Genomic DNA, 64,783 nt, shown 5'->3' with positions numbered 1-64,783 from the left:
TTTTAATTCAATCAGCGCTGCTTAATCTTTTTCTTTTCTCATGATATATCTCCCAATGGAGCAGCAGATGAACACAAGGTGGCCAATGAGTCCCAAAACAGAGTCCATAGATGGAATTTAGGTTCCTCTGACAGGGGTGATGGTAAACCTGGATGACTTGTGCAAGTCTGAAGCTGCCTCTGATATGATGTTTTGTGGAGATTAGATTGGACAGATAAATTGGGATTGTCCGTGGTCCATAGGTAGCCCGTAGTGATGGTGGAGATGAATGTCCAATATATAAGCTCAACACGTTTCCCTGGGATTAACCTCCCAGGTTCCTCAGGAGCAGAATAAAATGTGTTCCCCACAGAGGGGTGATTGTATGATAAGATACAGCTGTACAATTGGCAAGTAAAATTAAGATACTTTTCATGAAAATATATAATAAAGTGCTTTCTGACAGGCAGGTCTACATGTCTCTTTATTATACAGTATATAGTAAATATTCAAAATTTATATCAGAAAGAGTTAGGATATAGTAAAGACAGACTTATTAAATACCATGTGACCTATGCTGCGGTCACTTGGGGTGACATTCTATGGATTGAGATAAATGCGCATGTTTTTATATCGCACCACATCGCCGCTATTCGCCCTTTTTCAAATCGCATTTTTTGGTAATAATTCGCATATTTAATGGGATGCGCTTTGGAGGCTGAAAAGTGCGAAGTGGTGCGATTTGCGGCGAAGTGGTGCGAATTTAAGTCACAAAAAAGTGCGAATTTGTACGCCGGTCATGTGCGAGTTTTGGACCAACCGGAGTGTGATTTACAAAACTGTCTCCGCATGACTAAGAACCCCACAACCTATTGGCCCACCTCTGTCCCCTCCATTATGCATCACACCCCCTATATAAAGGGGCATTGGCGCCATTTCACTCTTTGATAGGAAGTAAGGAGCATGGAGAGGAGCAGTGGCAGTGTGAGTACAGGAAGAGGTGTTGGTGGCAGAGGGAGCAGTGGCAGAGGGAGCAGTGGCAGAGGGAGCAGTGGCAGAGGGAGCAGTGGCAGAGGGACCAGTGGCAGAGGGAGCAGTGGCAGCAGCCAGCCAAGTGGGAGTGCCAGCAGTGTGGCAGGCAGCATGGCCACAGCAAGGCCAGCCCCAGGCCCTGGGTGTCCAGCCCCAGCAGGAGGAGGTGGAGGATCCGCTGGCATCCCCATCCTATAGCCAAGACCTTGACCATACCCCACAGCAGCTGCAGGAGGGCCACATGTCAGAGGTGGAGGAAGATGGAGGTGTGGAGGAGGAAGACACTGGCATGGAGGAGGAGGGGTACATGGCTGGAGTAGAAAATGAGGAGGAGGAGGAGGTAGAAGCTGGCCGCACCAAAAGTGGCCGAAAGGTCAGATTTTCCTACGAGGAAAATGCTGCGCTTGTCCGGGCTATCATGCCTGTGTTTGACCAGTTACTTGGGAAAACACACCACAAGACCACTGCACAGCGGAAAAGGGCTATGTGGAAGGACATCACCCAGGCGGTGAACGCTGTAAGTCAGCACAAGCGCCTGGTCAGAAATGTCAAGAAGAGATTCAATGACATCAAAAGGCAGCTGAAAAGTAAAATGGCCATGGAGTTGGAGGAGGCCACCAAGACTGGCGGAGGAAGCCCCACCACTGTCTGCTACACGTCCTATGAGGTCAAGTTGAAGCGAATCATACCCCCTGAGGTCCTGCCTGGCATGCACGTCGCGGATACCGATAGGCCGCAAACGCCATCCAGAGCTGGTAAGTGTGACCACATGCAATCTTAAACATACATGCCAATGTTTTCAAACTGTAATGTTCACTTGATTTGTTATGCTAAGTAAAGTGCTGCTGTGGAACTACATAGCCCAGCAAGGTCATGCACAAGAAATTGCCTGCTCCTACTTTCAAATTGCTCATAATGATGGGCCTTGTAGTTCCACAACTGCTGATATTGATCAACACTGTAACATTCTTTCTAGCAGCCTAACATGTATGTGGCCAAAAACACATAGGTGTACTGGTGGTTTAGCTGCCATGGCTACATACCACAGATTATCCAACAGTTGTAATGTGTCCAATACTTTAATAATACTCTAACAAAATAATCTGGTAAAAAACAGATGTCAAATAATGTGGGGACTAAATAATGCAGTCCTTAACCAAAGGAAGTATTGTCCATTAATGTCATTTCAATGCATGTTTGCCGTAAATGCTTATCCATTGCAAGGTACATAATGGATGCCCATCTTTCCTTTCACAGATTGTCCATCCCAAAGTGCTCACGCATCCAAGACAAGAAGGCCCGTTGCTGCAGAATCTGTGGAAGCAGGTAAATGAACAAAAAACACGCCATTACACATACAGTACACACACCCATGTCACATCCACAATATATCACACTACATTCATCTCCTGCTGCTACATTGCAACGAAAATGAATGTAATCTGACCTAGCCATCTGACTTATTATTAATGTCAATGTTACATGCTGTATCGGGGAACATGTGTAAGTACATAAGACCCCTAGGTATGTGCGTCCAGCATCTCAAGCCCTTTCTAAAACAGTACTGAAGAGAGTCTGGCCTATATATGCATCAGTACTTACCTCCTCATCTGTATCCACAGGTACTATACAACTAGGAACACATCAAACAGATTATTCGATGATGGTGTTGGACGAAATGGACATCATTCTTGAACCCGTGGAGACCTTTGCGGCAGAGGAGGAAATACAGACCTCATAACAGAGTGATCTTCCCCCAAGTGGGGTGTCTCCCAACCCACCCCCACCCACAAACACACCCCATACAGCAGCTTCTGCTTCCCAAGTAGCTAACTCCTTGGTCAATTTCAAGGAGAAACAAATATAATTTATGGCCTCCCAAAGCCTGCAAATAGGTAACATCCAGGGGTACATGCGTGACACGTTTCTTCAATTACGAAAAATTGCACGTAGTGTACGGGTAGGTGTAGGTACTCATGTGCGCATTGCTAATAGCATTGACACCCGTTTTGCAGATCTAACTTCTGCTGTAAGGGAACAGAATAGCCATATTGGCAGCCTTGCGCAATCATGCACAGCGCAGACCAATGCCTTAATAGGTATGTAGGCCCAACTACAGCAGCTGGAAGGCAATGTCGTAGGTGCAGCAGCATCAACTCTCAGTAGTGTATCTAGCACCCCAATAAGTGGCTCCCCCACTTCCCCACCCCATCGGAGTATTAGGACCCGTGGTGGCCTGGGTGCAGGTTCAAGAAGTGGTGTAGGGTGGCCTGATGGTTGGAGAAGATAGGTCATATTTGTGTTACTTTTGTAATTTGCATCTAATATGCAATACATCTTGTTACATCCCCCGACAGTTTTAATGTTTTACTGACAAAAATGCAGATTGCTTCTGACATAGTATACTGCAGTAAAAGGGCGGGATTCTCTAAAATCCGCAGCCCAGTATCGCCAGCATTCGCATTTCTAATGACCGCATATTCTCTAAAATATGCGGTCATTAACGCAAGGGACAGCTCTTGCGGTAAGAGCTGTCCCTTGCGATGCGGCGCCGTTGCTGGACTTCCGGGTCTATGACCCGGGAGTCCGTCTGCGCATGCGCAGACCGACGCTCAGGCCGCGGGGCATGCTGGGAGGGATCCGTGATGGATCCCTCACACAGCGCTGCGGTAAGAAGCCCATAGGCTTCGGCAGGGGATCGCCAGCTTTTTCTGACAATTCCCTCCGCAGCGCTGACACTGCGAAGGGGGGTTAGAGAATACAGAAATGCGGTAAAAACCCAGATAACGGGGTTTTTACCGCATTTCTGTGATAGAGAATCTCGCCCAAAATGTCTAACCGCATACCATTTTGTCAGTGTATTATTTATGAACCAATTGTTGTGTGAATTATGACATAGTGTAATGGTATATGACAATGGGATTGCTGTAAAGTAGTGTTGGGTAACTCCTGGCCCGTCAAAGGTTGTGGAACTACATATTCCAGCAAGCTCTGACACTCATGGTTTGGACTATAATGGTTATAGTGTGTCAGGGCATGCTGGCACGTGTAGTTCCACAACACCAGTGAGCCATGTTTTACAGCAAACTTCATTCATACATGTATCAAATGTACTTACAAGCTTGATACCAGCAAGGGATAGGTCAGCACCACCAGCAGCATCTGTTGGGCTCTGTGTATTAGGCTAAATGTGGGTGGAAACAGATGGTATTGGTAAATAATTTGTTTATTAGTACACTTACAGCAAAGGTACATTTTGGAATACAGGGCACATGTGCTTACCAGAAAAGTAACGGCTGATGATGTGTGTGCGCACCAGATTCCCCCTCTGCTTACCCCTCACTACCCGAGGTGTGGTAGGTTGGGCTTCCTGCACAACTGCTGCATGTTCCTCCTCCACATGCAGGTTGGGACAGGGCTATGTTGTGCAACATGCAGCAAGCCTGGACGATCATCACTACTTTTGCAGGGTGGTAAAGCAGCGTACCCGATGACCGGTCCAAACACCAGAATCTACTCTTCAAAACGCCAAATGTGCGCTCCACCACATTGCGGGTTGCAATATGGGCTTCATTATACCGGTGCTGTGCAGGGCCCTCTGGGGAGCGCAACGGTGTCATGAGCCAGGAAACACACCCATATCCTAAATCACCTAAAACACAGATAGGAAGCGATTGCCTTATATGGTAAGGTATGTGTTTTTTGCAAACAGGAGACACTGGTAGAAGAACAATATGCTTGTGAAACAGGAAACACACACATTACAGCAGGTACAAATAAGGACAGACAGGGTAATATGTAAAAAGGTACTTACCTAGTAGCCAGCCCTCTGGCATTTGGTGGTCGGTAAATCGGTTCCAGAGGGCTGAGTGTCTCAGAATATAGGCGTCATGGCAGTTCCCAGGAAAGCCTGCAACAACACTCAGGATTTTGAGGTGAGCATTAGAAACAACCTGCACGTTCAGGGAGTGCCGCCCACGACTATTGACGTAGACGTGGCCCCGCACGTGCGGTGCCCTAATCCCAATGTGTGTGCAGTCTATAGCTCCCAGCACGTGAGGGAATGCTGAGAGTCTATAGAAAGCCAACTTGTGGTCCTGCCACTCCAACTCAGAACTGGGGAATCTGATGTATGTCCGCCACAACTTCTTTAAAGCAAGTAACACTTGAGTAAAATGCTTAGAGAAAGTGGCCTGTGATACCCCCAAGGACCATGAGGTCACAGACTGAGTGGAGCCTGTGGCCAAATAGTAGAGGGCACACATTAATTTGTGCAGCCCAGACACTGCATAGTTGCCACCCCCAAAAGGGTCCAAATCATCTCTCATCGCTCATATAAGTCCAACAGGTTAATGCGGTTCAGCCTAAACATCCCCACAACCTGTTGATCCGAGAGGGAGTCCAGGTACAGCCGAGCACGATACATACGTGGGGTACGCAGTAGTCGGGGGGCTACCTGGATCTGGCGCGCAGCTTCCTCCCTCCTGCGCAGCTCCTCCAAATGGGCCACATCACAAAAAAGCAACTCCAAACCACTCTGCAAAATCTCCATGTCTCAAACCCTCACAGGTGTCCTTAATGATGTTGGGGTTTATGTAGGGGTGTTTCTGAGTGAAAATGAGGGCACCTGTGCTGAAATTAATCAATGTGTGCACTTGACCAAAGTGAGTTCTGGCCCAAATCGCCAAACAGAACCTGGTCTGAAATAAGTGCGATTATTAGACACATAAAAAGTGCGATTTGCGAAAACGCAATGCATTAAATAAGCGATTTGTATACCTTTCTGTACGAAAACATCTGGATGCGATATAAATGTGAATTTATCATGCACTTTTGGTCCGCATGCTTTAACGCACATAATATGCGATTTCAGACCCTTTGCGCATCCTATTAAATAGGCGATTTGACGGAAAAATGTGATGTCGCCATTTTGTTTACTAATTAACGCCAAAAAACACAAATCTCATCCCATAAAATGTCACCCTTGGTTTCTACTGGAACCCGGAAATGAAAAGGCTCGTGGTAACATGCATATTTCGTGTTGGGATCTGGTGGAGTAACCCACCAAATATTAGTAAGTAGAGATAAAGAGTGCTTACCCATAGTTAAAAAGAAAATGACTCTCGCAGATGTTGATTTATCTATTCAGCGGTATAGTCAGTATATAGGTTGCCATACCAATATTCTAATGCCGGTCACGAGTGTGTTGGCATTCAATCCGAATGTGGTCATGTGACCGCTGACGTTCAGGTCACATGAATCGCCAATAGAGAGATTTACAGATATAGTCATATTAGACAATCACAAATTACTATGGGAACCTAGTTCCGATCACATGGTTGTTACTTGACCAGTTAGATAGGATCACATGGACATCCTTAACTTATGAATGAACAACTATAGTACTGCTACTAGATATTGAAGCCATTATTACACATCACAAGTACGGAGTAAAGTTACTATAGTTGAATACAATGTATTTATGAAAAGCACATGTAGAGAAAGAAGACTTTTTTGGGGGGCACACTTAATGAGTGGTATAAGGTATGTGTAGTCAAAATGACTGTATTCAGTGATTAATTAGTTTGCTTAAAACTTAGCTTTTAATTGATTTTTATCTAAAAATAGAAGATTTTGCGATCATGGACAGTATATGCCATCAAAAGAGTGATATGCACACATTTACATACAATACATATACACACAGACAAAACAACATTAATCTAAAAAGGCAGATAACTGCACCCCTGTTCACAATGATGGATTTAAAGCAGAGAGATACTTGTATATTGTATCCAATAATAAATGGCTAGATTGCCTCTAAACCAGTGTTGCACGCAACATTAGTAACAGTTTCTGTTCTGAAAATTACACCAAATCTAATTCTCTCTGCACATGTTACATCTGCCCCCCCTGCAGTGCACATGGTTTTGCCCATCTAAGAAGGATTTTGTCAGAAAGAATGAACCAAAATAAGGCCCTAAGTGTGCCCCCCCCAAAAGTCTTCTTTCTCTACATGTGCTTTTCAGTTTATTCTCTGACTTAGGGGAGCACCTCCATCCTGTTATATAAGTACTGACGAGTGTCGGGCTATATAAATAAGGAATTGCTTATATTCCCGCCAACTAAGAACAGTTACCATCCTGACATCTCCATCGCTGTTGACAACTCGATAATCTACCCTACCCCACAAGCTCGTTGCTTAGGGGTCATCCTCGACTCTGAACTGTCCTTTCTTCCCCACATTCAATCTGTCTCCAAATCATGTTACATGCATCTAAAAAACATATCCAAAATACGACCCTATCTCACACAAGACACTACCAAATCTCTTATCCATGCACTCATTATATCCCGCATTGATTATTGCAATAGTCTCCTAACTGGTCTTCCCAAGAACAGACTAACACCACTGCAATCAATTTTAAATGCTGCTGCTAGGCTGATCTTCCTTGCAAGACGCTCATCGTCTGCTGATCCGCTCTGCCAGTCCCTCCATTGGTTGCCTGTATATTACCGTATTCAATATAAAACACTTCTACTTGCTTATAAAGCTATTAACCATACTGCACCAGCATATATCTCTGCACTTATCACAAAATATCTCCCATCTCGACCACTACGCTCTACACAAGATCTGCGTCTCTCTTCTGCACGGATCACTAGCTCCCATTCATTATTACAGGACTTTTATCGGGCTGCTCCCATCCTATGGAATGCCCTTCCACACACATTAAGACTCTCCACCAGCCTCCAAACTTTCAAGCGTTCCCTGAAAACTCACCTCTTCAGGCAAGCCTATCATATTTAAGTTCTACATGCATAACCCTCCGAGGCACTTATGTATTATATAGCTTCCCTTCTGGACTTGTAACTGTTATGCTATTACTGGTGCCTGTCCTTATGTTTCCCCCCTATATCCCTATAGATTGTAAGCTTGCAGCAGGGCCCTCCTACCTCCAAGTCTGTCTGTTGTTACCCAGTTTGTCTTATCACTGTCTACTATTGTAAAGCGCAACGGAATCTGCTGCGCTATATAAGAAACTGTAAATAAATAAATAAATAAATTGGATCTATATGAATTGTTCCACCTTATATCTTGACTAATTGTAGGTCTAATCTAAGGTGGTAATTCCTGTGCGGGAACTAATCAAAAAACAAAAAATAACCTACAATGTATTTATGTCATATTAACACCAGATCTTTCAAAATAAATTATTTTATATATAATGATACGTAGATCATTCAAAAACTTGGAAATAATAAGTAGGATAAAACATTTGTAATTTTCGTTTGTTTCTCATGAAAGTATGGGTTTTATCATTTATATAACAGCTAGACTAATTCGTAAGCATATATTATATTTACAAAAATAAACTATATAAATAATACAATCTGGATTTTATTATATTATAAACCTCATGAAATCTATATATATCTCGGAGAGACTTTTGGTTGGATTTTCCACCCTTTTGCATAGGGAGTATATGTATATATTTAAATAGCTGATATACTAATGTAAATAAATACATATATTTCTTCTTAACAAAAAGCTACAATACAGTAAAATAATGTTAAGTGTGGACATTCATACTGTCCAAATGGATGGGAGGAGTACCCCAGGGGCGATGCATGGCCACACCGGGTCGATTGTCACAGTACGCAAAACCTGGGCAGCAGATTACAAAGGGAACCCCAACCATCCATCTGTAAATTTGTCAGCACTGAATACAGAGGAGCATTATAGGTACGATATGGAAAAGGAAGGGAACATATCTCTAGTTGTTAGTGTTTTTATATTACTTATTAAGTTCCATAGTTTCGTTCAGACCATCAGGATGCATTGAATTAAATTTCAGCATCCAAAATACTTTGCGTTTGCAGAGTTTATTGTATCTGTCACCACCTCTTTGGATCTGTTCTATTATTTCCAAACCCATGATTGTCAAAGTTGAGGGGTCGCTTTTATGGAATTGACTAAAGTGTCTGGGTACACTATGCAAATTGTTATGATTTAGTATGTTTCGTCTGTGTTCCATAAATCGGACGTGGAGAGGTCTAATGGTACGTCCGATATATGGAAGATTGCACCCGCACTTTAAAAGAGAAATGATGTCGATTGAGTTGCAGTTCATGAAAGATTGTAAGTTATACGTGTAATAACCTGCTATACAATGTGTGTCATGATGAAGTATGCTATTGTGAATTTGTTTACAGTGATGAACAATTCCCAGCAGCCTCTGCAACTGTTTAAGAGGTCAGGAGTTGGTCACATGACCAGTGTCAGGAGATGACAGTTGAGAGTGAGCAACAGTTGGGCAGTGCAGTCTGTGAGGGGAAGATGGAGAGTCTCTGAGGAGAGAGAAGGAGAGAGGAGAGCGCGCAAAATGGAGTTCACACTGGAGCGCTCTGAGGGACAGTGCTTACCTCTTACAGTTGAGTCCTCCCTGATGATCCCCAGTGTTCGGTGGGGACATCTGATCGGTGTGCCCAGAGACTGTGCAGCAGCACAGCGAAGGCTGAGGAGACGCATAGGGAAGGGGAGGTCAGTCGGTGTTAGCCACCGCACCCTGAAGCCAGGGATGGGCGGCGGAAGCGAGGCATTCAGAAAGTCTCAGGGACATTGGCAGGCAGCATTCCTGGGCTTCAGACTCGTCATCTCTAGTGGCCTGACGTAATCAGCCAGTGGGTGGGCAATTCAAATAAATAGCCGGCGTCTGCTGGGAACAGACGCAGGTTATAGCATCCTACTCCGCTTCCTGCTAAGTTGTGGTGTGTTCCTGGTTCCGGACCCTGCCTGTCAGCGTGCTTGATTCCAGTCTGCTCTCTGCTATTCGTGTTCCTGGCATCCGTGTTGCGTCCTAGTCTCAGTGGATTCCTGCTCTGCGCTGCACTTTAGAAGCCTTCATCTGTGGATCTGTCGTCTCCCAGATAAGGCAGGGGCAACCCTGCAGTGCTTTCTATTGTGCACAAGTTCACATATATTCCATCACTTACGCATTGTTGCGCCTGTATTTGTTATATTCCATCACCTACGCATTGTTGCGTCAGTATTGTTATATTCCATCTCATTGTTTCACCCACACTGTGTATTGTTCCATCTTGGTTACCGGTGTGTACTATTGTATTGGTGTACCATCTATTGAGTATTGTTACTCCCTTAGGTTTTTGGGATCTCCCCGTCCCTTGCAGGGGTTTTAGTCAGCTTGTCCCCTTGCTATCTCCCGACCTTGATGGATGCCTTGTCACACATAAGACCTGGTGGCATCGGGGTTGGAGCTGGACTAACTGGCTCCTTCGAACGCGGCTATTAGAGGTGAAGCCTAGCTCTGCATGAGTCCGTCAACTCCAGTCAGAGGCAACGGAGTTAGGGGGTGACGGGGAGACTCCCAGAGCCCTAACAGTCGGTGACACATCATCCCTGGGATGGCCTTAGGCGGAGTCTGTGGTGTTTTCTGCCTTGAGTCCAGCCCCATCTACCCCTATTTGGCAAAGGGGACGGCATCCATTACTCTACACACACAGGGAACTGCCTAGTGACTCTTGAGTAAAGTTACAGTTTAAGTGGGAGGAAATAATCACAGTACAATCCAGCACTATATATGCTTCCACTGTACCCAGCTACTATATAAAAGCATTATACTGGACATTATTCTAAGTTTGCACCCAGGGGAGCTGGTGAACCTAGGCTCCATTTTCAGTGTAATACTCTTCAGGCACTTCTCAAGGGGAAAGAAAAGCTTTGGTTATTTGTATACTGCACGTGAGACAATATACAGGGCATCCCTCATGAAAGTGACATGATCATTTCTGTCAGACATTGCTTCAGTTCAGAGGGTATTACAGAAAGTGAGACAGCTGAGCTTCATTTATGCATGAAGCGATAACTATATTGACTGGTTATAGCAAAGGAAGGTAGGGTTGTATAACCTGTTTAATTATAGGAACCTGCTCAAGGAAAGAGAGCGAAAGCAGTGCATTATCCTTCCAGTTCCGGTTCAATAAAATTTGAGTTGTCATTATCTATTGAATTATTTTATTCACTTGATAAGTGTATTATATGTTTGTTTGCAAATTAATTGTTAAACTCTTATGGGAGTATTTAATCTCCATGTGTATTATGCCTTCGGAGTGGAATTGAAAATAACCTGTAAAGAAGAGAATACTTACCGAAAAATATTATACTTACCTGCTAAACCTAGTGAAGTATCACATACGTTTCATCTGTAATGGGTAATGTGACTGAGTTGATTCTTCTTGGTATGTATTGGCACATCGTACATCGATTTTTGCCACATTTAAAGAACCCATTTCTCCCATCTTTTTTTGTTATTGTTAGGCCAGCTCTGTTCCGCAGTGTCCAATCCGTGGCTGGGCCTGTGAACAAGGCAACAAGCCCAAAAACAAGCTACCCGCAACAAGCAGAAAAAGGTACTTGTGTATTATCACGGCGCCCACGATTTCCATCGTAGGGCATTGTACCATCCATAAATCGGTTGCATCGCATCGCATGCGATATGATCGCGATTGGACCAGATTTTTAATTGTACAGGCACCCAGATGCCTGATTCCTATGTTAAATGCCCCCCCCCCCAGACCCGATTTTTCATTGTACACCCACCCTTATGGGTAATTACTATGTGAAATGCACCCCCATTGTTAACGCCACCCCACTATCAACGCCAACCGGAAGCGTGGCGAGCGCAGCGAGCCCGCGAGGGGCGCCTGTATGCGGGGGGGGCATTTAACATATTCATTACCCATCAGGGTGGGTATACATTTAAAAATCGGGTCTGGGGGGGCATTTAACATGGGAATAAGCCCAAATCGGACATGATCGCGTCACATTGCATCGCATACCATTATAATGGAATGCGATGCGACGCGATATAAAAATTGTATACTCAGCCCGGGGAAAGACTCAAATTGGGTCCCATCGCATGCCATCGCATACCTTAATTAGTGGTATGCGATGCGACGGGAGCCGTGATAATACACAAGTACCCAGAAGAAAACAAGCTACTTGGGAAAAAAACAAGCCCCTTGTTATAAGCGGAATTATCAATCCTGCCATGGGGACTTCCTGATCATGTGACGATGCCTGTCTGTATTATAACTACGGTTGCCCAGATATTACAAACCTGTAAAAACATGACAAAGCACAGCAAACTATATAAAACAGAAGGGCTGATGTATTAAGCATTAACAAGAGATAAATGCAAGGGTGATAAGGAGAGATAAACGTCCAGCCAATCACCTGCTAACTGCCATGTTACAGGCTGTGTTTGAAAAAAAGTCAGTAAGGATCTGATTGGCTGGACGTTTATCTCTCTTTATCACCCATGTATTTATCTCTTGTCTCTACAATACATATGAGACAAATGCTAGGGCAGGGGTTCCCAAACTTTTTAGAATCACGGCACCCCAAAGCATCAGAAATGTTTTCGCGGCACCCCTAGGCTAAAAGGTATCTCATTGACAAAGTCAGAAACAAATATTAAGTTAAATAAATTGTGTTACATTGCATCCTTAGTATCGGTTATGTGGTTATGGACAAAATTTACTTGTTTGTCCTTAATTTGACTATTATATTGGACATAAATAACTTAAATTGGTCTGGGCCATCAACCCAGGGCACCGCTGCAAGTCCCCCCACGGCACACAGATTGGGAACCACTGCACTAGGGTATTCTTCCTAGTGCAATGTGACAAATAGTAAATATAATTAAATATAAGTACTGTATGATTAAAGACAAAATAAATGTTCAATGAAGAGTATCTTAACTGTCACGATTTCCATAGGAATGTCCAGTTTTCTGGGGTCTTTCCCACGTCCCGCCTGCAGCCGGCAGGGTCCCGCGGCAGATGGGGGGGTAGTTGGGGGTGTAGCTCTATCACTGCCGACCTGTTATATAGGAGCTGCGGCTATTGCATGTAGCGCGCATGCACACACATTTCGATCTCTCCGGAGAGACAGCATAAGGCTCTAGCGGCTCGGACCGCTTTGGCCGTGCCCCCATATGACGTGCAATGCTGACGTGCCGCTCAGCCCTGTCCGCTTGCAGTGATTGACAGCAAGCCTCTTAGTTTCACTTTCCCGGGACTGGGCTCTGCTGCTATGTTCGTGTGTGTTGAGGTTGGCTGTGCATTAGGGCTTCTCGTCTGGTACTGATTACTACACTGACTCGCACAATATAAAATGCTATATCCACTGTGGAAAGACTGTATTTATTTATATTTATATACACTACAGTAGAGCACCCACTGTAAGACATGCCTAGTGGTTGTTCCAAGACACACCCACATAGGTCATAAACCTCACACCCTCCGGCGCACAGTCCCTCTTTCCGACTTTCAAATGTTGGGAGGTATGGTGTATGTACAGTATATATATAAATACTTTTAAATTATGAGTCTACACTGAGCCACAATGTAAATCTTGAACTTTTATAGTTACAAATAACCTGTTTATAATGTTACTCTGGGTCGGAGCTTAAATATGCCATTATAAAAATTTACATTATAAAAATGTATTCCAAGCAATTTCTTCGTTATGCCCTAGAAGATACTGGGGTAGATTTATTAAGCTCGGTGAAGTGATAAACTGTCTGGTTTTTATCACCGACCAATCAGCTCCTACCTGTGAAGCTACAGGCTTGGTATGAAAAATGACAGGTAGGAGCTGATTGGCCGGTGATAAAAACCAGACAGTTTATCACTTCACCGAGCTTAATAAATCTGTCCCACAGTGTCTAGATTTAAAATCCCAAAAAGTTATTTTTGATTTAGAGCCTTTTGTCGGTCTACACCCCTGGCTGATATTGGTACGTGGCCAATGGTTTTTGTATTTTAAACTAGACAACAGGTGTACACAGATTTTAAAGTGCTGTGCTACCAGCTGGTCGACATCCATGCCTGCCAAGCCTGCTCTGGTCACCGAGCTATGTAAAGCCATCCTCTCACAAAAAGTGCGGATGGTTTGGCCAACACACTGTAATATAGCACGCTTGGGCATATATGTATACAATAAATTGTGAGGTGCCTGTCAATGCATGGTTCATATTGTTTTTGTAACCCATACTTGGATGTTTAAAATATGTCCCCGGGTCTATAAACCCACATGTCACACATGGGAGACATTTATAGCAGCCCATTTCTTTTTGTATAATGGTTTATCCGGGGGAATGTTTACTTTTACTACCATGTAATGACAGCCCTGGTCCAATTAAATTCAACCATCATATGCAAAAGATGCAGATACAGTACCTGGATATCAATATTTCCTTCAGTGAAGACCAGATCAGTACTGCATTATATACAGGGACTGGCAACTTTTAGCCTGGGGGGGGGCAAGTCCAGAGCACTGACCCATAAATAAATGGGCCTACACACGTAGATATTATGCAGAGCGATTTTGCAGCGCTGCACAGTGCTGTGTGCTGAGCGATCTGTCAGGGCCAGTGTCCTCCGGTGTGAACACTGGCCCTGACAGGCAATCTAACGAGATTCATCTAGCATGCTGGATCTTAATTGCCAGGCGACAGCGACACGTGGGGCTGCGCACCACTTCTGTTGTGGCCCCTACACACATATAGCGATGCATTTTCTAAGCGTGCAATTCAAATTAAGTCAGATCGCTTAGAAAATACCCGTACATCGCTACGTGTGTAGGCCCCATTACAGCACATCCTTAAATGGAGGTTTTTTAGTAAAATAACTATATATTAAGAAAAAAAAAGGCCTGGAGTTAATTATCCCCAAGATACTTCATTTTTACAACTTTTACATTGTAAAATATGCTGCCAGGAGCCGTGATAACATATGGGATTATTATCCTTTATTTATATCGCGCCACAAGGGATCCACAGCGCCCAGTTACAGAGTATAAACACGTAAGCAAAACAAGAAAACAGTAACTTACAGTTTGACAGTATAGGTCAAGAACAGGGTATTTAGCCATAGCTGCATCAGCAGACAATGTTGAAAGAAGCATTATGGTGGCATAAAACCACAGGATTTGTTTGCGTTGAAGGGTGAAGGGAGCACGGAGTAGAAGATGGTTTAATTAAAATAAACAAAAGCATATGAGGGACGAGTGCCCTGCTTGTGAGAATTTACATAATCACCAATCCCATGTGGTTTTGCCCGATCTCAGATCTTTTACAAGCCAATAAAAATAACAGCTGATTGGATATTGTGATAATGACCATTGGTCATTAATCGCGATATCCAGCCATATTTATCGGCTGACGCACATCAGGACTATTGTACATGACCCCCAAAGATCAGTGTAGTGAGAGTGCTAGAGAAAGAGAGAGCTTACATATAGGATTTTTGGGGTACTTCCTCATCTTTGCGGCCACAGCTTACGCTACAGAACTTACGTAGCGTAATTGGCACCACCCTGGGTCCACACTGAGCTGAGCACACACACAGCCACACACAAGCACAGCTCCCTGCACTGACTGTGATATGGCCGCCTAGGCGCGGCAGTTCGCCTTGTAGATAAGTTAGGACCTACAAGATATCCGTAGCCCTATAGGACTGACAGGAGAAATACCACAGACATGACCGCGGCTGCCGCAGACAGTCAAAGTTGCAATGCAGCCACGGCTGCGCAATGACAATATGCTGGACCACCAGGGGCCTTTTGCTGTAAAAGGTGGCCCACACCACTCAGTGATAAAGCGGACCAGGGGGCACCTGGCACCCTGCCCCCGGACCCAGCCCACCCCTGATTATAAAGTAAAATAACAGACCGTAACACACTGCTGCACAGCGGTATCCATCATGTCAATGCTACCACGATCACAAATGCTTAGAGCTGCAAGCAATACAAGTGATGTCTCTAAGCTACGGGAGGTTCTACACTCCATCATAAAAAAAACATTTTTAGAGATTGGATATGACTACACATTACTTTGCAAAAATAAGCAGGTAGTTTTAACCATCCCTCGATCCTCATTGTTGATAGAGAAACAAAAAAAGCATTAGGTAACAAAATAACGTTTGTTACGGAATACACAACGACCAGCATAGCTCTACCATGAGCAGTGCAGGCACGTTGGCCTAGTGTTTTAGGAGATAAAGAGCTACCTGCTTTTAAAAACATCAAACCTCTTCTTATACCCATTTTCCACTAGCAAAGTTAATCCAGTGATTTTGCGTGGAGATGCGCTTCGATCTGGGATTTTTGCTAGTGGAAATTCTTCCCTTGGCAAAATCCTAGGTAGAATGACCGGGACCCCAATTCGGCTAGTGACCTGGGTTGGACCTTCTGGTTCCAGAGGCAGTGCAAACGTGTAACCCGGGTGTTCTGTTCACTGCAATGTAAAAGCCGCGCTGCCACAGCCCCGCCTCCCGATGACATCACCCTCCCAGGTTTATGCTGGGTCGGGCTGCTAGTGGAAAAGGGGTATAAGTTACAAAAAGAGGAAAAAGTATACGTGACATGGTTAAACAAATATTCCCCCAGATAAACCATTAGGGATGTATACAAAAAGAACATTTCTAGATTTTTAAACTAGATACGGTATCTAGTTGCCTACCCTCCTGTGTTCTGCAGGAGACTCCCTGAAATAGTATTAATCTCCCTCTCTCCCTGAAAGGTCTAGCAATCTCCCTCATGTCACCTAAAGCACAAATGTAACAGAGGTTACATTTATGGGAGGAAAAAAAAATACAAGATACATACATTCAATTGGAATCAATAATATAATTTCCCTGCATTGGTTATTATAAGGCACAATGATCCCTGTGGGCACTATTCAATGACAATAATCGGCATGTGCAGCGAATCCTGTTTAGGATTCGCTGCACAGTCGCATGTTCCGGAGGGCTGGAGCCTTCGCTACCAGCCCTTGCTGTCACCGTATTCAATGCCGCAGGAGCTCGCTGCCCCTGGCAACAATTCCTAACCCCTTCGGCGGACGCCGCAGGTAGCTGGGGGATGGTGGCAGGCAGGGAGATGGAAGTCTCCTTGCCTGCCCCAGAATGTATGTGGGGGGGTAGAGGGTTACCCGGGACTCAGGCAGCACAAGCGCCCCCCCCCGGGAGAACTAGCAAGGGACTGGGTAGGTAGCCGCTTGCACTATGTGCATATGTAATGATCGGGAGCAGTGAATATATGAATATCTAATGAGCGGATCCCGGCCCCCTGCTGGCTGTTATGTGTAAAAAAAATATATATATTTTTTAAATTAAATATATATTCATGTGCTGTAAGCACATGAATAAAAATAGTATGCCCCTTCACAAAATAAAATTCATGATTTTTTTACACCAAATTTAAAAAAAAAAAACTTTATTTTAAAAGTTCACATTCCAGTTCACCATAAAAAGATAAAAAGATGGCGATTACTACATGGTGACACACGACGAAAATCACTTAGAAAGCAGGGCCCCGGGCAGCTTCCCACAGTGACAGGAGGAGGGGGGGGGGTTGTTGCTGGCGGGGAGGGCGGACTTAAGGTCAGTCCCGGGCCCCACGATTCCTAGAGGAGCCCTGATTTTATGATGCTCCTCTCAGATGTAGTAGTACAATTCCACGCTTCTAAGTGCCTTCCCAAGGTCACACCAATTCTGGTGCCTCCTTTACAATGTCCCTGAAATACATTCTCACACTAGTGGGTGGGCAGTGGGTGTGTCAAAGGGTGGTCACTGTCCGGAAATCTCTCAACACAAAGGTGGTAACCCTACCCCTTTGTTAGCTCCAACCACATCACTGCACACTTCTGCCCTGCCCACAGTTCCTGAACCTATTTTCCTATCAAAGCACTATTTATCTCATACCTCCCAACTGTCCCACTTTCCGCAGGGTCGTCAGTGTCCTGTGGCGGGGACAGTTGGGAGTCCCCCCTGTCACTCGTGAATAGACGCTGTGCGCATGCGTCTATTCATGCCCACAGATGTGGGTGTGGCCTCATGTGAGCAGTGTGAGTAGGCGGCGCCCTTTGTTAGGCCATACATACATACATATATAGTGTATATGTAGTGCAGATGTCCGGCACTCCCCGTATTCAGATAAGATAATGCCCAGGTGCCTTCCTAGGTGGGGACTCCACCAAATATGGACAGAAAGAACGAGGCGTCACTCAGGGACTTAGTGTGTGGCGGTCAATGCCGTATATACACATACATACATACTGTACATACATACATACACACACACACACACACACACACACACACACACACACACACACACACACACACACACACACATATATATATATATTTATTTTTTCCACAAAGATTTAGGTGAGCGCTAGCTGATTCACCCAGTTGTTTTAAATCACAGTATTTTGCACATATGTGGATACCTGTACTTTGTATTAGGTGCCAAAAAAAAAAAGTCCAAGTATCTGGCACTAGGTCTCTCAGCAACCTCCTTAGACCGCTGCTTCCATCCTTTGGTGAGTCCTGGATCCAAGCAGGACTAAGGGAAATCTAAAGGCAGAAATGGAAGGAAGCGCTTGATAGTGCCGAAGCGTTGCGAGCGCAGCGAGCCCGCGAGGGGCGGCGGTACGCGTCCTACGACCTTTTCATACCCCCACTATCCACGTCGGCGTGGAGTTGAGAATAGAATAGTGTGGCGAGCGCAGCGAGCCACCGAGCCCGAAGCGTGGCGAGCGAGGGGACGCGGATACCTGTGAAGCCCGCGAAGGGACGCGTTTACCTGTGAAGGTATCCGCGTCTGCTCTCCACGCTTCGGGCTCGGTGGCTCGCTGCGCTCGCCACACTATTCTATTCTCAACTCCACGCCGACGTGGATAGTGGGGGTATGAAAAGGTCGTAGGACGCGTACCGTCGCCCCTCGCGGGCTCGCTGCGCTCGCCACGCTTCGGGTTGACGTTGATCGTGGGGTGGCGTTAACAATTGTGGGGGCCATTTCACACTTCAGGGTGGCTATTTGGCCTCTGTGGGCCATTTAACATTGTTTCCTATGGAAAAATCGGGTCCATTGAGGCATTGAACAGTAAAATCGGGTCAATTGAGAAATTTAACATTGATCCCTATGGGAAATCGCGGGCATCGCGTCGGTCGCGTCGCACCCGATTTTTAGTGCATTCAATGGCCTTTTTTTTTACCTGCGATGCCCACGATCAAAATCGTGGGCGCCGTGCTAGGTAAAGAGTACCTTTATTTTAATATTTTAATATGCCAGCAGCCAACCAAGCCACCATGTGACATGAGCTGCAGCCTTCAGCAGGTGCGTCACGATGGATAAGAGTCAAGAGAAGTGTGGAGATGTAATATTTAAATATTTATATTATAAGCGCTCACTTTTTATTTGAAATGCCCGGAAAGTGGGTGACCATGCCCCCTTTACTTGTGGTCACGCCCCCTTTCTCCGTGTGTACCGATTTTGGCCCTTCAGATGTTGGAGGGTATGCTGTCTACTATTGTAAAGCGCAACGGAATCTGCTGCGCTATATAAGAAGCTATAAATAAATAAATGTGTAGTTTTAAAGAAATAAATCTTTTTATCAAAAATAATATTGCACTATCAAGCGCTTCCTTCCCTTTATATATATATATATATATATATATATATATATATATATATATATATATATATATATATATATTTTTTTTTTTATAAGAATATATCTCCTTTTGTGAAATTGCTCTATTTAGTATACCCTAGCACTTGTCTTATCTGTAATGTGTAGTCACTGTTTCATATTGTTTGCTGTGTTTTGTTATGGTTTTAAAGGTTTGGAATATCTGGGCACCCGTAGTTGTAGTACAGAGGGATGATTCCAGAACTACAGGATGACATCAGAGAGGCGTCATCACGTGATCAGGAAGTCCCCAGTTTGTGTTGCAGCGTGCTGCCAGGACTCCATCCCTAATGCACAAGGTTAGGCTAAAGTATTTAAACTGTATTACTGTATCTTGATATATTTACACACTGCAGGCTGCACTTACCATGGACTTTGCATAGGACAACCATGGACTCTGCCTTATGTCCTGAGGAAAAGTGCTGCTACCCTTGATACATGAAGTTGAATACACATGGCTTTAAATATTTTTTTTTGCCTTTATAAATATACTCTATGGCAGTGATGGCTAACCTTGACACTCCAGCTGTTGTTGAACTACACATCCCAGCATGCCCTGCTACAGTTTTACTAATTGTCCATGCTAAAACTGATGCAGGGCATGCTGGGATGTGTAGTAAGGTTAGCCATCACTGCTCTATAGGGTACACTATTGCGGCCGGCGAGGGTTTTTTATGGCGAGGTTGGCTTGTTTTTGGCAAAGATTGCAGAAAACAAGCCATCCTCGCTGTTTAACCCACTTACCGGACGCTCGTCCTATTCTACGGGGATTCAGTGGGAATCCTCACTGTCTTTCCCCCAAATGGCAAGGTTGGCATCTAATGCAGCGAGGCTGCAGCAAATAGTCGAGCCCTGCCATTTCCACGGCCGCACTTTCCTTTTCCACCTTGCTTTTTAGAAATCGCGAGGTAGAAACAGCAAGTCCGGGGGGAGGGTGGGGGTTGAATACTGAGGGCGGGCTATGACGGCGAGTGCAGGGTTTTTATTTAAATACTGAGGGCGCACTGCTCCCCTTTTTGGCATTGAATACACCCCTATATCTGAACAAGTCCATAGAGAACCATATGTGATCACAATTTCTCAGGATGATATTTCAAATAGAATATTTTTTGCACCAGAGTCCAGTTAACACCTATTGCCGCCCATACACAGTGCGATGCCACCGTGCATTTTAATCTAAATGCCACACAATCTAGTTAAGAAAAAAAACATTCAGCACATACTTTTTGTGCTGTGCGATGTGAGTGCGTGGGAGCCGGCGTCGCATCGCACCCGTTAATTGCTCCGTGTATGGGCGGCGTCAGACCACATATCAATAAATCTGGAGATAACAATAACTTTCTAATGATCACGATTGTAACTGACCGTTCTCAGCTGTAGGTTTATTAAGATCACTGCAAAAATGTAATTATAATCAAGGGAGAAATCCGTGATCGTATGCAGCCCCATACACATTAGAAGATACGTTACAGAGATCACTCAGTAAGGAGCTTCTGAGTGATATCCTATAAATATCCTCTAGGGCAGGCATGTCCAAACTATGGCCCTCCAGCTGTTGTGAAACTACAAGTCCCATCATGCCTTGCCACACTTTTGCTATTAGGGAATGCTAAAATTGTGGCAAGGCATCTCAGCCAATCAGCGGCCGCTCAGACTTTTGAATAGGATTTTTCAATTCCACCTGCTACCAAAATATATCGGATGCAGGAGCTATTTATCTTATGTGCAGCCCGCCTGACCTCCGACTCCGATGCGCACAGTGCATCGGATCTGATCTGACACTTGCAATTTGGGCCGATTTCTCGGCCTGATCCAGTTCTCAAGCGAACACCAGGAACAAAAGCACTGTCCAGTAGATGAGTGAGCGAGACTGAACCACACTGCATATATGGCTTTCCTGACCGCCTGTAGATGGGCCCTGTTATGTGAGATTAAGGGCGCATGGTCACAGCTGATACAAGGAGGAATGTGCTGCTGCCCCTCACATGGCAAATGCCATATTGCAATATTGGGCACATGGAATAAGTAGCAGACAGGCCAATTTGTCTATGTAGAGATTGAATGCTCAGGGTTACAATACCATTGGAAAACAGTAACAAGGCGAGAAGGGAGAAGGTTACCTGCCGGCCAGAATGAAGATTGGGTAGCTGGGAGCAGTCAGAGGTCGGCAGGATGTGGGAGGTATGGGGCTATGTATTAATGGTCTGCTGTGCTCTATCCACCAATCATAGGCCACTGCTTATCCCCGAGCACACATTAGTGACGTGGTCATGGAAGGATCAGCCAGTGACATGGCAGTGCTAGGTACCCCAATGCCCGTATGCCGATCAGGAAACTGACATGGCGGTGTCGGGTCAGCCTATCTCCATCTGCTATGTCACTTGTGCAGTCTGGCCTATCATGACATAATGTCTAAGGGGAGTCATGATAGGCCCTGCGGGTCATGTGACCAGGCCTTTTTTTTTTTGCTGCATTGAATGGCAGGTAAGGGAAAAGGGACTAAGTGTTGTGTGATGTGTCAACTCACCAATGTCTATTGAGGGATGCTGTTGTCTAGGTTACAGATTTGTATGTAAACATGAAAGGTAATCCTATAATACTGCTTTCACATTGCAGAAATGGTTAATGACACGGTATTCTTAAATGGGACTTTAAAACGGGTCAGAGCCTTGAGACCTTTCACATTGCAGGTGAAAACCGTTTTAAAAATCATTTAATACCATTCAAACATTCAACCCGTTTAACCCCCAAGGGACACGTTTAAAGCCATTGAAATAGAGCTGTTCAAACTGCCCAAAAAACAGCTTTAAAAACGTGTAGGACTCTGCTTTTTAACCGTGTTGAAATACCGGTTAACTTTAAACGGTAAATCAACTCTGGCACTTTCACATTGCAGCCTTAAACGTTTTAAAATGGAAAAAAAACGGCAATATACCGTTTTAAAAGTGCGATGTGAAAGGGGTATAAAGTGTCTATTATATATAAATATTATGGATTGAAAAGATAAGTCCAAAGGAAAGTGGGAGAGAAAAATGTTTATCTGTTCTGGTAAACTATAAGTGATTGAATATTGTGCAGCAGAGACAGAGAGACAGATAGCATTATAGACTTAATACATGGTTCTGTTGCTATGGGAAACATACCATCTTCCTAACCTATATAGGTAAAACTACCTGCAAGTTTAAATAAAGGATGAGTCACATTTTGGAGGCCAGACACAGCTTAGCCAATATTAGATTAAATAGTGTTCATTCTAGCACCCGCCATCTTTGAAAACCCATGCAGTTCCTCTTCCCTGCCTGGGGTGTCGCTGTCTGCTGTGGTTTTTCTAGCACATGTCTGGTTTGCATATCATTGCTGATCTACAGACCACACTGTGCTAGAATCACTACAGCAGACAGTGACACCCCAGACAGGGCAGAGGAACTGCATGGGTTATCAAAGATAGCGGGTGCTAGAATGAACACTAAGATACCGTATGATTGTCCAGGTCCAGCCATCGTTACTTGGTGGGGATCGTGGGTCGATGTTATTGAGGTGTGAGGCACAGTGGATACAGTGCTTGGAGTTGTTGGCACCTCATTGCCCCAGTGATATACTGTACTACCCTTATCCTGTTTTCAGTAATTATATATGTTCTGGTTCATCTGCGTTAGTTTATATAGGTGGTTAAGGTTAATTATGATTAGCTGTATGTGATTATGGATACTGTATCTATGGTTCCGAGTAGTTGTATTCATTGTCACTCATAAGCACTATATGCATTGGTTACAGGAATAACTTTAATAACTGGATTTCCGCAGTGACGCACTGAACAGGTAAGTAGTAACACGCTCTTCTTTCTATCTTTTACTGGGTAAAACATAAAATTGCTTCGTACAATAACATTTATCATCTTTGCCTTCTAATACAACTTGACACAACATTTATTTTTTATTAAACTGCTACAGAGTATTTCTCTCTGTTCTTCTAGCCTTGAGCTAGAACGTAATGTATGGTTAAGAAGGAACGCTACTGCAATATATACAGTATCAATATAAGATATTGCGCAATTTAACTTTAGAAGAACTTACCTAAATAGTCCGTTTCTGTGCACATAACTTTCTTTATGACAATGCATGCATTTTGATCCTGAAAGTCTGTCTCTCTCTCTTTCTCTCTCTCTTTCTCTCTCTCTTTCGCTCTCTCTTTCTCTCTCTCTCTTTCTCTCTCTCTTTCTCTCTCTCTTTCTCTTTCTCTCTTTTGTAGTAAAATAAATATGGATCTTTTAAGTAATATACCTCTCCTTTGTCTTTCAGGTATCCAATATTGCTACTACTACAGCTGGACTGATCCTTACGCTGGTAAGTTATTTAGAGAGAACTCCTAATACCACGTTCTCATTGCCGCCCCTGTAAGGTTTTTGTTGCCGAGTTTTTGGCGGGGCACAGAGCATCTCAGCTCACAGACATACTGCACCTTAGACCCGGGAAATTCCCGTGTCTGCCCCGTTCATACAGCTTCCCCTGGTCTGCCTGCCAACAAGTGTGTGGAATATAAGAGCAGCTTTGATTGGCTGTATAAAAAGCAGCTTTGAGCAATGCTATGAGCTTGCTATTTTGCATCTTGTGAGAAAAACCTGGGTCTCGCCTGTTCACACTGCCAAAAAACCTGTGTGAAATTACCAGGGCATTACACCAGGGAATTTCACTCACACCGGTTCACACTGAGACGGGATTTGGTAATTTGGTCTACAGCAAGTTGGTCGACATAGGTTTAGGTCGACACAAGCATTAGGTCAACAGGGATGCAGTGTAAATCCCGGCGGTCAGGATCCCGACCGCCGAAATCCTGACACTTTCTCCCTCCGGGGGTGTCCACGACACCCCCCGGAGGGAAAATAAATTACTGTGCCGAGCGTAGTGAGGCACCGGGCCCGCTGCGTGGCGAGCGCAGCGAGCCCGCAAGGGGGGGCGACCCACGTTACCCCCCTTGTCGGGATTTCGGCGGTCGGGATTCCGGGGTCGGGATTTTGAACGCCGGGATCCCGACCGCCGGAATTTAATACTGAATCCGGTCAACAGGGTCTAGGTTGACAGTCAAAAGGTAGACATGGGGTTTTTCACTGATTTATTTTAGCTGACATGTGCTGACAGGCGGTATTTCATGCTCTACCATCCACTAGAGCGTTGCGGGAGAATAAAATAGTGTGCCGAGCACAGCGAGGCACCGTGCCCGAAGCATGGTGAGTGATGCAAGCAATGCTGTGCATTGGAATTTGTGTCCATGTTGACTGTGTCGGCATTTGGGTAAAAAAAACAGTGACAACCCCATGTCGACCTTTTGACTGTCGACCTAATGCTAGTGTCTACCTTAATCCATGTCGACCGTTCCCCATGTCGACCTAACTATGTCTTGCTGTAGACCAAACGATCCCAACCCACTGAGACACGAAACAGGAAATGACCACTTGCCCTGTAACTTTCGCTTTTCTTTTTTTTATTATATGCAGTCCCACCGAATCCTTTCCTTTTTATACTGTACTTCGGCTGAAGTTGTTTTGTGCCTAACTTTTATAGAATAGTCTCTCTGTATAGTAATGTAGGGTACACACCAGGACGACCCGCTCACGGTGACGCGGGGGGGCACGACCCGCTCACGATGTGCACCGTGAGCGGGTCCGATCCAATGGCGACCCACACCCGGCTGTATGGTCGTCATTGAGATCCTACCTGCAGCAGGTAGGATCTCAATAACGACCGACCGACCCGCGGGATCGCGCATCGGATCGGTATCGGTCCACACCAGGTCAGAAAAGGGCCCAATCAGCACACAATCTACATCCAATTGATCGGAATTGGATCTAGATTGTGGGGATCGGGCCCTAGTCGTCCTGGTGTGTACCCAGCATAACTGTTTCTATTACTATTTAAAGCCAACTAGAACAGAGAAAATAGTTTCTTCTTTCTGCTCCTCTGTTCTTTCTGCCTGGTCTGGGCGACATGTCTGCTCACAGAATTAACACCAGGGTCTCCTGGTGATGGAGAGAGGTATACAACTGTTCTCTCTGGAGCCCTTTTATTTCATTACTTCCCAATATCTGGCTATAGAACAGATAATTAGCCTTTATATTTAGTCCTGCTGAACCTTGTTTTCAGGCTACACTTCTATTAAAGTGGATTGTAGTGCAGCTTCAAAAGCTTTTAAAATCAATCTCCTCCCTCCCTCTCCGTTGGCTTCTCAAATACTTCTAACTACAATTGTGAATAAATTGTTGCCGTTTCCTCTGTCCTTGACTGATAAGGCAGCAATGTTTATCTTTAGAATATACACTAGCCTGCAGACCAATGCTGTGAAATACCCTTCTCTCTGTAATGCCCCTTTCCCACTGCAGCCTTAAAACGGTATATTGCCGATTTTTGAGGGCAAAATACCGTTTAAGGCTGCAGTGGGAAAGCGCCAGAGTTGAAATACCGTTTAAAGTTAAACGGTATTTCAACCCGTTTTCAAAGCAGAGTCCTACACGGTTAAATAACGTTTAAGAGGCAGTGGGAATGCCTCTTAAACGTTATTTAGCCTCCAGGCAGTCCCAGTGCCTGATGAAACCTAGTAGTTCGCACTTTGTGCATGTGTAATGTGTGCACGTGCATACTAATGAGCCGCTAATTACATATGCGCATATGTAATGAGTGGCTCATTAGTATGCACGTGCACTCATTACATATGCGCAAAGTGAGAACTACTAGGTCTCATCAGGCACTGGGACTGCCTGTATCCTGCATTGACCCTGCAATGACCCCCGCTGCCTCCCCACTGCCCACAGGTAAGTACAAGGGGAGGGGAGGTGGGGGCACAGGGCAGGTACGGGGGTTAGGCACTATTTACACTGGGGGGGGGGTGGATTAGGCACGCTTTACACTGGGGGAAGGGGGGGGGGGGGTTAGGCACTCTACATTATACACGGTTCACTGCAATGGGAATGGTACTTAAATGGTATTTAAAACGGTAATCTGCTGCAGTGGGAATGCTAATACCGTTTTAAATACCATTTAAGATTACCAGTACTTTAAACTGGTCTGCAGTAGGAAAGCAGCATAACACTAAAGCAATCAGTCAGTCTTATCCTGCATTCAGGACCGTATTAAAGGGGGGTGTTTTTTTTATATAGCTAAAGGTTTTGTGCATGGGAGTGGGGTAATGCTGCAGCTTCACCTATCTGCCAATGTGACAATGATTAAAACATAAACCATAAAAAACGTATAAACTCCCATCAGCAGGACCGGTGTTATTTTATGGGGATGTTGTCTGCTTCCCGGGGACCTCACTGCCACTACAGCTACCTGTATTCTCCTCCTCTGTCCTGCTGTGCCCCCCGGATTATAGTGGTCAGCTCTATGCTGGGTTCTAGCAAAGCTTGCTTAAAACAAGTATTTTTGCCAATTGACTTTTTGGGGATATTTTATTGACTTTATATGTTTTTATGGTTTCTTTTTTTTACCTTTTTTTATCTTTTAAGACTTCTTATTGACTTTTCAAAAGAAAAAAAAAGCACTTTGTTATGTGGTTTTTTCTTATTCTTTAGAGAACACACAGACCTTTTAACATTTTGTGGAAATAATTATTTATATGTCCAGTATTCTCTGAAACAAGAACTCAGCGCTGTGATGTATTTTCATATTTTTTAATTTATTATTGTGTTGATAGTTTTGAGAGTTGAACTTGGGTTAAAACGTCAGAGCTTGAGTTGTATTATCATTTTGAATTTTTAGGATGAAACATAAGTTTGGATATTAATTCACCTGTGCGATATTATATCCAATAATGCAAAGCAATGCTCATATATTTTAGGTGAGTCACTGCTGCAATATTTTGGAAACTAATAGTACTTTAAGTGAAATACAGTTGAGAATTTAAGTAGTGAATACAATTGTTTCTGTCTATCTATCTCCTATATATTCATAGGCTAGTGCTGCTCATCTCCCTATGGGGGGTTCTAGTGTTTTGCACATCAGGGCCACTAGGTGTCCGATGGAGAAGTTTCAGTGTTGCACAGTGTGGGTGCGCACCGCCGCCAATGCTGACATTACTGTTATGTTTCATGCTGCCAAATCTAAGGGCCACTACTCTGCTTATTCTTCTTGCCCTCTCTGCTGCTTTTGACACTGTGGACCACCCTCTCCTTCTCCAAATCCTTCACTCCATTGGTCTGCATGATACTGCTCTCTCCTGGCTGTAGTACCTCTTTGATCGTTCCTTCTTGGTCTCCTCGCATGACACTACCTCCCCCCACTTCCACTAACCGTTGGTATCCCACAAGGTTCTGTTCTTGGTCCTCTCCTTTTTTCTCTCTCTACATCCTCTTTAGGTGACCTCATTAGTTCTTTTGACTTCCAATATCATCTCTATGCTGATGATACACAAATCTACCTTTCCTCCCCTGACCTTTCCCCCGCTCTCCTCACTCGTATATCCACCTGTCTCTCTGCTAACTATTCCTGGATGTCCCAGCGCTTTCTCAAACTTAACATGTCCAAGACTGAGATGATCATCTTCCCACCCTAGTAGTAGTACGTTTATTTATAAGGCGCCGCAAAGTGTCCGCAGCGCCGTACATAGCAAACAAAAAAAACAAATGACAAGGTAACGTACAGGGTGTGTTGAAAGATACAGTATAAATAGGGGTATAGCTGGTAGAACTAAAATCAGCATCAGTTCAGAAGTAGGTGTCAAAATTGTCAAGGAGACTGAAGATGAAGTAGAGGAAGGGAAGAACAGGACAGGAGCACCGGTGAGGTAATGAGGTAGGGTGAGTACGTGAGGAAGGAGGGCCCTGCTCATATGAGTTAACATACTAAAAATAGGTGGGTGGACGAACGAAATACAATAGGATAAGTAGGAATGGAGGGGAACGGAGGCAGGAACGGAGGCACCCTCCCGCACAACCTCACATCTCACAATCTCATTATCTATTATTGGCACGACTATCACCTCAAGCTCTCAAGTACGCGGTCTTGGAGTAATCCTTGACTCCTTTCTCGCCTTCACACCACATATTCAGCATCTCTCACAAACCTGCCATCTTCATCTCAAAAACCTTTCCAGAATTAGACCTTTTCTCACTCAGGATTCCACTAAGACCATTTTCCACTAACTGATCATATCCAGGCTGGACTACTGCAAATCTCCTCCTAACTGGTATCCCTGACAAATGCCTGTCTCCAATCTATCCTCAATGCTGCAGCCCGACTCATCTTCCTCGCCAAATGCTCTACCTCCACCTACCCTCTTCTATAAGCCCTTCACTGGCTTCCCTTCCCTTTCAGAATTCAATTCAAACTTCTCACACTCACTTATAAAGCCCTCACCCACTCCTCTCCCATTACATCTCTGACCTTATATCCCTTTACACTCCCAATAGTCTCCTTCGCTCGGCTAACACCTGTCGGCTTTTCTGACGACTTATTCCCTCCTCCCACTCCTACCTCCAAGATTTTTCACGTGCTGCTCCCTTACTCTGGAATACTCTACCTCTCCCCCTCAGACTCTCCACTTCTATACAGAACTTCAAACGGGCTCTTAAGACCCACTTCTTCACCAAACCCAACAAACTGTCCTTCTAACCTTCTGTTCCTCGCCCTATCTACCCCTCTTATGTCACCCCTGTCTGTTTGCCCCCCCTCTTTAGAATGTAAGCTCTCACGAGCAGGGACCTCTTACCTCATGTGGTTATCCTTTCTTACATCGGTAGTCTTCCACTGCACCAAAGCATGCTGTTTGCTGCCACCTGGATACTGATGTTGCAGTAATTGGCTGATGTTCATTTACCCTGTATTTGTCCTGTATTATCCTCAACTGTAAAGGTGCCTATACATCTACAGATCGATTGTCAGATTGGGCTGGTTGGAACAAAATCCTGTCAATGGATGAGAGCAAATTACATCTGACCATTTGCTTTGAATTGCTGGAAAACTGCCAAAAACTGCCATTCAAATATTACCAGGATTTTGTTCCAACCAGCCCAATCTGACAATGGATCTGTAGATGTATGGCAGCCTTTAGTCATTTATAATGTGTACTCTGTAATTGGGCGCTGTGGAACCCTTGTGGCGCCATATAAATAAAGGATAATAATAATTTTTTGATGAGCTGATAACGACCACAAAAGATTAGTTAATGTTCATTATGAACCTTTCATAAGACTCACAAATACATTCAGCAATAAACAACATTATAGGCAGCAGTGTCTTCATTTTAAAATTATTTTTTTATCAGGTTTTGTATATGTGTCTATTTAGAGTATAGTTTAGCATTAAATCATTGGGAGGTTCCTGTTGTGATATGCAGGACGGGACTTTCTGCTGACTCTCTGCCTGGACAATAGGTGACTCCTAAAACAAAAGGTCCCTTTGGTGACATAACAGGATGCCAGAGGCTGCTGTGATCTAATTACTATACAAGGTGTTACCCTGCCAGGGTGTAATTAGCATTTCCCATTGTAGTAAGTGACTTTAGGAATATTTACACCTCATTTACAAGACAAGGAACTGGGCAGGAGGAGCTGCTGTGGTGAATGACTATACACTAATGTTATATAACCCTAATTTACATGTCACCTCTCAGTGTAAGAATTCCTGCAGGGCATCCTGGGAACTACTGGGGAGAGATGGGGAGGAGAGACTATAAATAGGCTGTATCAGGCCACTGGGAGCTGATGGAGGAGCTGCTGGATCAGTTACTGGTTGGAGAGCTGGGAGGACGGAGGAGTAAGAGAGAGGAAGAATCTCCAGAGGTAATTATATTATGTATTATAATACAGGTTGATTATCCCTTATCCGACATGCTCGGGACCACAAGCATTCTGGATAAGGGATTTTTACCGGATTTTGGAATATTTTTTTTTAAACATACTTACCTGTCCCCTGGTGGTGCCCCGATGGTCCCTCGGTGACCACTTTGTCCCCCCGGTGTCCACGGCAGTACAGGTCCCTGTACAAGCAATAAATTTGCTGTTTTTTGCACCATTTGATAAATCCCGAGAGTGCCAGCTTCATTGCCCACTACACCTACATTAGGACTTGTTCCTGGAAGTGGGGCACCGGGTAAGCAGGACCAGTCTGACCAACAGGAGAGTGCCGGTCATATGGGACATATATATATATATATATATATATATATATATATATATATATATATATATATAGATATCTATATTTATATAGATATCTATATATATATATATATATATATATATATATATATATATATATATATATATATATATATATATATATATAGATATATCTATATATATATATATATATATATATATATATATATATTATATATCACACCTAAAACAAACAGAGGGGGCGCTTCATGGTGTAATATCGTTTTAATAAAAACGTGGAAATCACTTTAAAAACTTTTCTCCCACGGAGAAGATAAAGCCCGTACCGAAGTAATCATCCGGTGTGGGCTGAATACCACAAGATATGTAAAACAATCCACTGGTTCAATACTGCATGCCCAGAATTTTAAACGTGTCACTCACGGTACCACTCGGCAAGACGCCGGCGCCTCAGCGTCTCAGCAGCGGGGCTTCCAAACAGCGTGAACACAGCGGACCTTTCTCGCAATTTACAAGATTGCGTAGAAATTGCACCACTGTAGAAGCTTATGATGAACAGGCTGGTATATATGTGGAAAGATTTGATGAAAAAGGGTATCCACATGAAATTATACAAGATGCCAACTTGAAAGCTAGGAACAAAGACAGAACCGAACTTCTCACATATAAGCAGAAAAAACAGAAAAACTGATAAAATATTTTGCCCATTCATAACCAAATATAATAGCAACGAAAAAGATATAAATACATTTTTAAAAAAACATTGGCATTTGTTGAAGTTGGATGCCATTCTTTCTGAACACCTTCCTGATCACCCTGATATCATATACAAAAAGGCTAATAACATCAAAACCATGATATCAAAGAGCCAGTTGGAAAAAGTCCCTGTGAATGCTCCACCAACTATGTTTGGGGGCATTCTTGGATCATATCCTTGTGGCAGTTGTAAGATCTGTCCATTAATGGAACGAGGAGCCAAGGTCTTTCATAGCTCACAGAAAACTGAGCAGTATAAAATTAAGAGCCTAATTAATTGTAACACCTCGTTCGTTGTATACATGCTGGAATGACCATGTGGGCACCAGTACATCGGAAAAACTAAAAGATCTTTGAAAATCCGGGTACTGGAGCACACACGGAATATTAAAAATAGAGTCCAGAACCATAGCATCCCACGGCATTTTGCTGAATGCCACAATGGAGATGCGTCCCTTTTGAAATTTAAGGCTATTGAACATATTCCAATCGATAAAAGGGGAGGAGACAGAGAGAACAGATTGTCCAGACGGGAGACCTACTGGATTATCACTCAACACAGTGATGCCCAGAGGTCTCAATGAGAACTATGAGATAACTCTGTTTATTTAGAAAGAAATTGTACCATCGATAGTGTATTAGATATCTCCCCCCACTATCGTCCCTATGCGGTTGCATAACATCGTTATTCAGGGCTTGTGATATATGAAGAGGTCCTTCTTTGGTTTCCTTTGTCTCCTGGCATAATTTGTATTGTAATTCATTTTTTTCCTGGTTCATCATGTTTATCATCGATTGCTTCTCTTTACCCACTGATTTTTTATATTATTTTTTTTTTTTATTGTTTGAGTATTGTATGAGCTATTATGGATCATTCTCTGTGACCTTATGATAACAGCTATGTGTAAAATGTTATATTGAATTATATCTTATGACATTCCCTGTGTTAGATATATGAAAAAGTTTTAGCTATTACATATAGTCACTGCCTGGTTATAGATTAACGCGATCATCGCTGCCTATATGAGTTCTGTACATATGAAATTTCTTGCTTTTGAAGCCATACCTATAGTGGCCTATCGATACATATCGATTTTTATTATCGTTTGAGTATTGCATGAGCTACTATGGATCGTTCTCGTTGACCTTATGATAACAGCTATGTGCAAAATGTTATATTTAATTATATCTGATGACATCCCTTGTGTTAGATATATGAAAAAGCTTCAGCTATGACATATAGTCACTGCTTGGTTATAGAGTAACGCGATCACCGTTGCCTATATGAGTTCTGTATATATAAAATTCCTTGCAGTTGAGGTCATATCTATAGTGGCCTATCGATAGATATATAAAAATGTGTAATTTTTTGATGTATGCTCCTCCATGTAAAGTGGTTCCCAATTTCTCATTATAAGGGTAATACATAGCCTTATAGTCCACTCTAGTAACTGTCTCATTTTTCAAAGACCAGATCCACTTTTTTATATGTGTTTATATGCATTTTCCATACAGATATCCTCTTTATATTTATATGTATATTTTTATATTACCATATACATATATTTTGATATATGCTTGCATATCCCTATTTTTCTTATATATTTATCCCCATATAATTTAGTGTATTACAAATAATTCTAAAAATAATTTTATGAATAAGGTTCTTTAAAACCGACTTAAAATATTATTATTGGCGATTAGAAATATATGGTAGAGAATCGCCTTTTAAATATTCTAGCACTCCAACTCTATCTTCTGTTTTCCGTTTTCTTTTTTATTGCATTGGCAACATATCTTTTTCTACTTCATAGTATATGTATCCTTTCTCTATTTTATGGGAGCTACCACTATTGCTGATCTGAGTACTGGTCACACCCGCAGATAGAGAACAGGTGGATGCGCCCGGTTCATGAGAAGCTGGGAAGCTCTAATTATAGCACCTGTATAATGGTATAAATGTTTGATGCGGCGTCATGCAGACCACCCCACTGACGAAGTCCATCGACGAAACACGTAGGGGCGTGGTCTGTGTGACGCATCTGTGAGTCCACTGTGTTCACGCTGTTTGGAAGCCCCGCTGCTAAGACGCTGAGGCGCCGGCGTCTTGCCGAGTGGTACCGTGAGTGACACGTTTAAAGTTCTGGGCATGCAGTATTGAACCAGTGGATTGTTTTACATATCTTGTGGTATTCAGCCCACACCGGATGATTACTTCGGTACGGGCTTTATCTTCTCCGTGGGAGAAAAGTTTTTAAAGTGATTTCCACGTTTTTATTAAAACGATATTACACCATGAAGCGCCCCCTCTGTTTGTTTTAGGTGGAGTTTACGTTTGGAGTCCCGTGGGAATCGGGACATTCAGAGGGGAGCTGCACCTAGTAAAATTAATTTGGACTGGTGTGGATTATACATCCAAAGAACTTGTTTCCTTGGACTGAACGGACTTAATATAGTGTCAGCGCACCTATATTTGTTTATATATATATATATATATATATATATATATATATATATATATATATATATATATATATATATATATATATATAAATCTCCTATATATTTGGCTACATCTGTCACTCAAAGTGGGTGTCTGTGTCTATAACGCTCTGTTCCTGGACTTTCCTCTTAATGTGTGATTGCCTTCATCTGTGCTGAACACCTTTCTGAGAAATTAACCTGTTTAAAACAGGTGATGGCAATCATACATTAAGGGGAAGTCTAGAAACAGAGCATTGTGTCCCTCCTGGAGAGGGTCATGTTGGGAGGTATGTGACAGAGAACCAGCCCAGTGAGCCCACAGACAGTGCCAGACACCCACTGCCTTCCCATGTTGCCCAGCACTGCTACTCCACAGCCACCAGGTGAGCGCCCCCCTCCCGCGATTTGCGGCAAAACCTCCCCCCCCGTGCGCCCCCCCTCCTCCCGCGATTCGCGGCAAAAACACCCGCTCCCCCGCGACCCCCCCTACCGCGATTCGCAGCAAAAACACCCCCGCGACCCCCCCTCCCGCGATTCGCTGCAAAAAGAACCCCCCCACGACCCCTCCCACAATTCGCGGCATAACCACCACCCCGCGACCCCCCCCTCCCGCGAATCGCGGCAAACCCTCCCCCGTGACACCCCCCCCCGCGACCTCCCTCCCGCGATTCGCGGCAAAAAGAACCCCCCCGCGACCCCCCCTTGCACGATTGGCGGCACCCCCCCTGCGACCCCCCTCCCGCGATTCGCGGCAAACCCCCCCCCCCCGCAATTCGCAGCAGCCCCAGGATTAAATGGCACATGCAAAACACTGACATGGCTATGGTCGACAATGAAAAAGGTTGACATGAGTTTTTGAAGATTTATTTGTAATTTTTAAAAAAATTTCAAATTCATTGTCATGTGTCGACATGGACACCAATGAAGTGGCACACTTATGTCAACATTTACATGTGTTGACCTTTCTGTGTTGATTTTTTTCTTGTGGCGATTCGCGTCACACCCCCCGCAACCCCCCTTCCGGCGATTCGCGGCACCCCCCGCGACCCCCTCCCGCAATTCGCGGGAACCCCCCACCGGAACCCCCATGAACCCTGCTCTCCCGCGATTCGCGGCACCCACCCCCCGCAACCCCCCCCTCCCGCAAATCGCGGCACCCCCCGCTATTCGCGGCAGCCCCAGGATTAAATGGCACATGCAAAACACTGGCACGGCTATGGTCGACAATGAAAAAGGTTGACATGAGTTTTTGAAGATTTATTTCATTTTTTGAATGTTTTCATATTCATTGTCATGTGTCAACATGGACACCAATGAAGTGGCACACTTATGTCAACATTTACATGTGTTGACCTTTCTGTGTTGATTTTTTCTTGTGGCGATTCGCGTCACACCCCCCGCAACCCCCCCTCCCGCGATTCGCGGCACCCCCTGTGACCCCCCACCTCCCGCAATTCGCGGCAACCCCCCACCGGAACCCCTGTGAACCCCGCCCTCCCGCGATTCGCGGCACCCAACCACGCGACCCCCCCCCTCCCGCAATTCGCGGCACCCCCCGTGATTCGCGGCAGCTCCAGAATTAAATTGCACATGGAAAACACTGACATGGCTATGGTCGACAATGAAAAAGGTTGACATGAGTTTTTGAAGGTTTTTTTATCATTTTTTGAATGTTTTCATATTCATTCTCATGTGTCGACATGGACACCAATGAAGTGCCACACTTATGTCAACATTTACATGTGTTGACCTTTCTGTGTTGATTTTTACTTGTGGCGATTTGCGTCACACCCCACCCCCCCCACAACCCCCACTCCCGCGATTCATGGCACACACACACACACACACCTCCCCCGCGATTCTCGGCACCCTACCCCGTGACCCCCCCTCCCATGATTCATGGCACACCCCCGCGACCCCCCCTCCCATGATACGCCGCAACCCCTGCCCCGTAACCCCCCCTCCCGCGATTCGCGGCACCCCCCACGATTCGCGGCACCCCCCACGATTCGCGGCAGCTCCAGAATTAAATTGCACATGGAAAACACTGACATGGCTATGGTTTTTTTTTTCATTTTTTTAATGTTTTCATATTCATTCTCATGTGTCGACATGGACACCAATGAAGTGCCACACTTATGTCAACATTTACATGTGTTGACCTTTCTGTGTTGATTTTTTCTTGTGGCGATTCGCGTCACACCCCCCCACCCCCCCCACTCCCGCGATTCACGGCACACAAAAACCCCCCGCGATTCTCGGCACCCCACCCCGTGACCCCCCCTCCCGTGATTCACGGCACACCCCCCGCGACCCCCCCTACCTTGATTCGCCGCAACCCCCGCCCCCGTAACCCCCCTCCCGCGATTTGCGGCAACCCACCCCGCGACCCCCCTCCCGCAATTCTCTGCAATCCCTCCCCTCCCGCGATTCGCAGCATCCACCCCCCCACAACCCCCCTCCTGCAATTCGCGGCACCCCCGCGACCCCCCCTCCTGCAATTCGCGGCACCCTCCGCGACCCCCCCTCCCGCGATTCGCGGACACCTAAGTTGCAATACAGGGCATCTTTCATACAATTCTAACCATATTTCTCATATACAAACGTTCACAAATTAAGGGGGCGCAGCCCCTTACGACGGTGTGAAGAGCGCCCGTAGGGCGCGATGAATCACCTAGTATATATATATATATATAGGTACTTGTTTCCTAGCACGGCCACACCGATTAAGATCGGGGTGATCGTGCTGAAAAAAATCGGGTCGATCGCATCGCATGCGATGCGATCGACGCGACCGACCGATTTTTCACCCGATTTTTTCATTAAATCCAATGTAAATTGGGTCCCTGGGACCCAATTTTACATTGGATTGAATGAAAAAAATTCCCAAACCCCCCAAATTCAAGCGCGTAAACCCCACCCCACGATAGACGGCAACCCGAAGCGTGGCGAGCGCAGCGAGCCCGCGTCCTCCGACCTTTTCATGCCCTACTATCCACTAGGGCGTGGAGTGAGAATAGAATAGTGTGGCGAGCGCAGCGAGCCACCGAGCCCGAAGCGTGGCGAGCGCAGCGAGCCCCGCGAGGGGACGCGGATACCTTCACAGGTAAACGCGTCCCTTCGCGGGCTTCACAGCTGTCCGCGTCGCCACGGACACCTGTGAAGCCCGCGAAGGGACGCGTATAACTGTGAAGATATCCGCGTCCCCTCGCGGGGCTCGCTGCGCTCGCCACGCTTCGGGCTCGGTGGCTCGCTGCGCTCGCCACACTATTCTATTCTCACTCCACGCCCTAGTGGATAGTAGGGCATGAAAAGGTCGGAGGACGCGTACCGCCGCCCCTCGCGGGCTCGCTGCGCTCGCCACGCTTCGGGTTGGCGTGTATCGTGGGGCGACGACGGGGACATTTATAATGTGAAATGGGTCATATTGACCCATTTCACATTTTTGGACATTTTTACACCATTTCAATGTTAAAAAATTTTTTAACATTGAATCCTATGCAAAAATCGGGTGCATCGCGTCGCATCGCGTCGGGACCAATGTTAATGGTCCCGACCGACGCGATGCCCCCGATATTTTAACTTCCCGACAAGATTTCAATGTTAAAAATTTTTTTAACATTGAAGTCAATGGAAATATCGGGGGCATCGCGTCGGTCGCGTCGGGACCAATGTTAATGGTCCCGACCGACGCGATGCACCCGATTTTTGTTTCCTAGCCGGCAAAATGGACCTGATTTCAAAAGAAATCGGGTCCATCGGGGTAATCGTGTCCCTTAATTAAGGGACACGATTACTTAAGATTGTGGCCGTGCTAGGAAACAAGTACCATATATATATATGTCCCATATGACCGGCACTCTCCTGTTGGTCAGACTGGTCCTGCTTACCCGGGCGTTGCTGATGCTCCCTTTGATACTTTTATACAGAACTACTGTTGCACAAAGCCATCATACAAGTGTTTTTGCAGCAGCGTCTGTCTATGTGGAAGTAGTTTTATCTACACCATCTTGTCTACCCTAGTTTACATCTGGAAGAATCACTATAGAAAAAAGCCACCTTATAGGTGACTTCACAGCAACTCCATTCTAGGTGGACTCAGTCCCATCTATACCACCGTGTCTACCCTAGACAACATCTGGAAGAAATTACGGTCGTCTGACCACGTAGACCGTGCATCCGATCCTGTTCCACTTAGTCCGGTTTTAATCAAACCTCTATTATTGGGCATTTGTTGAATCGATAATCTTGTGAAGATTCTTCATATCTAGAAGAATTTGGGACCCAATTTACCCTCATCTCACAAGGACCCTTAAAACTTTTTAAGTTGACACACATTCAAGATTGCGACCTCTATTTTATTGAGTTCCATCATACATTTTGAAAATATTTGAGGCATCCCCTTGTATTCTTCCATTGTGTCTATTTTAAAACCCCTGATGAAGTCTTTCTAAAGACGAAACGCGTTGGGTTATATCCGTCTTCAAAAGAACTGAGACACCACACGTTTTTATCATAAACGTTTTAATAAAATATGTTAATTTTTCAAAAAATGTTCTGATCATTTACAAACCTGACTTGAACACTGTACTTAAGGTGGTGGAAATCTTTGGCGCTCTCTATTCTCTCTACTATCCATACCTTTTGTCTCCCACTAACAGGGGAGTCTTTCTAGAGTAGCAGCCTCCTGTGTGGCGCGACTAGAGTCACCCCTAGTTGTATATATATATATATATATATATATATATATATATATATATATATATATATAGGTATCTATATATAAGCGAATAAAGCATTGAAACATTGCTGTTACTACAGCCTGCAAGTCTTTATTTTCGAGAGTGCCGCACCTCCCCCTTCCACACAGATATCTATCTATATCTATCTATCTATCTATATATATATGTCCTGATATCCGGCACTAGCAAAGAAATGATGCAACTGCTTGAGGTGCCTCCAATTCCCTTTAGGAAGGGAAATAAATATGGTAATGTCCGTTCGTGGCACTCAGAAGACTTTAAACAGTATATATATATATAGTCCATGTAGACGGCACTGACAGGGCTTGTATCACCAGTACTGATATGCACAAACAGGCTGCTCACACCATTATATAGCAATATAATTTCGGTCTTTATTGACCTACGTCAGATTGAACAAATAATCAACTGTACATTGCTTACCTATATAGACACCACCATCACCTGTGACGTCACTCCTCAGTGTCGCGCAGCCTCCGCCGCGTCAAATGCCAGGCGCCTTGTCAGGGCAACCTTCAAACAATAAAGTGCATATTAAACCTATATACAATGACAAGACATGCAAAACAACTAGCAGAGAAATGATATTAATGTATATTACTTTAGTAAAGCAGCACTATAATGATAAGCATATACAGCTAAAACAATATATGTCTATAAAAACATGTGAGACTATAATTATCATTTAATCCAAAAGGGGACACTGTATTCAAATGGTGTATCCACCGAGCCTTACACTGTAGTAACAGTTTTGACCGATCTCAGCCCCTGGGGTTAGCTGGTATCTAATCAATGATCTTATACTTAATGGTTGATATCACATGTTTCAAATCTCTGAAGTGTCTAGGCACTGGTTGCTCAGGGCAACCAGGTCTACCTTCCAGTGACTGTCTAATGCTTGATCTGTGGGCTGCTGCCCTTTCTTTGAATGGGCGGATCCTCTTGCCCACATACATTAATCCGCAAGGGCACCTGATGGCATAAACAACATAAGAGCTATTGCAGGATAGGATGTGTTTGATGGGGATACGTACTCCAGTATGTGAATGTGCGAACGTGTTCCCTATTTCTAGGAAACTACATGTAGCACCCCCCAAACACCTGTAACATCCAGGTTTTTTAGTGAGAAAGGTGGACTGTGTGTTATCCTGATGGGAAGAAATATCGTTTTTTACTAACAATTCTTCAAGCTGTGCTCCCTCCTATAGCTTGGTAGGAGAGTGGCATTTTTGAACATCTTTAGGTCAGTATCCCTAGTTACCATGGGCCTCAGATCCCTAGCAGCTCTAGTTATCTGGGTACTGGCTCCAGTGTAATATTGGACGCTGGCAAAATCAGGCCGCGTTTGAGTGTTTATTCTGGCACTGCGTGCTCTGCTATGTTGGGGACATCATACCGAAGGCACCGGGATCAGTTATGCAGTATGCAGTGAGTGCCAGAACCATAATATATATAATAATGCTGGGCTACTGAAGGGTGGAAGTTCAGCAGAAGTCAGATGGCAGCTGCACTGCACTTGCCAGGTAAAGGGAGGGCAGGTAAAGGGAGGGCATATGGGATCAGTACTCCCACCCTCTAGCTAAGGGCCCCCTGTGGTTGGAATGTATTTTTTTTTTTAGCTAAAGGTTTTGTGCATGGAAGTGGGGTAGTGCTGCAGCTTCACCTTCACCTATCTGCCAATGTGACAAGGCTGAGAGGTTTGTGCTGAGCTCTGATTCGAGGAGCTCATTACATGCTTCTCATGCCAATGGGGGACAGCAGCAGCCTAGTCATGGGAGGGATTTTAATCAGAGGCAGCACTGAGCCTATGAGGTGTCCTACAGTACTACAGAGTAAGGTGCAGAGGGACAAACACAGGCTTTTGTATGTATATTTATATAATATATCCCTCCCTGCAGTTATTTATTCACCAAGTTTATACTGCCTTTTCTCTGTGTTCTGACAGTGTAATATTCTCCCATGCAGTTTGCGGTCAGTAATGACAAGTGCAAGGGGTCCCCCTGTCGAAAATTCCCCGGGCCCTCTGAAGGCTTAATCTGGCACTGCCTTATGGCAGAAATCAGGCTGAAAAGCAGGCGGAAGTGATGTATTAAAGCATTTCATCTCCTTGGCAACACTTTCCTCTGCTAACTGCCCCTGCTCACACTCCTCTCCTAACATAGGCGAATCTATAAAAATGCTAATGGGTGGCGCGCAAAAAGCTCCCCGGCACAGAGTCCCGGCAGGCAGACTTCACAGCCGCGATCCCGGGGGTCCCGGCGTCACAGGGCAGCAGCAGGCGAGAGGGCTCCGCGGGCAGGCGGCAGTACAGGGGTATATTCATTTTACTTTCTCCCTAGTCTGGACGGCCACAAGCAAATAGGAGCTCGTGATCCGGCAGCCGCACCTGATTGGCTGCCGGACCACAAGCTCCTATTTGCTCGCAGCCATCCAGACTAGGGAGAAATGATAATAGTAACGGAGCAGGGCAGGGTCACCAGGCTGCTGCTGCTGCTGATTTGAAAGGTAGAGATGATCCAGCCACAGAGCGCACAGACAGCGCTCTATGCCGAGCAGTCTAATGGGTGGTCCAGTGCACCCCCGGACCACCCCCTAGATTTGCCTATGTCTCCTAACTGCCCCTGCTCACACTCCTCTCCTAACTGCTCCTGCTCACACTCCTCTCCTAACTGCTCCTGCTCACACTCCTCTCCTAACTACCCCTGCTCACACTCCTCTCCTAACTGCTCCTGCTGACACTCCTATCCTAACTGCCCATGCTTACACTCCTCTCCTAACTTCCCCTGCTCACACTCCTCTCCTAACTGCTCCTGCTCAAACTTCTTCTAACTTTCCCTGCTCACACTCCTCTCCTAACTTTCCCTGCTCACACTCCTCTGCTAACTGCTACTGTTTGCACTCCTCTGCTAACTGCCCCTGTTCACACTCCTCTTCTAACTTTCCCTGTTCACACTCCTCTGCTTTCTTCTATTGCTCACACTCCTCTCAAAACTGCCCCTGCTCACACTCCTCCCCTAACTGCCCCTGCTCACACTCCTCTCCTAACTAGCCCCTGACAGGAAGTGAGTAATGCACACCCTCAGGTCAGAGTATGGGATTATACAATTCCTATAGAAGCCTTAATAGATTGTGTATTATACTCAGTATCAGTATCTGCTGCAGGATGATAGAGGTCTCCATGCTGCACATACTGTATGGCTGGAAATAGGGATATAGCAATTTGGTGACATACATATATTAAAACAATGGTAAATGCCTGGGTCATATGAGTTAGTGCATATGAATGTACATTATATTACTGTATAGTAGAATTACCTCAGTTATCTTTAATTTTAATTATATGTGTATTTTCTTGCAGGACAAATAAGTAACAAGAATTTAATTAACAAGACACTTTGGAAAGATACATTGTTCTCAGATCAAGTCACCTACAGACGTCATTTCTTCTTAAACCTCTGGAGGAGTCACTAAAGCAATTCTCATGTTCTGCATAGGAGAAACCTTCTGAAGCTAAATTGTTTCTCATCTAACACATGATGAGTCTGACCGGAGAGAGACCACATCTGTGCTCTGAGTGTGACAAACGCTTTACATGTAAATCAGCGCTTCTCAGACATCAGAGGAGTCACACAGGAGAGAGACCACATCTGTGCTCTGAGTGTGACAAATGCTTTACACGTAAATCATATCTTCTTGTCCATCAGAGGAGTCACACAGGAGAGAGACCACATCTGTGCTTTGAGTGTGACAAACGCTTTACACGTAAATCACATCTTCTCATCCATCAGATGAGTCACACAGGAGAGAGACCATATTTGTGCTCTGAGTGTGACAAACGCTTTACATGTAAATCAGATCTTCTCAGACATCAGAGGAGTCACACAGGAGAGAGACCATATTTGTGCTCTGAGTGTGACAAATGCTTTACAAATAAAGCAGATCTTCTCGAACATCAGATGAGTCACACAGGAGAGAGACCACATCTGTGCTCTGAGTGTGACAAATGCTTTACACGTAAATCCGATCTTCTCACCCATCAGAGGATTCACACAGGAGAGAGACCATTTACATGTTCTGAATGTAGCAAGTGTTTTACCTTAAAGTCACTTCTGGTCAGACATCAGAGAATTCACACAGGAGAGAAACCATATACTTGTTCTGAATGTTGCAAGTGTTTTATACAAAAGTCACATCTTGTCAGACATCAGAGGATTCACACAATGGAGAAACCATATAAATGTTCTGAATGTACCAAGTGTTTTACCCAGTACCCCGACCTTGTTAAACACCAGAGGATTCACACAGGAGAGAAGCCATTTAAATGTTCTGACTGTAACAAGTGTTTTACCCAGAAGCACAACCTTGTTGAACATCAGAGGATTCACACAGGAGAGAAACCATTTATTTGCTTAGAATGCAGCAAGTGTTTTAACAGTAAGCGTAATTTAGTTACACATCAGAGGAGTCACACTGGACAGCAGTAATTTACATGCTATGAGGGAATAAATGTATAATGTGCTTCTCAACTCCCTTGTATCACTGCCCTGTATTACTCACATGGTTGTGGTTGCAGCTAATTTCCGTGTGAGTTGGCCAAACTGGCCTGGTAACTAGGGGCCTTATTCTGCTTGGTGTTTTCCATTCCGAATTCTTTCGGAGGATGCTTTTTAGCCACCTGCGCATGCATAGGCAACGCAATGCGCATGTGCAACGCATTGTCTCCGCACTCGTTCTCACCAATACAGTCCAGAAATGTGTACCGAATCGACTCGGGAAATATGGGCATACTATGGGCGTCATTTGGCCCTACACAAGGGCGCGGTTTCAAAGTGGGTAAATCTGGGCGTACACGAGGGAGTGCACGAACTGTGGTAGGCGTACATTCGGACATGACACCGACTGCAAACGAACCAACACGCATAAAATATGCGGTCTCCATAAGCAAGTTTCACTTTGCGGAGAGCACTTGTTCATGCGCTAGGCATTCGGTTCGCCCAATTAGTACGCCCGCACCTGAAGCACTCTCAGCTGACCACAATACAATCCACTCCTCTACTCATTAGTGATTTATTACACTCTTTTCATAGGTTCAATTGGAAGCATTGCTGCCTAAGCTGCCCATTACTAAATACAAAAATACTAGGTGATTCATCGCGCCCTACGGGCGCTCTTCACACCGTCGTAAGGGGCTGCGCCCCCTTAATTTGTGAACGTTTGTATATGAGAAATATGGTTAGAATTGTATGAAAGATGCCCTGTATTGCAACTTAGGTGTCCGCGAATCGCGGGAGGGGGGGTCGCGGAGGGTGCCGCGAATTGCAGGAGGGGGGGTCGCGGGGGTGCCGCGAATTGCAGGAGGGGGGTTGTGGGGGGGTGGATGCTGCGAATCGCGGGAGGGGAGGGATTGCAGAGAATTGCGGGAGGGGGGTCGCGGGGTGGGTTGCCGCAAATCGCGGGAGGGGGGTTACGGGGGCGGGGGTTGCGGCGAATCAAGGTAGGGGGGGTCGCGGGGGGTGTGCCGTGAATCACGGGAGGGGGGGTCACGGGGTGGGGTGCCGAGAATCGCGGGGGGGTTTTGTGTGCCGTGAATCGGGGGGGTGGGGGGGTGTGACGCGAATCGCCACAAGAAAAAATCAACACAGAAAGGTCAACACATGTAAATGTTGACATAAGTGTGGCACTTCATTGGTGTCCATGTCGACACATGAGAATGAATATGAAAACATTAAAAAAATGAAAAAAAAAAACCATAGCCATGTCAGTGTTTTCCATGTGCAATTTAATTCTGGAGCTGCCGCGAATCGTGGGGGGTGCCGCGGGGGTGGGTGCCGCGAATCGCGGGAGGGGGGGTTACGGGGCGGGGGTTGCGGCGTATCATGGGAGGGGGGGTCGCGGGGGTGTGCCATGAATCATGGGAGGGGGGGTCACGGGGTAGGGTGCCGAGAATCGCGGGGGAGGTGTGTGTGTGTGTGTGTGCCATGAATCGCGGGAGTGGGGGTTGTGGGGGGGGTGGGGTGTGACGCAAATCGCCACAAGTAAAAATCAACACAGAAAGGTCAACACATGTAAATGTTGACATAAGTGTGGCACTTCATTGGTGTCCATGTCGACACATGAGAATGAATATGAAAACATTCAAAAAATGATAAAAAAACCTTCAAAAACTCATGTCAACCTTTTTCATTGTCGACCATAGCCATGTCAGTGTTTTCCATGTGCAATTTAATTCTGGAGCTGCCGCGAATCACGGGGGGTGCCGCGAATTGCGGGAGGGGGGGGTCGCGTGGTTGGGTGCCGCGAATCGCGGGAGGGCGGGGTTCACAGGGGTTCCGGTGGGGGGTTGCCGCGAATTGCGGGAGGTGGGGGGTCACAGGGGGTGCCGCGAATCGCGGGAGGGGGGGTTGCGGGGGGTGTGACGCGAATCGCCACAAGAAAAAATCAACACAGAAAGGTCAACACATGTAAATGTTGACATAAGTGTGCCACTTCATTGGTGTCCATGTTGACACATGACAATGAATATGAAAACATTCAAAAAATGAAATAAATCTTCAAAAACTCATGTCAACCTTTTTCATTGTCGACCATAGCCGTGCCAGTGTTTTGCATGTGCCATTTAATCCTGGGGCTGCCGCGAATAGCGGGGGGTGCCGCGATTTGCGGGAGGGGGGGGTTGCGGGGGGTGGGTGCCGCGAATCGCGGGAGAGCAGGGTTCATGGGGGTTCCGGTGGGGGGTTCCCGCGAATTGCGGGAGGGGGTCGCGGGGGGTGCCGCGAATCGCCGGAAGGGGGGTTGCGGGGGGTGTGACGCGAATCGCCACAAGAAAAAAATCAACACAGAAAGGTCAACACATGTAAATGTTGACATAAGTGTGCCACTTCATTGGTGTCCATGTCGACACATGACAATGAATTTGAAATTTTTTTAAAAATTACAAATAAATCTTCAAAAACTCATGTCAACCTTTTTCATTGTCGACCATAGCCATGTCAGTGTTTTGCATGTGCCATTTAATCCTGGGGCTGCTGCGAATTGCGGGGGGGGGGGTTTGCCGCGAATCGCGGGAGGGGGGTCGCAGGGGGGGTGCCGCCAATCGTGCAAGGGGGGTCGCGGGGGGGTGTCACGGGGGAGGGTTTGCCGCGATTCGCGGGAGGGGGGGTCGCGGGGTGGTGGTTATGCCGCGAATTGTGGGAGGGGTCGTGGGGGGGTTCTTTTTGCAGCGAATCGCGGGAGGGGGGGTCGCGGGGGTGTTTTTGCTGCGAATCGCGGTAGGGGGGGTCGCGGGGGAGCGGGTGTTTTTGCCGCGAATCGCGGGAGGCGGGGGGGCGCACGGGGGGGGAGGTTTTGCCGCAAATCGCGGGAGGGGGGCGCTCACCTGGTGGCTGTGGAGTAGCAGTGCTGGGCAACATGGGAAGGCAGTGGGTGTCTGGCACTGTCTGTGGGCTCACTGGGCTGGTTCTCTGTCACATACCTCCCAACATGACCCTCTCCAGGAGGGACACAATGCTCTGTTTCTAGACTTCCCCTTAATGTATGATTGCCATCACCTGTTTTAAACAGGTTAATTTCTCAGAAAGGTGTTCAGCACAGATGAAGGCAATCACACATTAAGAGGAAAGTCCAGGAACAGAGCGTTATAGACACAGACACCCACTTTGAGTGACAGATGTAGCCAAATATATAGGAGATTCAAAAAATGACAAAAAAAACTTCAAAAACTCATGTCAACCTTTTTCATTGTCGACCATAGCCATGTCAGTGTTTTCCATGTGCAATTTAATTCTGGAGCTGCCGCGAATCACGGGGGGGTGCCGCGAATTGCGGGAGGGGGGGTCGCGGGGGTGGGTGCCGCGAATCGCGGGAGGGCGGGGTTCACAGGGGTTCCGGTGGGGGGTTGCCGCGAATTGCGGGAGGTGGGGGGTCACGGGGGTGCCGCGAATCGCGGGGGGGGGGGGGTGTGACGCGAATCGCCACAAGAAAAAATCAACACAGAAAGGTCAACACATGTAAATGTTGACATAAGTGTGCCACTTCATTGGTGTCCATGTTGACACATGACAATGAATATGAAAACATTCAAAAAATGAAATAAATCTTCAAAAACTCATGTCAACCTTTTTCATTGTCGACCATAGCCGTGCCAGTGTTTTGCATGTGCCATTTAATCCTGGGGCTGCCGCGAATCGCGGGGGGTGCCGCGATTTGCGGGAGGGGGGGGGGGTTGCGGGGGGTGGGTGCCGCGAATCGCGGGAGAGCGGGGTTCATGGGGGTTCCGGCGGGGGGGTGCCGGGGTGCCGCGAATCCCTGGAGGGGGGGTTGCGGGGGGTGTGACGCGAATCGCCACAAGAAAAAAATCAACACAGAAAGGTCAACACATGTAAATGTTGACATAAGTGTGGCACTTCATTGGTGTCCATGTCGACACATGAGAATGAATATGAAAATATTCAAAAAATGACAAAAAAACTTCAAAAACTCATGTCAACCTTTTTCATTGTCGACCATAGCCATGTCAGTGTTTTCCATGTGCAATTTAATTCTGGAGCTGCCGCGAATCACGGGGGGGTGCCGCGAATTGCGGGAGGGGGGGTCGCGGGGGTGGGTGCCGCGAATCGCGGGAGGGCGGGGTTCACAGGTGTTCCGGTGGGGGGTTGCCGCGAATTGCGGGAGGTGGGGGGTCACGGGGGGTGCCGCGAATCGCGGGAGGGGGGGTTGCGGGGGGTGTGACGTGAATCGCCACAAGAAAAAATCAACACAGAAAGGTCAACACATGTAAATGTTGACATAAGTGTGCCACTTCATTGGTGTCCATGTCGACACATGACAATGAATATGAAAAAATTAAAAAAATTAAAAATAAATCTTCAAAAACTCATGTCAACCTTTTTCATTGTCGACCATAGCCATGTCAGTGTTTTGCATGTGCCATTTAATCCTGGGGCTGCTGCGAATTGCGCGGGGGGGGGGGGGGTTTGCCGCGAATCGCGGGAGGGGGGTCGCAGGGGGGGTGCCGCCAATCGTGCAAGGGGGGGTCGCGGGGGGGTTCTTTTTGCCGCGAATCGCGGGGGGGGTGTTTTTTCCGCGAATCGGGGGGGGGGGGGTCACGGGGGAGGGTTTGCCGCGATTCGTGGGAGGGGGGGTCGCGGGGTGGTGGTTATGCCGCGAATTGCGGGAGGGGTCATGGGGGGTTCTTTTTGCAGCGAATCACGGGAGGGGGGTCGCGGGGGTGTTTTTGCTGCGAATCGCGGTAGGGGGGGTCGCGGGGGAGCGGGTGTTTTTGCCGCGAATCGCGGGAGGGGGGGGCGCGCGGGAGGGGAGGTTTTGCCGCAAATCGCGGGAGGGGGGCGCTCACCTGGTGGCTGTGGAGTAGCAGTGCTGGGCAACATGGGAAGGCAGTGGGTGTCTGGCACTGTCTGTGGGCTCACTGGGCTGGTTCTCTGTCACATACCTCCCAACATGACCCTCTCCAGGAGGGACACAATGCTCTGTTTCTAGACTTCCCCTTAATGTATGATTGCCATCACCTGTTTTAAACAGGTTAATTTCTCAGAAAGGTGTTCAGCACAGATGAAGGCAATCACACATTAAGAGGAAAGTCCAGGAACAGAGCGTTATAGACACAGACACCCACTTTGAGTGACAGATGTAGCCAAATATATAGGAGATATGCTGCAAACACGACTGCATTGTTGCTATTTGACCAACATTTACACTGCAAGCAATGGACAGAACTTTGTAAACCAAATATAAATGTACATTTCACTTTTACATTCAGCAATAACAGAACACATGTGGGGGTAAAATAAAAATGTATTACATTATAACAAAACATAAGAACTTGTGACCATGTTAATTGGCACATGGGTAAAAATAAAGGGAACATAATAATAATGAAAAATAATATACAGAATGTACAAAATTTATTTCATTTTATACATAACCACAGCAGAGTCATTAGGAACACATCAGGTGGCTTCACAAGAAAAGTATAGGACCAACACTTCGAGAACAGCAGCCAGTAATGGTAGCAGAAAGAGAGCAACAGGGGAACCAACCAAAATATTCCAACCGAAGGCACTACAAATGTGGGTACCCTTTGCACGGTATTGGGTTGCACACGTGAAGCTGACACACACAGCAAAATAAAAGATTTGGGACGACATAAGGGCGGAGATTAATGTGGATGCCACCTCACTTGCGTGGCCGTTTGGCCCTGGTAGGGGCCTGGCCACGTGCAGCAGCACTTCGGCCATGGCCACGTTGTGCTGGTGGGTTGGGTGGAGCAGCTGCTGTGGAAGGGGGTGATGGTGTTCCCCTTCTGGCAGCAGGGAGTGCTGGTGTTGGAAAAGCACCAGAAACGGCTGATAATAGGGCCCTATTGGTGGTGATTAGCTCCGCCAGAAGCTCATTATGGCGGATGAGGAGGTCTTTTATACATACCAGCAGGTCATTTTGGCGAACAGCTTGATCAGCCATGACCTGCTGGCTGCCAGCTATTGCCTGCTGGCTCCCAGCTATTGCCTGCTGGGTGCCGACAATAGCCTGCATGACCTCCTCGGTCCTACTCAGCCGCTCTGCTGCTGACTCTCCCTGCTGATGAATGGTGTTAAGCAGCTGGGTCCACCCGTGCACATCCGGTGTGGCCGGTGGCGGCTGCTGCACCTGGCTGCCACTGGTGGCAGGTGGCACTGTCTCCTCCTGTACATACTGTATATAGAATATGTTATGTTCACATGCTGTAAGGGTTAATGTGTGTCATGAATATAGTAGTAATGTGTTTCAGTATATATTAGGATTTAATTGATTCAAATAGACAACAATCCCTTTTTAGTGAGGTTGCCTAATTGCATAAGTGGGTCATGTGTTCGCTGTGTGTGCTCCGAAAAATAGTGTTGTATTGACCGTAAACACTCTGCATCGGTGCCTACGGCCAGGTTCCCGTCCGTTCTAACGCGGTAAGACCGTGCTTACGCTGTAAGACCGTGCAGAATCTGTACGTGTCCACCGCACGCGCAAGGTTTGTATGTGGTCCGTACACACGCCCAATTCTTAAAGAGTGAGACCGTCCGAATGCGGGGGCTCAATGGGCGTTTCTACGGACGATGTCCGCATAGCGTTGTGTGCGGCCCGCTCCGTAAGAATTCGGGAATGTACGCACCGATCAGAATAAGGGCCCAGGTGACCTCATTAGTTCTTTTGACTTCCAATATCATCTCTATGCTGATGATACTCAAATCTACCTTGCCTCCCCTGACCTTTCCCCCGCTCTCCTCACTCGTATATCCACCTGTCTCTCTGCTAACTCTTCCTGGATGTCCCAGCGCTCTCTCAAACTTAACATGTCCAAGACTGAGATGATCATCTTCCCACCCTCCAGCACAACCTCACATCTCACAATCTCATTATCTATTATTGGCACGACTATCACCTCTAGCCCCCAAGTACGCTGTCTTGGAGTAATCCTTGACTCCTCTCTCCTTCAAACCACATATTCAACACCTCTCACAAACCTGCCATTTTCATCTCAAAAATCTTTCCAGAATAAGACCTTTTCTCACTCAGGATTCCACTAAGACCATTATCCACTCACTGATCATATCCAGGCTGGACTACTGCAAATCTCCTCCTAACTGGTATCCCTGACAAATGCCTGTCCACTCCAATCTATCCTCAATGCTGCAGCCCGACTCATCTTCCTCGCCAAATGCTCTACCTCCACCTACCCTCTTCTACAAGCCCTTCACTGGCTTCCCTTTCAGAATTCAATTCAAACTTCTCATACTCACTTATAAAGCCATCACCCACTCCTCTCCCATTACAGCTCTGACCTTATATCCCTTTACACTCCCAATAGTCTCCTTCGCTCGGCTAACACCTGTCGGCTTTTCTGACGACTTATTCCCTCCTCCCACTCCTACCTCCAAGATTTTTCACGTGCTGCTCCCTTACTCTGGAATACTCTACCTCTCCCCCTCAGACTCTCCACTTCTATACAGAACTTCAAACGGGCTCTTAAGACCCACTTCTTCACCAAACCCAGCGAACTGTCCTCCTAACCTTCTGTTCCTCGCCCTATCTACCCCTCTTATGTCACCCCTGTCTGTTTGCCCCCCCTCTTTAGAATGTAAGCTCTCACGAGCAGGGACCTCTTACCTCATGTGGTTATCCTTTCTTACATCGGTAGTCTTCCACTGCACCAAAGCATGCTGTTTGCTGCCACCTGGATACTGATGTTGCAGTAATTGGCTGATGTTCATTTACCCTGTATTTGTCCTGTATTATCCTCAACTGTAAAGGTGCCTATACATCTACAGATCGATTGTCAGATTGGGCTGGTTGGAACAAAATCCTGTCAATGGATGCGAGCAAATTACATCTGACCATTTGCTTTGAATTGCTGGAAAACTGCCAAAAATTGCCATTCAAATATTACCAGGATTTTGTTCCAACCAGCCCAATCTGACAATCAATCTGTAGATGTATGGCAGCCTTTAGTCATTTATAATGTGTACTCTGTAATTGGGCGCTGTGGAACCCTTGTGGCGCCATATAAATAAAGGATAATAATAATTTTTTGATGAGCTGATAACGACCACAAAAGATTAGTTAATGTTCATTATGAACCTTTCATAAGACTCACAAATACATTCAGCAATAAACAACATTATAGGCAGCAGTGTCTTCATTTTAAAATTATTTTTTTTATCAGGTTTTGTATATGTGTCTATTTAGAGTATAGTTTAGCATTAAATCATTGGGAGGTTCCTGTTGCTGATATGCAGGACGGGACTTTCTGCTGACACTCTGCCTGGACAATAGGTGACTCCTAAACAAAAGGTCCCTTTGGTGACATAACAGGAGGCCAGAGGCTGCTGTGATCTAATTAGAATACAAGGTGTTACCCTGCCAGGGTGTAATTAGCATTTCCCATTGTAGTAAGTGGCTTTAGGAATATTTACACCTCATTTACAAGACAAGGAGCTGGGCAGGAGGAGCTGCCGTGGTGAATGACTGACTGTATACTAATGTTATGTGACCCTAATTTACATGTCACCTCTCAGTGTGAGAATTCCTGCAGGGCATCCTGGGAACTACTGGGGAGAGATGGGGAGGAGAGACTATAAATAGGCTGTATCAGGCCACTGGGAGCTGATGGAGGAGCTGCTGGATCAGTTACTGGTTGGAGAGCTGGGAGGACGGAGGAGTAAGAGAGAGACAGAGGAAGGATCCCCAGAGTAAGGTAATTATATTATACATAATAATATACTGATACATGAACAAACCTCTGTAGATATTCTCTTGTTATATATACCGAAATAATTTTATCTTATGAATGGTTACATAGAATTACAATATAATTTTATATGAAAGGATATACTACTATTACTATATACAGTACTACTGTGTTCTATATTTCATCTGTTAATATGTATTTAAAAAATAACTAGATATTACAATGTACAACATATGATTCCACATTATCCTATAGTAGTAGATATTTATGAAGAATTAGGGAAATGAATGTAAGTATGAGCCAGATATGCAGCAGCTGGGATAACTTAGTTGTTGCATAATGTTAGATAATAACCTTGCACCCCCTGCCCACATGTATAACACTTACTTCTCCAACATCCCATATTACTGCTGCAGCACCAGATCACAGCACTTGGGGAATTGTGCAGCAGCTGTATCCACAGATATATAAACTATAGAGAAGTCTCCAGGTACAAGAAGCAGCAGCCATGTTCCTGGAGACTGGCACATGTGCTGTATACTCTGGCACAATATCAGTTTCTAATTTACTCAGGGCTGGGATTACAAGTAGGCAGCTGCCTAGGGCAGAAGGATCGGGGGGCACTGACTCTGCCTTTCATAAAATTAAGGATTTGTGTAACAACGGCTTAATGCAGGTGATTGCTGTCAGGGGTAATCACAGGATTTTCATGGGGGGTTTCTGTACATGCACATATCTATATATACAGAAAAATACATTTTTTTGCTGGACCGTACAGATGTTTGGGGACAGTCTCGCATCCCTCCCAAGGGAGCAGTGTCCCACGTGGGGGGTGGGGGGGGGGGCAGTTGGGAATCCTACCATCTATTCCCTTCTGGCTGGGGAGACAACATCAATGCAGAGGGCAAAACCTGGGGGTGTGGCCTGAGGCCACAGCATCCCTGCAAGGCCATGCCCCCTTTTCATAGACCATGCCTCTTTTCCGGCTTTGCTGCATGACTGGCCCTCTTCCGAGCCACCAGAAGTTGGGAGGTGTGCAGGCACACACTTTTGTATATACTTTTGTATATATGTACTTTTATATACACACACATATACACACCATGTTCAATATATAAAGCAATACTATTACTGTAATAGTAGAATTACCTTTGTTACCTACAGCTATTTTTTTCCTGCAGGACAAATAAGTAATTGGATTTTCATTTGGAAGACATTTTGGAAAGCAACACAGATAAATCCACCTACTGACATCATTTTTTACACCACTGGAGGATTGTATAGTAGAAACCTTCCACAGCTAATTTGTTTTGATCTAATACATGATGAGTCTGACAGGAGAGAGACCACATCTGTGCTCTGAGTGTGACAAATGCTTTACATATAAATCAGCGCTTATCAGACATCTGAGGAGTCACACAGGAGAGAGACCACATCTGTGCTCTGGGTGTGACAAACGCTTTACATATAAATCACAGCTTCTCACACATCAGAGGAGTCACACAGGAGAGAAACCACATCTGTGCTCTGAGTGTGACAAATGCTTTTCATATAAATCAGATCTTCACAGACATCTGAGGAGTCACACAGGAGAGGGACCGCATCTGTGCTCTGAGTGTGACAAATGCTTTACACGTAAATCACAGCTTCTCATACATCAGAGGAATCACACAGGAGAGAGACCATTCACATGTTCTGAATGCAGCAAGTGTTATTCCAGAAAATCACATCTTCTTAGACATCAGAAGAGTCACACAGGAGAAAAATCAGTTACATGTTCTGAATGTAGCAAGTGTTTTACAGAAAAGTCATATCTTGTTAGACACCAGAGGAGTCACACAGGAGCGAAACCATTTAAGTGTTCTGAATGTACCAAGTGTTTTTCCCAGAGCAACCAACTTGTTATTCATCAGAGGAGTCACACAGGAGAGAAACCATTTAGTTGCTCAGAATGCAGCAAGTCTTTTGCACATAAGTATGACCTGAGTATACATCAGAGGAGTCACACAGGAGAGAAACCATTTAAATGTTCTGAATGCAGCAAGTGCTTTGCACAGAGAAACAACCTTGTTAAACATCAGAGGAGTCACACAGGAGAGAAACCATTTAGTTGCTCAGAATGCAGCAAGTGTTTTGCACGTAAGAATCATCTAGTTAGACATCAGCAAATTCACACTAGACAGAATTAATTTATATGCTCTGTATCTTGTCACTGTTTCTCAAGTTCCCTTGAATCACAAAGATGGCAATACTCCTAACTGTCCCACTTTCCTCGGGGCTGATTATGTTCAGGAGGGGGGACCCCCACACAATTTTATTTTAATTTTTTAACACATAATTGCACATTTCCTCAAATTCGCATATTTTCACGAGTAAAAATCGCACATTTCCCCAGAGTTCACGTCTCATAAAATATGCAAATTAGCAGCAAAAAATGTGATTTTAAAAAGAGCGATAATGAGCATTTTTGGAAAGTGCCTAAAAAAATCGCACTCTTTTAAAACAGGGAGACATTTAATAGGATGCGATGTTTAGTAAGGTCCCATAATCGCACCCTATCACATTTTTCAAAATCACATTTTTTTTGTGTCAAATTTGACTATTTAATGGAATGCGAATTAGCGGCTGAAAAATGTGATATGATGTAATTTTTTCAAGGTACCCATCAATATAATTATACCTCACATCATGTTAAATGATATGGTGATGTAAAAGTGTCCGTATAAAGGAGGGTTCTCAATGTGCATAACCTTTCAATTTATCAAAAATGCACACTCACATAAACTGCAGAATAGTGGGGACATATTTACCAATTTCAACATAATTACTAAGACATCACAACAACCGCACCAACCACCACAACGGCCGCCAATGCTGGAGGATGAAGCTGGAATTATACTGGAGACAGTGGAGTCTTTGGATCCTGTGGAGGAAGCAACACAGCCAGCCATCGCACAAAGGCCACCAAGCATCCTGCCACTCCAACATATCCCACTTACCCAACCAGCCCCTACAACCCCTACTGCAGATGAGCTGACAAGGTCATTAGACACCTTCATACACAAGCAGGTGGAGTTCATGCAAAACCAAAGTCATCAAATGCACAACATGCAGAAGTTTCCCAACAAATCCATAAGGTAGCCAACACTGTCTGATTAAGTGCTGGTGAACAAATACTTATAAATAAATAAAAAAAAACAAATAAAAGATGTTAAGTGTATATATAATTTTTTTAATTAGTCTTATTGTGGTCACATTCTCTCATGCACCATGTTTTTAACTAAGATTCCATAGCTTATGTTAGCCATTTCCCTAGATGATTAGTGACAGGTGTGTTGGTAGCTGCTCACCTATAAAAGCACAGTCTGCTGTGAGCTTCAGACCAGATAGCATGCCTGGTATCAAACATTGATGTGATAGCTATGTGTATTGCAGCCATTTTCAGCGATAGTGGTAGGACCTGCAGAACAGTGGGGTCCCTTGACGGGGGCTGCAGGCTTAAATGCATTGATCAATTCATGAACCAAATCTCCACTATTTATTATCAGTTAATTTAGTGTGTGCAGAGCCCCTTCAATGTCTGTTTAAACAATGTGGTCACAAGCCATAGGGCACCCCAAAACTAGGAAAGGTGAGTGCCGATGTTAAGTGTATATATATATATATATACAGACTGGATGCGGTCCAGCACTCTCCCCTCTCCAAGTAATAGACCTCGGTGCCCTCCAAGGGATCAGGATAGATAGAGCAATAATAGGTGGCACTCCAAGGATTTTCATATGCTTTTGTATTGGAACAAGACACCAACGTTTCCGGGCCCTGGCGCCCCTTTGTCAAGGTGAGTAGATTCACCAGGGCCCCGAAACGTTGGTGTCTTGTTCCAATACAAAAGCTTATGAAAATCCTTGGAGTGCCGCCAATTATTGCTCTATCTATATATATATATATATATATATATACACCAAACCATACGGCGGCACTCCTCCCAATAAACAATTCTTTAAGCAGTGATGATAATCAACGTTTTGAACTTTAATAGGCAGTTCTTCTTCAGGATACACAAAACACCATAGACACAGTACGCATATTTATACATACCACAGATAATTGACACCCGCCTCCAACGTCCATCCCGGCAGCCTCCCGCTGGCGTCCTGGCGTCCACGTGTGTTGCGCACAAAGTGCGCGTCATCACGCTGACAGTGACGTCCAGCTCCAGACGCCGAGAGGAAACTGGTTGTCATAACATCAATACAACAAAACACCAAAGTGTAATGAAACATGCGACAAGTGGAGAACGTAAACATCAAAGAATACAATATAGCATACAAAAATACATATAAAAAAGACCAATAAAAAACCGCATGAGCATGTAAGTATCAACTCGTACATCACACATTGGTAAGGGCTGTCAATAATCAAAACTTCATTTTTAAGCAGATGTATACAGAACAAGTATGGATGTGTACCCTATAAAACAAGATAAAGTACCCTATAGGAAACAGTGCAGCCCTCGAAATTCGTTTAAACCATTAGGTGCCAGCGTATTAAGGCGCTGGATCCACCAGGCTTCGCATTGCAATAACTTTAAGGACCTATTACCACCCCTCAGCGCTGCTGGCACATGATCAATGATCATATAACAGAGCGCGGGTATGGTGTGGTGTGCTTCTAGGATATGCCTAGCGACCAGCTGGTCACTACTGCCTTTCTCATATGCCTGCTTGATTGCATGCCTGTGTCCAGCCATACGCTCTTGCAGCGTACGGTCAGTCTTCCCAATGTAACTCAATGAACATGGACAGGTAATCATATAAATGATGTACTTAGTAGTACATGTAACCCTATGTCTAATGGCAAACCTCTTCCCACTAGAAGGGTGACAAAAGGAAGTACCACTAGTCATGGCTCTACATGTGATACAATTGAGGCATTTGAAGCAACCAGCACGTGCCCCCAAAAATTGTTCACTGCTACTTTGCTGTAATTTAGCAATGTCAGTTTTCACGACCATGTCCCGCACACTCCTGCCACGAGTGTAACAGGACATGATCGTGGTACCCGACAATTGTAATGCATTGTCCATTTGGACCAATGGCCACAATTTTTTCACACTCCTGTTAACCACAGGGCCAAACAGCCGATCCCCCCTTTAGGGGTACGTACCAGGCAGCTCCTACACGCCGAAGGTATAGGACGCGGCGAGGTGGCCAGTGCCAAAGGCAAAGGAAGGCGCGGCAGACCTCCCCTGAGAACATAGTCTTCAACCTTTCTACACATGTGTTGACACAAGCTGAACATAGTGTCTTATGTAAAGGACTATCGTTTGTTCCCACTGCAAGGTTCGATGAAATGCAATGGGAAATTGAAAAATATAAACTCAACAGGACATTAAAATTGAAAGAATACTTCAACAAACATGATGTTAATAAACCTGTGGTGATGTCGACTCCCGCTCTTGAAATTCCCCAGCAGCTGTTGAAATTACAACCGAGATCAGTATTTGAACCACTGTCTATGAATGCCAACATTAAAACGTTTATGAGTGCATTAGACCACAATGTGTCAAGAGATGTTATTACGAGTACTAAACCTACCAGTGGGGGATCCAATTTAACTAGAGATGAGCTTACTGCTTTGCGTGATCTCAGCTCATACACTGATGTCATCATACGGCCCGCTGATAAAGGCGGTGCCGTTGTATTACAGGATCTTGGTGACTACAAGAGGGAGATCATGAGGCAGTTATCTGATTTATCTGTGTATAGACCATTAAATAAGGATCCCACTAATGAATTTTCAGAGGCATTGAATAATATTCTTGATAGGTCTGTATGTGATGGTATTATTACGCAAGAGTTAACAGTAGCGTTGAAGGTGTCTAATCCTGTAGTGTCATTATTATACACGTTACCTAAAATCCAGCAGTTTCTCCTGCCAAGCTCCTTGTCTTGTAAATGAGGTGTAAATATTGCTAAAGTCACTTACTACAATGGGAAATGATAAATACACCCTGGCAGGGTAACACCTTGTATATTAATTAGATCACAGCAGCCTCTGGCATCCTGTTATATCACCAATGGAAGCCTTTGTTTAGTAGTCACCTATTGTCCAGGTAGAGAGTCAGCACTGAGATGTTCTACATATCAGCAGGAACTCTACAATGATTCACTGCTAATAATAACAAACATACATCATTTATTTATATCTATCTATCTATATACAAGATATCATTGAACTCACCATGTCTAGGTTGGGGTGTAGTTGCCTGTGACCACAACTCACTTTTGTACACTGAAAGGAAAAGCAATATTCTAATAATATGTAATGTTACTTTATACTAAATTGCTCCATAAAGATAGAGTGGCAGCTTTAGGCCACTTCTTAAACTCTGATGCTGGACCAATAGATATGTATGGCAGATTTATTATGGATTACTTAGAATGTATTAATTTAAATAATTATTTTCTGTCTGATGCATACTTTTTATTACAAGTACATGGGACCGCCATGGGCATAACAGTTTGCCCTAAGATTTGAAAATTTGCTTATGGGAATTTTTGAGAACCAGTAAATTTAAGGGAGTAATTTACTATACTAACTATGGCCAATAAAAAGGAGGAATAAGGTAATGAACTGCTTAACTAGACAAGCTGTCGTTATTAACATTGGTTAGCAAATATCTCAAAAGCAAAAAGAAAAAGGGTTCCTAATTTGGGGAGCTCACTGGATTAATCTATATGTGCAAGAATCGTTTTGTATGGAATCATTACAGACAAACAAATACTTTTTTATAAAACGTAACTTTTATTAGTATGCTAAAATTGCTAAAAGCCAGCGAAATATAGGGTTGAAAGTGAAAATTTTTGAAAATAATTAAGAGATAAAAATTTTGTGCACTCTTTTTTTGTTCTATGAGAATCTACTATGTTTTAAAGATTCTTATATTTAATGGGACTCCAAAAATAATTATCTGTGGGTTCTTTAATGGTGCTGATTATATACTAAGTCAGTTTACCATTATATCAAGGAAGGTAAGTAGCTTTTAGGCAATCTCATACAGTTTCAATCAACCCATACTTAAAGTTAATGATTCCATAAGAAATCTTTCCATGCTCAAGTACAGGGAAGCCGGGGCCAGTCTTGGGGCATGGACTCAGAGCAGATGGTGTAGGGCAGAAGTCTGGAGCAATGGGGTGTGCTGCCGCAAGACAGAGGTGCTGAGAAGGAGGTGGAATAGATATCCCCTATGAACCCAGGCGTGTGACATCTGTTCCGGTGTCCTCTCGGCGCCCTCCCGGTCCCGCATGTGGTGCACAGCTTGTCAGCTTGCAGAGACCCTGAACACAGGATGCTGATGCTGGGCAACAGGAAGTGCACTGCTGCCGCCCAGTCCCCTGATGAACCCCCACGATCTTAGAGGACAGTGGTACCCCTTGATGGGCAACCGCAATAAGTATGGATTTCATCACCAGGGCAACCCCTGCCTTCAAATAAGTTGAACCTTATATCTTGGTGAGCTGGGAAGGTGGGGTAGTCACACTTGGTGGGTAAAAGGGCTGCCCTGCCTGGTGTAACTGGGGGTCTGTCATTGCCGGGATCCCTGCTCCCTCACTGGCCTTGATGGGGATGCCCAGGACAGGAACAGTCTAGAATCCTTTTTGAGCTGCACATATTACCCACCCTCATTCAATGTTCCCTCTAATTTTACGAAGGCTGTGTGCGGCAAAAGATTTTGGCTGTGCAACTTTAGCAGGAAATTTTTATTTTTGTGCGTCACCTCTATATATAACTGGAAAACAACGTCCAGCATTTGTGTTAACTTTTCTTCAAAATGATATTAAACATTCAAAACACAGCACATGATGTAGTTAATGGGTGAAACATACATTGATTTAGCCCATTACTGCAAAAAGGGGACCACTGCTGCTTTTTGCGCTCTGTTCTACTGTCTGTGCGCATGCTCAGCGAATTGTGTGCACATGCACAGGTGCACAGCTTAGAGGGAACACTGCCCTCATTGCTAAAGTAGCACTGCTGAATACAGGGTAACCTTGCAGTTATACAGAAGACCCATACGATTGAGGCACAGGAAACCGCACCCACTCTGGCGCATGTGGCAAGCACCGGGGTGTAAGTCTCCCATTGAAAGCAAGTGGAAACATACCAAGTGAATTAATCCTATAATGCAGAAGTACCAGCTGAGATAATAAGAAGCAGTGGAAGTCGTGAGAACCCTATAGACTGTAAAAAGCTGTTTTTTACCCTCTGTATCATAGAATTGTAGAAAGGTGCCTTGAAAGCCCATTTGAGCTATTGCATGTAGCAGGAGGTGTGGACAAATAAGTTGGGGGGCACACGTAGCCCCCAAAAAGGGGGCAAAGAATAATAAAAGCTCTGTGTGTAACAGGGTGATACTTGATCCAGTAAGTCATTGGGTGAGAGCCATAAGATGGGTAAAACAGGACAGGCTGCAGCTGCTGCCAAGCTGGAAAGGTTTGCAAGAAGCAACAATCCCCAGACTAGGAATAAAGAAAAAGAAACACAATACTCACTGTCCAAATACCTCAGTATTATCAAAGTCTGCATTGGCACAGCCTATAAGAGAGACAATGTTGCAAAACCTACTGGACGCAATTAAAGGTAGTGAAGCCCGATTGGGAGAAAAAATTGAAAAAAACTCAAGCAGAAATAGATCTGTTGCTACAAGATGTACAAAAAGTTCAAGAGAGGGTAGAAGAGACTGAGCAAAGAATATCAAATAGGCAGTCCCCGATTGAGGCACAAGTAAAAGAACTAAAAAGTGCAGTTGTAGGGCTGCAGAGCCAGTTGTCAGAAATGGAAGGGCTGGCATGCCGCAATAATATTAGAATTGTGGGGGTCCCAGAAAGAACAGAGGGAGCTGTCCCTGAATAGTGGCTAGAAAACTGGATAATCAGTATCAGTATATTAAAACTCCCATCTCCTCCACAAAGTCCTCTGCCACCCTCCATCCCACCATGTTTTCTCCGCCACCTTCATCCCTCCTCCCACCCTGCTTCCTCCGCCACCTTCCTCCCTCCTCTCACCCTGTTTCCTCCACCACCTTCGTTCCCTTCTCCTCCCCAGCGTCTATTCTGCAGCCTGAGGGGCTGGGGACATAGCCATCAGCTCAGAGAGCCACTAGCCGCACTCCCTTGTGTGTTGTATATTAGTGTATTAGGCAGTGGTGTAACTATACATTTGGAGTCATCCCACCAGAAATTTCATCGCCCCCCCCCCCCCTTAAAATAAAACCTGCCGCCCTCCTCCAACCACTAACCCCACTGCTTACTCTTCTGCTCACCTCTGCCGGGACCCGCAGATATTCTTGTCTGTGGTCCCAGCTCTCCTCCTGGCAGGTTTCAGTTAATGAAAATGAGCCTCACAAAGTGGCTGCCCCTAACAGCAGACTATTTTTAAAGATGATAGAGGAGGCTTCCGCCTCCTCCAGCATCCTCAAAAAGTGTGTGCTGTAAGAAGGAGGACATTTTGTGAGGGTAATTTTCATTTGCAGGAGCCTGCCAGGAGGAGAGCTGGGACTGCAGACAAGTAACAAGTAGATTTTTTGGTCCCGTTGGCAGCAGAGGTAAGGTTGGTCCCAGGCGCTGGCACCAGTGCAATGCAGATAGCCCGGCAGACTCCCGGTGCCCACATTTAGGACCTCCCGGACTGTGGGGTCTGTGGGGCTATTGTTATGCCACTGGTATTAGGGGTCAATAGTAGCTGTATACTAGTGTATTAGGGGTCAATTGTAGCAGCTCCCCGTATGTCAGGAGAGCAACAAATATATTTATAAATAAAATGTCTGCTCTGCACAATATCTATGTCTCTTCTGCATGGATCCCCAGCTCCCATTCACTATTACATGACTTTCATCGGGCTGCTTCTATCCTATAGAATGCCATTCCCCGCACATTAAGACTCTCCACTTGCATCCAAACTTTCAAGCATTCCCTGAAAACTCCCCTCTTCAGGCAAGCCTATCATATTTAAGTTCCATATGCAAAACCCTCTACTTATGTATTATGTAGCTTGACCTACAAGCTATGTTATTACTGGTGCCTGTCCTTGTGTTTCCCTCCTATGTCCCTATAGATTGTAAGCTTGCAGCGGGATGCGGTCATTTGGTCGAATGCATTATGGTAGAATGTCATTACATCGAATCCATTAGGTCGAATTGCTAAAAGGTCGACATGATTCTAGGTCGACATGGGAAAAGGTCGAAATGATTCTAGGTCGAAAGGTCATTAGTTCGACAGGTCATTAGGTCGACAGGGTCATTAGTTCGACATTGTCTAGGTCGACCTTCACAAAGTCGACATGGGGTTTTTCACTGTTTTTTGAGCCGACATGCGCCGACAGGCGGTATTTCATGCCCTACCATCCACTAGGGCGTGGTGGGAGAATAAAATAGTGTGCCGAGCGTAGCGAGGCACCGTGCCCGACGCATAGCGAGCGCAGCGAGCGTTGCGAGGGGATGCAATGCACTTTAAACTGTGTCCATGTCGACTGTGTTGACATTCAGGTAAAAAAACAGTGAAAAACCCCATGTCGACTTTGTGAATGTCGACCTAGACAATGTCGAACTAATGACCCTGTCGACCTAATGACCTGTCGAACTAATGACCTTTCGACCTAGAATCATTTCGACCTTTTCCCATGTCGACCTAGAATCATGTCGACCTTTTAGCAATTCGACCTAATGGATTCGATGTAATGACATTCTACCATAATGCATTCGACCAAATGATCCGAACCCGCTTGCAGCACGGCCCTCCTACCTCCAAATCTGTCTGTTGTTACCCTGTTTGTTTATCTCATTACAATTGTAAAGTGCAACGGAATCTGCTGCGCTATATAAGACACTGTAAATAAATAAATAAATACTATTGCAGGGATATTATTGGACGGTTCATCCTACACAATGTTTATTACAGTCACTGGTGCAGAGGATCAAATACAGATGTTTCTCCTCCCTGGTCTTTAACAAGACAGGTTGATATAATACAAATTGTTACAATCATAAATTAAAATGTCCTCACATGTAATAATATTGAAGGGATTCAATTGTATTCTGCACAGCCGATCTCCCAACTAAAGTATTAGCATAATAATAAAAGAACATTCAATTATGACTCCTGATCTCCTAGATCAGGAGTCATAATTGAATGTTCTTTTATTACTATGCTAATTGCAGCCAAACAGAATGAATATAGCAATGTAACACAGATAACCCATCTGAAGTCATAAGCATGCGGTAAAAAGTGATATTTGGGCACCCATACAGGTCACTGTTCACATATTGCTGGAAGGTGCCATCAGATGTTTGTGCCCTAATACAACAACAATTGAATTACTCTCTCAGGTGACCAGCCCTGAAAGCTGCCACCACAGACATTTGTATAATCCCCATTGCAGGGATACAAAGAAACATGAGGAACACGTAATACATTCAGGTCCTCAGAGTATGTAAATGACTTCTGTCCAGTGTGGCTCCTCTGATGTATAACTAGATTATGCTTACTTGTAAAACACTTGCTGCATTCAGAGCATTTAAATGGTCTCTCTCCAGTGTGACTCCTCTGATGTGTAACTAGATGATGCTTACTTGTAAAACACTTGCTGCATTCTGAGCAACTAAATGGTCTCTCTCCCGTGTGACTCCTCTGATGTATAACAAGATGTGACTTTACTGTAAAACACTTGGTACATTCAGAACATGTAAACGGTCTCTCTCCTGTGTGACTCCTCTGATGGATGAGAAGTGCTGATTTACATGTAAAGCATTTGTCACACTCAGAGCACATATATGGTCTCTCTCCTGTGTGACTCCTCTGATGTCTGAGAAGCTGTGATTTATATGTAAAGCGTTTGTCACACTCAGAGCACAGATGTGATCTCTCTCCTGTGTGACTCCTCTGATGTGTGAGAAGCTGTGATTTATATGTAAAGCCTTTGTCACACTCAGAGCACAGATGTGGTCTCTCTCCTGTCAGACTCATCATGTATTAGATGAGAAACAAATTAGCTGCAGAAGGTTTCTCCTATGTATAAAATGAAAGTAGCTTTAGTGAGTCCCCCAGATACGCAGGAAGAAATGGTGTAGGTGGATTGATCTGACTGTTGTGTTGCTTTCCAAGGCGTCTTCCAAATGAGAATCCTGTTACTTATTTGTCCTGCAAGAAAAAATATATATTTTAAAAGCTATACTATTGTAATTTTACTTTCACTGTAATAGGGTTACTTTATATATAAAACATTATGTATATTTATATACCATTTTAAATATGTCCATGTCATTTACAATTTTTATATATTTTTTAGAATAATCTGTTTATTGAAAAATTTTGGGTCGGAGTCAAGTAATGGGGAAATCTCATGAGAGGGATGCAGCAGCAGCAGGAGACTGGGAGTTCCGATCAGCGGCAGCCACCGGAGCGTGGGATGGCTGCTGCAGTGAAATTTGTAGTGGCATTTTAATATATAGCCCCCTAAGGATTTTACCCAATTACAAAACGGCCCTTGCCACAAAAAAGGTTCCCCATCATTACTATAAAGGATGAGGTATTATCTTCAACAATACTTGAGATGTATTCCATATGATAGATATCCCGGATAGCTGCCGATATTGCAGTCATAGAGGGAATAGTTTGTGATTTTCAGTGACAAGCTATTTTAATTTTGACTGCACCAATCGTATGCCAAATGAGCTTTTGAGTTGGTTTCGGGATGTCTGGGAGGCTTTGAGGTAGTAAGAAAAACGAGAGGAAAACCGGGACATCTATCTCCCTTATGCACAATATAAAGCTTTCCAGAGACAAGTTATTCTAGAACATTCCCA

The 64,783-nt window shown here is 45.0% G+C and overlaps 1 protein-coding gene across 1 annotated transcript; it reads left to right on the top strand.

Annotated features, from left to right (window-relative positions):
• Positions 1-23,324: 23,324 nt before the first annotated feature.
• Positions 23,325-54,916, top strand: LOC146075782 (uncharacterized). Its single transcript, XM_083185371.1, has 4 exons — positions 23,325-23,395; positions 23,876-23,920; positions 42,046-43,167; positions 53,351-54,916. The coding sequence occupies exons 3-4, from the start codon at positions 42,221-42,223 to the stop codon at positions 54,108-54,110; spliced, it is 1,707 nt and encodes a 568-aa protein (XP_083041497.1). The 5' UTR covers positions 23,325-23,395; positions 23,876-23,920; positions 42,046-42,220; the 3' UTR covers positions 54,111-54,916.
• Positions 54,917-64,783: the final 9,867 nt, after the last annotated feature.

Source organism: Crinia signifera, chromosome 4 (assembly GCF_055691185.1).
Source record: "Crinia signifera chromosome 4, ASM5569118v1, whole genome shotgun sequence".
NCBI classification, from domain to species: Eukaryota; Metazoa; Chordata; class Amphibia; order Anura; family Myobatrachidae; genus Crinia; species Crinia signifera.
The sequence above is the reverse complement of the archived record's forward strand: the minus strand, read 5'-3'. Positions and strand labels throughout refer to the sequence as shown.

Excerpts from the sequence above, each read along its gene's own strand:
- LOC146075782 (XM_083185371.1), top strand. The coding sequence starts at position 42,221 with ATGATGAGTCTGACCGGAGAGAGACCACATCTGTGCTCTGAGTGTGAC. Across the intron at positions 43,168-53,350 it reads AGGAGTCACACTGGACAGCA|ACCACATCTGTGCTCTGGGT; the intron begins GTAATTTACATG and ends CACAGGAGAGAG.